A 60,948-nucleotide genomic window follows, 5' to 3' on the forward strand; every position below is an offset into this window, starting at 1 on the left:
AGAAATGGACTCCTACTGTACCTCTATTTCTGACAGTGTATTATCAGTTATACTTTATTTTTTAGAATATGTAACATCAATGGGACACAAACTGTGATCCCAATGATTGAATCACACCTTTAAGACACTCCTTATCTTATGAAACTTGGATCCAAATTTTCCGCAATCCTTATTTCCTTGATATCTGTGAATTACATAGTTCTTTCAGCCATTGCATCACCAACACTGGCAATATAAATCTCTCAAGACACAACGGAGATGCCCCTCCTTTGGAGACGGGGGGGGTATACTGGTTTATCTCCATCCGTCCGAAACACCTTTTTTCTCAGAAACTACAAATCATAGCTACTTGGTACATGGTACCAAACTTCAGCTTGGGGCTCTATACTGTGTGTACCATTTTCAGGTCTGTCGCACATCGACTTCCTGTTTACTGACCGAATGTATTTACAAAACATATAGGGTGGATTTTGAAAATTTTCATAACATTTTTCTCAGCAACTACAAATCACAACTGCTTGATATTTGGTACTGAGCTTCAGCTTGGGTTTCTATACTGTGTACACCGTTTTCAGGTCCATCGCACATCGACTTGCTGTTTACCAACTGAACGTATTTATGGAACATACAGGGTGGATTTTGACGCTATTTCAAAATGACAGTTTACCAGGATGCTATTTGAAATCCTTGGAAAGAATACTGCTCTTTACTTACTTGTTTCAGGATTCATTATTTGTTGAAGTCAACATTCATAATATGTGTCCTATTCCTTCGATAGCTTGCATTCTGATACAAGCGAGAGCAGGGGGATACGTAAGTAGCTCACAGTTGATCTTGTTGTGACTCAAACCGGCCCCACCAAGCTCACATGCCCAACACTGAATATGATTCTAGTACTGAAAAAAAAAAGAAAAAAAATACAAATGCTACTAAAAGGTATTAATGGCTCACGATTCACCTGAGAATCCCTGTGCTGTAACCAATCACAATTTCAGCTACATGGTTAAATTGCTATTTTTAAGGGCTTCAGGTGGGCCTTGAGGGGGCCTGAGAGACAGGAGGGAGGAGGTAGAGGGGTGTGAGCACACTCGTATACTCCTCCGGCCTCTCGCCTCAGCGGTGGTGCTGGTGTGGATTTGGCCTATTAGCTGAATGCGGTTTAATGAGAGGAGGATTGGAGCAGAGGCTTGACTCCTGCTCTGCTTTAATGAGCCAAGTGCGAGGCTGTGGACCTCAGACCGCCACAGCGCTTTGTGGACGCCTAATGACACCAGCATTCCCTGCGGAGATGGCGCCGCCAAGGCAATCGTCTTTCACCCCGTGTGGTGAAATATCCAAGCAACACCTTTTTGTCACCCCGGGGTCACTTCTGGACCAGCGTTCATGATCAGCTTAGAGAGAGGAGAAAAACCACCTTCGTGCTTTAGAAGTAGTATGAGAGAGCCTAATGAAAGGATTTTGTGTTGTAATCCAGCATGTGCAAAGAGAACACTTCACTTAACATCGCTAAAGCTTGGTGAATGAGACTGCATTTATGAATACAGGCTCTTGAGCTCGGGGGGTGTGTTTATTTCTGTGCTTGGGTGGAGATGCTGATTTAGGGAAGAATTAAACATTATACAGCATGATGATGTCGGCAAATAATCAGTGATGAGGCCCAACGCCAAAACCTAGTTACTCTAACCACACCGAAGTTGATGATTTTCTGATAAGAGCACATCCTGTTTATACTCAAAGAACAATGAATTGTGCTTTGTATCTGTTATCATGGTGTATGAAAACAGCTGTTGTCTTCCTTCAACAGCTGCTTTCTTTTCTCTTAAGAAAAAAAAATGTGAAAGCGCAAAGCTCTGACACTGGAAACTCCCTATCAAAATGTTTAAAGTGCATTAATAAACATTGTGCAGCTGGAAAGACCATCACAGCTGCTGTTATAGAAAATGATTCAATACTTTCTAACCAATCAGAATGGAGAATTCAGCAGCTCTGTGGTACACCTTTGATTAGGTCTACTGCATGCACAGATTTTGGCAAAAACAGTTTATTTTTGTGGCTACTGTCTCATAGCAGCGGAGCCACTATGCCATCGTGTTGTAAGAATGAGTGGAACAATAGCGCACTGCACATATGCATAAGCATTACAATCAGCAGAATCATGATCTCGTGATACGAACAGTTGATCTTGCGTTATCAAAGGTACACAAGAACGAGAGGTGAAGCCACTATGTCATCGTGATGTAAGAACGAGTGGAACAACAGTGAAACTTCGTAACCAATCAGTACTTACCCTGATCACGTTCGATTACCCGTTCTACTTCTTGATAAACTTCAAAACCGATCAGAGCCAGAAATGAAATAAGAGAAACCTCATTATAACTTCGTAGTATTGGAAGATAATCAGCAGATAAAAAGATAAATGAAATTCACCTTGTGTTTCGCCAAGGCTACTGATTCAATATCAAGTAAGTGGTGTTTATTTTAAGAAAATGTACCTTTTGATTATCACAGCTTTTGTTTGGTCCTTCTGAAAGGTCAAATCAAAGGTTTTGTAAGTCTTTTTGGCAGATATTTACGCCAAGAATTCCAGCCATTCAACAAAAACTTGAGAAGGCAGCGAAGACAACGTTGGAATCTTTTGAGCGATCTGCTCGGTTCGCAATTACAAAAGTCCCATGTGGGAATAAATCAACTCCTTCATGAAAACTAAGAGTAAAAGTTAAAAGTATAATTGATCAGACTTCTGCTATTCGCTTTAATTATTTATTTTATTTTAGAGTCTTTACACTAGCCCTGTGATAACCTGGCGACTTGTCCAGAGTGTACCCCGCCTTTCGCCCGTAGTCAGCTGGGATAGGCTCCAGCTTGCCTGCGACCCTGTAGAAGGATAAAGCGGCTACAGATAATGAGATGAGATGAGATGAGATGAGATGAGATGAGATGAGATGAGATGAGTCTTTACACTACACTTGTGAAACAAAATGTGCTCGTTATTACTAAATAATGCTTCTAAGACAATTTGTAACCAAAATACTCCAAGCCCTGATGCTGCTCACAGCTTGATGCGGCGAGTATCATTGATAACGTGTATGTATGCGATATTTACTGTACAGACATGGGATCAGAAAAAATTTTATTTATAAGCAGTAGCCACATGTACTCATAGGGTACTTATTGTTTATTTTATGCCTCTTTCTATTCTGAGAATCATCCTTACTTTTGTTCATATATATATATATATATATATATATATATGTGTGTGTGTGTGTGTGTGTGTGTGTGTGTTATTTACCAGCTGGGAGGTCCATATCATGAAATACCGTGACCGAGGTCTTGAAAGTACTGAGCGAGGCCCTCTGGGCTGAGGTCAGTATTCAAGGCCGAGGTCACGGTATTTCACCATACGGACCGACCTTAAGCTGGTAAATAATATATTTATTTTTTTCTTTACCAAATTCTAACAGAAAACGAGAGCGCCCAAAAGGGAAAACCGATCCGAGCCGCCATTTTGAATCCTCATTCACGGCTGTAATGCAAATGGATTCCTCCTCGGTATACAAGTGCACTTCCATGGCAGGAAAAAAAAACTACATTTTGCCGCCTATGTAGTCCCCATTTATACATTCAAGATTCAGCCATGTTTTTGCTCGGCGTTAGCAAGTTAGAGGTTTTTAGCTTTCTCCTGAAATGTTTTCTTTTATTTCTTCTTCCTCAGGGTAGTAAAACTCGCTTTCGCTGTGAACACTGTCGTTATCGCAATCCATGCTGTAAAATTAATGCTATTCTCCTGAGAAATGCTGGCAAAAATTTATAAGATTTTTGATAATCTTATAAATAAATCTTATTAAAAAAAGATAAATGTTGACAAAAATTGCTACTATGTTTGTTGTTGTTGTTATGAACAAGCGAGTCGCCAGAGGTCCATAACTGGGTCCGTACCGTAGGATACGGACCTGCTCGCCAGCCAATCAGAGAGCAGGATTTGGACCGCGAAAAAAATAATGCTATTTATGTCAGCGTTATTTTGTCATTTATTCTGTTTCACATCCCAGTCCAGGGTGGACTTTAGCAGTCTCTGCTTGGAGGCCTTGGAGGCATGGCCACACAGATCTCGGCACTGGTCTATTCTGGGGTATTTTAGACTGGAGGGTTTTAAGACCTCATGAGAGTCAAGCTCCCATAATGTTCATGAGACTTGAGCGAATGTATGCAGTAATACCATGCGTATGTGCAGTTTTTCCTTTCATATTAAAAAGCTTTTCATTATCAATCTGTCTAAACATCACGTTATAGCGCCTGTTACTGTATATGCAGTGACTTCAATGAGCTCATTCCTGTTCATCAGACACCAAATCGTGCACTGAAATGACGACCTCATAATGCCGAGAGACATGAGCGCATGTCACGGGAGTCTTAAATAAATAATCAGATGTGCGATAAATGAATGAGGGCTTTTATACAGTAATAAATGCAGCTCACAGCTCAAAAGTCAGGATAATTGCTTTGGACGTCAATGCAGATTCAGGCTTCGTCAACAACGCAACGTCACCGAGCTCCTGTAGTTCTATTCAAAGATGCTGATGTGCAGCCAGACCAACTGAAACAAGATTATTCACACTCTGCAAGCACACTCACACACTTGGGTGTGTGTGTGTTCAGACCTAAAGCCTTGCACATGTCAGATGAAAATAAAACCAGTGTTTAGCACAGAAATTTACTTCTGTGTACAATCAAACCACTCAAATCAACCATGTAGTGTAAACAAACTCTCTCCCCTCCTGCCCGCCATCTCTGGTTCTCTCTCTCTCTCTCTCTCTCTCTCTCTCTCTCTCTCTGTCTTTATTTGCCACTTTGTTTGTCTTTCCATCTCTCTCTCTCTCTCTCTCTCTCTGACACGGTTCCATGATGTTCTGTGGTCGGCTGTTCTGCCAACCCAAATTTGACCTGCCAAGAAGAGGTTGTTTCTTTCTCTCTCTCTCTCTCTCTCTCTCTCTCCACACACACACACACACACACACACACACACACACACACACACACACACACTTGCATTCATTGTGATTATGTTGGTGGTTCTAGAATAGGAAAGGGTTCTCACTCTTGCCTAAAGCTGTGAATGGCCACTCATGCTACTGTAATGGTGAGTACAGTGTAAACAGTGGTGTGTTAGCATCTCGTGTGTGTGTGTGTGCGTGTGCGCGCTTGGGTTCAGGTTAATAAAACTTGTTCGGGTTCACGATTTCAAGAGTGTTTTCACGGCTTTATTTAGAGTTTGGTGAACATCAAGGTGCATTGAAAATTGATCCTTTCAGTCTACTGGTCGTTTAAAAAAAAGTCGTTTTTCTTCACAATCTCATTATCTGTAGCCGCTTTATCCTGTTCTACAGGGTAGCAGGCAAGCTGGAGCCTATCCCAGCTGACTACGGGCGAAAGGCGGGGTACACCCTGGACAAGTCGCCAGGTCATCACAGGGCTGACACATAGACACAGACAACCATTCACACTCACATTCACACCTACGCTCAATTTAGAGTCACCAGTTAACCTAACCTGCATGTCTTTGGACTGTGGGGGAAACCGGAGCACCCGGAGGAAACCCACGGGGAGAACATGCAAACTCCGCACAGAAAGGCCCTCGCCGGCCACGGGGCTCGAACCCGGACCTTCTTGCTGTGAGGCGACAGCGCTAACCACTACACCACCGTGCCGCCCTTTCTTCACAATAAGAATGAGTATTTAAATATTAATTAAAGGTTTGTTCAAGAATGGTGCTGCGTACTTCTTTTTATCCATTTATTGTCGCCTTTCATGTTGTGGAATGTCCAAGAGTTAGTTTCAGTTATGTTATATCAGCTAAATACATACACCTTTCCTCACATTCACTTAAAGTTAATAATAGAAAAAAATGCCGCTTGTTACCCTGGAAAAAGCAACATCCTTTATCTGGAAAACTTTATAGCTTGTTTAAAGCTTTTCCAGTGCTCACACTTTGAGATTTCTTTCAGAACATATGAAACACCATATCGGTGATGCATTTTTCTTTGTGAAATCCCCCCCTCCCTTTTTTTTTCTTTTTGTAGCTGCGTTATGGTCAGAGCTGCTGTCATAAACAATCAACACTTTCTGACCAGACAGAATGTCAAATTCAACAGTGCTCTGAGCAAACTGGTGTAAGGGCAGAGTGGAGATGGATAAAGGCCTTGCTCAACATCCTCACAGTGGCAGTTTGAGAATGCTGGGATTTGAACTCCTAACCATGTGAGCCATCATCTCATCTCATCTCATTATCTGTAGCCGCTTTATCCTGTTCTACAGGGTCGCAGGCAAGCTGGAGCCTATCCCAGCTGACTACGGGCGAAAGGCGGGGTACACCCTGGACAAGTCGCCAGGTCATCACAGGGCTGACACATAGACAACCATTCACACTCACATTCACACCTACGGTCAATTTAGAGTCACCAGTTAACCTAACCTGCATGTCTTTGGACTGTGGGGGAAACCGGAACACCCGGAGGAAACCCACGCGGACACGGGGAGAACATGCAAACTCCGCACAGAAAGGCTCTCGCCGGCCATGGGGCTCGAACCCGGACCTTCTTGCTGTGAGGCGACAGCGCTAACCACTACACCACCGTGCCGCCGTGGGAAATAGTTGTTCTGCAAAAACACAAGTTATTGTTGAAGTGCATTTGAAGCCGAATTAAAAAACAAAACAAAAAAACAAAAAAAAAAACCCACCACCACCAACAAAAAGAGCATGCTCAGAAATCGAGAGCGCTCAAAAGAAAGTTGACAAGAAACACAAGTGATGGATCTCAGCCCACTGAAGGGGCTTGACATTTTAGTCAGAAAGGTTGATCAGTGCCATGGGCTGCCAATTAAACAGAGTAATAAAAATCTTTAAACTCTGAATGATGAAATGAAAGTCCACACCCTCCTGCAGTGGTGCTTTCAAAGCCAGCTCAGCGGGCTGAAAGCACGGGTCGATTAAAGCTCACGTCACATGTATACAGTGTTTGGGATACTTTAAAGCTGTTTGCCTTCCCGTTTAAAGAAGCCTCTTTGGTTCAAGTGGACAGACTGAATGTGGTGTGTGGGAGATGAAACCACCTCAAACAAATCCAAGCGTCATATCAACTGCAGATAAAAGAGGCAATGGGGCAATTAAAGGCATCCTCTGACCTAACGGGTGCTTCTCTTGAAAGCCACAAGTCGGAGTTCCTGACAGTGGAAACTCCCAGAGCTGATGCTATCTCTCGGATAGCACTAAATAACGCAGTTATATTTTTTCCTCCGGGCACCACAGAGTGATTGAAAGGGAGCGAAGGAGCAGGTTTTGGCCAAAGGCAAAGATAAGCACTAGGTGTGTGTGAGACGAGTCAGGTCCAGCAATCAGTTTGTGATCTGGGGCGGTGTTTAGTGGTGGTGTTAAGATCTGCTAAACTGGCCCTAATTTGCCCTCTTGTAGGAGGTCTGATGAGGTAGAAAAGGTCTGGGGGAGGGGTTGAGGTGCGGGGGGGGGGAGAGGCCTTTCGTCTGTCAGAGACAGAGTTGAGCCTCACCCTGGGGGCGGCACACTCGACTGAGATGAAGCCAGTGATAGGAAAAGAGGAAGAAGAGAAAGCCGAGGATGAAAGATCGTCCACGCCTGAGAGTTACAGCTCACTCAGGTTTTGGCCGTGAGAGGTTTTTTTTTTCTTTTCTTGATTAAGCATGTCACTCACTAAGTGAATTATCTTTTCGTACACTATGACTCATTTCACAGGTGTGCAAACTTCACTTTCTTTTCAACAGATAAAAGTCTGAAACATCCAGACACAACTGAACCCAATCTCTCTTTTATACAACTGCGAGACCTTTTTGCCGTGCTCGTGCCTGGACCCGGACCCCACGCAGACGCCTGAACGGTTTTGACCATCCGCTATAGCTTTTATATAATGACTTTGCTATCCACTCTGTGTTTTGTTCGTGTGCGTTTGGTGTACTTTCTTTCTGAGTGGCAAAACTGGACACCACAATTTTTATACAGAAAGATTTTATGGATGAATATTGAAGACACCATGATGGCTCACGGCGGCACGGTGGTGTAGTGGTTAGAGCTGTCGCCTCACAGCAAGAAGGTCCGGGTTCGAGCCCCGTGGCCGGCGAGGGCCTTTCTGTGTGGAGTTTGCATGTTCTCCCCGTGTCCGCGTGGGTTTCCTCCGGGTGCTCCGGTTTCCCCCACAGTCCAAAGACATGCAGGTTAGGTTAACTGGTGACTCTAAATTGACCGTAGGTGTGAATGTGAGTGTGAATGGTTGTCTATGTGTCAGCCCTGTGATGACCTGGCGACTTGTCCAGGGTGTACCCCGCCTTTCGCCCGTAGTCAGCTGGGATAGGCTCCAGCTTGCCTGCGACCCTGTAGAACAGGATAAAGCGGCTACAGATAATGAGATGAGATGAGATGATGGCTCACATGGTTCGGAGTTCAAATCCCAGCATTCTCAAACTGCCACTGTGAGGATGTTGAGCAAGGCCTTTATCCATCTCCACTCTGCCCTTACACCAGTTTGCTCAGAGCACTGTTGAATTTGACATTCTGTCTGGTCAGAAAGTGTTGATTGTTTATGACAGCAGCTCTGACCATAACGCAGTTACAAAAAGAAAAAAAAAGGGAGGGGGGGATTTCACAAAGAAAAATGCATCACCGATATGGTGTTTCATATGTTCTGAAAGAAATCTCAAAGTGTGAGCACTGGAAAAGCTTTAAACAAGCTATAAAGTTTTCCAGATAAAGGATGTTGCTTTTTCCAGGGTAACAAGCGGCATTTTTTTCTATTATTAACTTTAAGTGAATGTGAGGAAAGGTGTATGTATTTAGCTGATATAACTGAAACTAACTCTTGGACATTCCACAACATGAAAGGTGACAATAAATGGATAAAAAGAAGTACGCAGCACCATTCTTGAACAAACCTTTAATTAATATTTAAATACTCATTCTTATTGTGAAGAAAGGGCGGCACGGTGGTGTAGTGGTTAGCGCTGTCGCCTCACAGCAAGAAGGTCCGGGTTCGAGCCCCGTGGCCGGCGAGGGCCTTTCTGTGCGGAGTTTGCATGTTCTCCCCGTGTCCGCGTGAGTTTCCTCCGGGTGCTCCGGTTTCCCCCACAGCCCAAAGACATGCAGGTTAGGTTAACTGGTGACTCTAAATTGACCGTAGGTGTGAATGGTTGTCTGTGTCTATGTGTCAGCCCTGTGATGACCTGGCGACTTGTCCAGGGTGTACCCCGCCTTTTGGCGTAGTCAGCTGGGATAGGCTCCAGCTTGCCTGCGACCCTGTAGAACAGGATAAAGCGGCTAGAGATAACGAGATGAGATGAGATGAGAACTATTTCCCAGGAAAAATGTGCAGTTGCTTCATATGTCCCTTACAGAGAAAGTAACACACATGGAACATGAAATTTGCACTTACGGTTATGAGACAATTCATATGCATGATTTTTTTTTTTACACGTTTAATTTCACATGTGATTCTTTGCAGGTGATTAATTTTTCACATTTGTTTTACACGAATTTGTTCATTTTCACGATTTCACCCCTCATAATTCATTTTTCATGTGATTTTATAGGAAAACTGAAGTCATTTTTAAACTCGCTTTATTTCTTCATTAATGTGTTATTCAATTATGTTTTCGGTTTTAGTAACCTTATATCGTGACTTGTATTGGCAATTAATTGCAATTAAATATGATACTTATCGGCCTATTCAGTTTTGAGCCATATTGAATGTAGTTCGTTTGGTCCACGGCAGGCGTCGCTTATCCGCGCGATCTTCACAAGACTTGTGCGAGACTTCGAAACGTGAAGCGTCAGCCAGGTGTCAGTGCCGCCATTTTGAAAACTGTTTTCCAAACAAAATATTGCACAAAAACGAGTTTAAATGACGGTTACTGCCTACTTTTTTCAAACTTTCCTGATTGCTATCAAAACAAACAAAACTTCCGGCTTGATTACGTCAGCATTCGAAGGAGGGCGCACGCGTCTTTTGGCAACGTTGGCAGATGTCGGTCACTTTGATTTCCGCTGTACGTTTTACTTCCGTTCTACGATGTCTCGCACAGGTCTCAACGAATCTCGTTTACGGCCATTGCTTTGACATATGGACTGATATATTACAGAGCATATTTCAAACACTCGTAACTTGCTATAGCAGCGACAAAATAGCGATCAAAAATGCATTCCGATATTTAATAAAATGAGATAAATAGAATTTTGATATTAAAAAAATTTGCCTTCAGTTCTCCATTAATACGCGATTAATTCTTTTGCATGCAATTTTATTATTTTCGGGTGGTCCCTTTTTTCCTGTTCGCATGCTCAATTTATTTCCACATTACGGTTTTTGTCTTATTCACCTGAAGTCACACACGTTCAAATTTGTTTATGGACAATTTCAGGGCTTAAAAGCTTAACAGGTTGAAACAGGGCACTTTCACATGTTTCCATATCGTCATAAATGTTACGTCATGTGAAGTGTGTGGGTCTTTGGATGTTTTTCAGTAAGAAGTAGCAACCTTACAGTTAGAGAGAATTAGATGTAGAGATTAAGCAGTCAGTTTTTAGGCTTGACCTCAAAGGAGAATCGCCGTCTCAGTGTAAGTTTTTTTTTTTAAGTGGAAATAACCCAGATTTATAGTTTGTGTTTGAGTGAAGTTTTACCGTGGTAAGAAAAGGAATTATTTCCTTTTGCCCGAGGAGACGTTGGAACATCTTTTGAAGTTGGCTTTCAGCATGCTTAAATTGCCTCGTTGCATAAAAAGGCCAGATGCATTTCAGATAGCGGACATGAATTGTCTTTTTTTTTTTCCACACTGAACTTTTACAAGTGCCCGGCAGCATTGTACATGCTCCTCTGTGTGTGTGTGTGTGTGTGTGTGTGTGTGTGTGTGTGTGTGTGTGTGTGTGTGTGTGTGTGTGTGTGTGTGAGAACAACTTTTCAGCCTAAATACACAGCACTCAAGCAATGAGAAGAATTCACACAATTTGTCTAGCTTAGCCAAACCAATATTTTGTTATGAGACACAAGATATGTTTTCCCTGAATTGAATTAAATTAAATTAAATAGTTTGGAGCACAAACCTCTTCATTCTAACCATTCCCATAACGGCTCTTGTATTAAACTGCACAACCTGGGCTACTTTTATAAATGGCAAAAAGGCTTTTAGCACACAACGTAAACAAACGCTCTAATTCTAGATAATAGTTCACTGTGGGTGATGTTTGGGGAGCAGCAATGGCCAGTCTCAGTGGCTTCATTATCACTGTAATTTGTATTAGTGAGGCTGATCCTCTCAGGAATAATTATGTATCCAGTGTGCGCTCTCCTAATGAGGTTAAACTTGGTTCTTCACGAAGAACAAGAGCCCAACCTAAGGAGTTGTGAAAAAGCAGGAGAGCAGATTTTGTTCCTGTGCTGTCGTTTCCCTTCTCCTCATCCCCCCCATTGGTTTCCTTTTAATTGATGTTTGTTCTCTGTGGTTTGTACTGGCAGTCACACCTGGTATCACGTTACACTCAGCGATCTGCAACAATCAGGAAGAGATTAAGAATATTTATCCATTAATCATTGCATCAAATTGTTAATTAGATAGTGTTAAAATCGTACAATGCTTTTATAAGAAGCACATCATTTGTCATGCGTCTGAAAGAGGAGTTTATTTTCAAATTGCTTTGGTAGCATATTTGGTCTTGGACTATCAATAATACTGACGTTTCTATATCATATACACAAAGCTTTATTTAGTCAAGAAACAAAAAGATGATGTCAAACTTCAGCAGTGTGGACATTGGAATATTTACTGTTTGTGTTAAAAACCTCCACCTTGTTTCATCGTCTCAACCAAACCTCAGCTTGGACGCCCACGCAACATTAGCCTAATTTGGCTGGAAATTCAGACTTGTCAACACTGCACCGTTCCTGCTTTGTAATTCTTTACTCATACGGTGGAGTATTCTTGCATTTTTGGAAGGATTCTCCAGTGTCGGCACGTTGTAACAGTCAGAGGTACAGCTGTGATTTCACACCTTCCTTCACAGGAAAAGTGTGTAGTTCCTTGGCTAAAAGACAACATGGTATTTGGGGGGGGGTTCAAGTTCACATTATAATGTAACGGGGCGGCACGATGGTGTAGTGGTTAGCGCTGTCGCCTCACAGCAAGAAGGTCCGGGTTCGAGCCCCGTGGCCGGCGAGGGCCTTTCTGTGCGGAGTTTGCATGTTCTCCGTGTCCACGTGGGTTTCCTCCGGGTGCTCCGGTTTCCCCCACAGTCCAAAGACATGCAGGTTAGGTTAACTGGTGACTCTAAATTGACCGTAGGTGTGAATGTGAGTGTGAATGGTTGTCTGTGTCTATGTGTCAGCCCTATGATGACCTGGCGACTTGTCCAGGGTGTACCCCGCCTTTCGCCCGTAGTCAGCTGGGATAGGCTCCAGCTTGCCTGCGACCCTGTAGAACAGGATAAAGCGGCTACAGATAATGAGATGAGATGAGATTATAATATAACTATAAATTGATTAAAAAGTACAACGTGTTCTTTAATAAAGGAAAACTTGTAAGTCTTAGTGAATTGTGGTGTAAGACGAATAAAACACTATGATATTGAAAAATGTTTAACTTTCATAAAGTATAACATCATTTTTATGTAGTTTGTGTTTACAGCCTCAATTCCAAAAAAGTTGGGTGCTGTGTAAAATATAAATAAAAACAGAGTGCAATGATTTGCAAATCATGGAAACCCTATATTTCATTGAAAATAGTCCAGACAACATATCAAATGTTGAAACTAAGAAATTTTGTTTTTTGAAAAATATATGCTCGTTTTGAATTTACTGCCAGCAATGTGTTTCAAAAAATTTGGGACAGGGGCAACAAAAGACTGGAAAGGTTCTGTAATGGGAGAAAAAAACTCATTTAGGTTATTTGGCAACAGGTCAGTAACATGGTTGGGTATAAAAAGAGCATCCCAGAGAGGTGGAGTCTCTCAGAAGTAAAGATGGGGAGGGATTCACTGTTCTGTGAAAGACTATGTGAGCAAACAGTGCAACAATTTTAAGAATAACGTTCCTCAATGTAAAATTGCAAAGAATTTGGGGATCATATCATTGATGGTGCATAATATCATTAAAAGATTCAGAGAATCTGGAGAAATCTCTGTATGCAAGAGACAAGGCTGCAAAAACCAATACTGTATGCCTGTGATCTTCAGGCCCTCAGGTGACATTACATTAAAAGCAGACACATGTCTGTAGTGGAAATCACTGTAAGGGCTCAGGAACACTTCAGAAACCCATCATCTGTGAACACAGTTCATCACTGCATCCACAAATGCAAGTTAAAACCAGATATAAACAATATTCAGAAACACTGCTGCCTTCTCCGGGCCCCAGGTCTTTTAGAAATGGACTGAGGTGAAGTGAAAAATTGTCCTGAGGTCTGATGAATCAAAATTTGAAATTCTTTTTGTAAATCATGGACACTGCATCCTCTGGGCTAAAGAGGCAAGAGACTATCCAGCTTTTTCTCAGTGTACAGTTCAAAAGACAGCATCTATGATGGTATGGGGAACATTTGTGCACATGGCATGGGTAGCTTGCACATCTGGGAATGCACCGTTAATGCTGAATGATATATACAAGTTTTTGAGCAACATCTTTTTTAGGGAAGGCCCTGCTTCTTTCAGTAAGACAATGCCAAACTGCATTCTGCACTTATTACAACTGCATCTGTAATAAGAGTCCGAGTGCTAAACTGGCCTGCCTGCAGTCCAGACCTGTCTCCCATTGAAAACATCTGGTGCATTATTAAGCACAAAATACAACAAACGAGACCCCAAACTGTTGAGCAACAGAGATTGTATATCAGGCAAGAAATTTGGCAATATTTCACTTTCAAAACGACAGCAGTTGTTCTCAGTTCTCAAACTTTTAAAGCGTTGTTAAAAGTAGAGGTGATGCAACACAGTGGTAAACATATACAGATATCAGTAGTCTAATACCAGCATGTAGCTCATCTCATCTCATTATCTCTAGCCGCTTTATCCTGTTCTACAGGGTCGCAGGCAAGCTGGAGCCTATCCCAGCTGACTATGGGTGAGAGGCAGGGTACACCCTGGACAAGTTGCCAGGTCATCACAGGGCTGACACATAGACACAGACAACCATTCACATTCACATCTACGGTCAATTTAGAGTCACCAGTTAACCTAACCTGCATGTCTTTGGACTGTGGGGGAAACCAGAGCACCCGGAGGAAACCCACACGGACACGGGGAGAACATGCAAACTCCGCACAGAAAGGCCCTCGGCAGCCACAGGGCTCAAACCTGGACCTTCTTGCTGTGAGGCAACAGCGCTAACCACTCCACCACCGTGCCACCCCAGCATGTAGCTCAACATCCAAAAGCACATCAACTTGAGAGATTGAATCATAAAACCTTTGTAACTGACCAGTGGTCTCCTCCCATCTCTCACCAAGCAAACAGGTTAAGTTTCCATAGAGCTACTCCAGCGCTGAATGTTACCAAGAGTTTATATGGTAATTCGTTATCATGGATATCAGTTAAGGCTGAGGAGGATCTATATCAAAATTCACACTTTCAAAGACTCATTGCCCCAGTAGTGAATAACTGGCTCTTGTGTACAATAGCTATGAATTAACCAGGAACAAAAACATATTAGGAGTTCTAAAGATTCTGAATGGCCTCCAATGAATTGAGAAACTGGACCAAAAAAAAAAAGCCCACTACCCCGTCCAACTCTTCCTCCCTCATAAAACGCATGCTTTTGTTTTCTTTCCTCTCTGCAGTACAGAAATAGCACCACCTTATCAGCAAAGGGGAGGGCATTTATTAGTGTGAAAAAAAGATAATTGCTACCCATAGGGCCATGGGAGCCTGATTTACAGCCACTACTATTTAGGATTCCTTCAAACAGGCAGTCCAAGGCGCTTTATCTCCACCATGGTGGTGGCGCAGAGAGGCGCGGGGTCGAGGCCGGACATTGAGGGATGAGGGCCGCCCTGGCTCACTCGCTCACTTGCGGCACTTTGGCATCGACTAATACAGGAGGAGGAAGCAGTATGTTGAACATCTGTTGGGGAGCTGACAGGCACCTGCTGGGAAACAGACAACGTTCCAAAAATTCCAGCCTCCTTTTCAGCCTTTGTTTTGGAAAGCACGCTGAGCTCAGAATGACTCCTTTTACTTCTTCCTGAGGAAAAGTTCCTTAGCTGAGCTGATCAAAATGTGATTTAAGGGTGGGGTACAGTGAGAAGACGCATTTTGCATGGTTTTTTTTAACCTATAGAACACCGTGTATCAAAGGTCGGATATCAAAGAAAAGCATGTTTCTAAAGAGGTTCCAGAAACTTCTGATGAAATAAAGAGATGCAGAACTGTTCTGATTGAGAGAGTTCCTGCAAGAATTCCTGCTGATAGTTTTGCTTTGTTGTGTGGTTATGGTTCTAGCCTTCATGTAACTTTTTTTAAACAAGCTGCACTAAGTCCAGGTTCTTGCTTTGACTCAAAGATGGAGCTGGAAAAAATTGTTCCCCCCCCCCCCCCCCCCCCCCCCCAAAATGCAAAAAAGAGTTTAGTCAAATACAAACTTAACCAAATGACAGTGATGTTCAGTACAGCAAGCTTCTCTACAGTTTGAATTCTGAAGAAAGTACTAGGTCACCCGTCCTAACTACCAGGGGTGGTGTTGACCATATGACACTATAAATGGCATCAGTAATTCCTGACATTCCCTTTCCAACTTCTTGTATTTTTCAGGCTATCTACATTATAGCTTGTGATGACATTCAGTGGTACAGGTGAATCTGTCCTCCACAGCTACTGATCTCAAAGTTCTTCAATAAGCAATGAGTTGTAGGATTAATCTCTGCTGCACTTTCCTCCACAAGTGGTCACACCAGTCATTGGCCTCATGGAGAGTAACTTACCCATTGGATCAACGCAAGGGGGCAGCAGTCCTGTGGAAGTGCATAAGGTCTGACAGGAGATTGAGGCAATTCATCCAAGTGCATGTTTTTGGAGTATGGTTCATCCTGGTGACCTTTTGCGATGAGGCAGAGTGGTCCATGATGGACAGTGCCTCTCCACTGATAACGTTGAGTATTTGACAGTCTAACAGCAGTGGTCTGCTTGAGGCCTTGAAAGAGCAAATGTAACCTTGGTTTTCACTACTGTTCTTATTGGAACACCCAGCCAAACCCTTGTTTTGTCACGGATGAGCAGAAATGTGTGGTACTTCTAGCCATGCTGTGTTCACCTGTGGGGTTGTCCCTAATATGGTGGGCAGACTAATGGCTATGTCATTGTACTTCAAGAGTGGTGGAGCCCTAGCAGGTGGAGGTGGAGCAAGAAGGTTGAAATGCTGGTGTTGAAATGCTGCCCCTGACACTTTGGCATTGACTAATAAAGGTTAACTTGATAACTATCCAGAGATCATAAAACATGAATAACCTAATTGTGTGTTGTGGAGTTTTATTTTGTTTTTGGGGGGGGGTTGTCTAGTTTCTTCAGAAAAAGAAACTCCATGGACTAAAACATTCCATCCATCCATCAATCCCTGCTTATCCTATGCAGGGTCGCTGGGCAAGCTGGAGCCTATCCCAGCTGACTATGGGCGAGAGGCGGGGTACACCCTGGACAAGTCACCAGATCATCGCAGGGCTGACACATAGAGACAAACAACCATTCACACCTACAGTCAGTTTAGAGCCACCAATTAGCCTCTGGACTGTGGGGGGAAACCAAAGCACCCGAAGGAAACCCATGCAGACACAGGGAGAACATGCAAACTCCACACAGAAGGGCCCCCGTCGGCCACTGGGCTCGAACCCAGAACCTTCTTGCTGTGAGGTGACCATGCGAAGCACTACACCACTGTGCCGCCCAATAAAACATTCCTAGTTCCTCAAATTGAGTTTTCTAGCGAGGAACCACTATAATGGAAATAAATTCCGCAAACCCTCCCCTCAGTTCAAGTGACCAGTTAAATGGGCTAATAAATATTACTTGTATATTAAATATATAAAAATAGTAAGTTATGATTCAATTTTTGCAGATTTAGTGAAAATGTAAAAAAAAAAAAATTTTAAAGAAATTGGTGATTCTTGGGGATCCCCAGACCCCACTGTAAGAACCACTTTCCATCAATGTCCTGAATTCTTGAAACCCTTCCTGGGTTCTTGAAAAGCTTTCTGCAGTTGAAACCCACCTCATGACTGTTTGTGATACAAATGATCCAGTATCAGCCAAAGTTGTTAGGATTGCTGAGGAAAATGCTTTAAAATTACAATGTGGCCTGTAAGCTTTTTTCCATTTGTGGACACAGCTGTGCTCCTCTGCCTCTGACCTTTTTCCCTCTCCTGTGTTATGGATGCTATTACCTGGGCACAGGTGACACGTCTCGAGGGCTGACTACATGCTCCGGCACAGCTGACGGCCAAACAGGATATGAAGAGCATAGATTCTGTCTGTCCGCGCTGATCCCTGAGCTTCGGCCGTGAGGTCAACGGTTCAAATCCCAGGTGTTGTGCCCTGCAGCGGGGCACGTCCCGTCTAAACAGTGTAAATGGTTACCAGGAATGTCAAAATGAACCCACAGATCAAAAGGGCCCGGTCAAGTACCAGATTCATGACACATACAGTATGTGAGAGATTGGCATGGAGTTCAGGGGTGTAGTACTGAGAGAATGTTCACTTTTAAATAGTAGCATTTTTAATTGGCATTGTATTTAAACATTTACGATCTTGTCTTTTACGATGTGAAACATTTTGAGCATGTCATTTAAGATTGGACTTCCAGCATGTGTTCGAGCAGGAAATTACAAAACCTGGGCTGTGCTATTGTGGATATTGTGACTGGTACACAAAAAATAGTACAGATACAACTATACGTATGTATATTATACTCAGGGCTAGCTGGGAAAATGGACCAGCAGATCTCAGTCCTCCCTGTCTTTCAAAAGGAAAACCCAGAATGCTATGTTTTTTGGCATCTGTATTGTCTTATTTGCTGTTATCAGGTGGTTTGAAGTAGATTATGTCTCCGCCACTAGACGGTGGATGCATTCTGTTTCCGGGTTGACCGTGCAACGTTTCAAAAATGTCTGGTTGAATGTAGGATTTGTATGGAGTCATTCTAACCAGCAGATGAACTGATTTAAATTTTGGAATTGACCCAGACAGGGTCAAGGTCACAGCAAGGTCAAATGTTCATGTTCAGGAACTCAAGGATAAGAATTTTGCCATCGGCCTGTCCATATGTCCATCAGGAGAAAAATTATTGTGAATATAACATCTCAACGTGGTTAATTGTAGAATTTATCTTTGCAACCTCCATATGAGCTGATTACATTTTGGCATTGTTGTAAACATGGTCAATGTTCATTTTAGTAGAGAGCTACTTGTTTTTACTTTGGTGGAATTTTAACAGTTGTAAGTGATGATACATGGAATAGTATAAAGAACCGATGCTGGGGTTGGTTTCTTTCTCGTGTAGTTGGAAGTTATATGCACCATATCATGAAGTTAGGTCACATGATTATACTTGGTAACCTTGGTAATTATCTCATCTCATCTCATTATCTCTAGCCGCTTTATCCTGTTCTACAGGGTCGCAGGCAAGCTGGAGTCTATCCCAGCTGACTACGGGCGAAAGGCGGGGTACACCCTGGACAAGTCGCCAGGTCATCACAGGGCTGACACATAGACACAGACAACCATTCACACTCACATTCACACCTACGGTCAATTTAGAGCCACCAGTTAACCTAACCTGCATGTCTTTGGACTGTGGGGGAAACCGGAGCACCCGGAGGAAACCCACGCGGACACGGGGAGGACATGCAAACTCCGCACAGAAAGGCCCTCGCCGGCCACGGGGCTCGAACCCGGACCTTCTTGCTGTGAGGCGACAGCGCTAACCGCTACACCACCGTGCCGCCCCTTGGTAATTATACTTTTTTTTTTTTGCTACAAAATGTCTTTGGAGAAGAAACTAAAATCAGATAAAGCGCACATTCACACAATCAAACACAATCAAAGTCCAAATTACACAAATGGACAAAGGACAGAACCATGGATTTGGTTTGAATGAGTGTGAGCTATCAGTAAGCACACATTTTCTCTGTGCCATTCTTGCCTTTCACAAGAGCCACAGCATATTACAGACCTGAAACGTGGACCTGAAAGAAGAAAAAAAAAAAACCAAGGGGTGTTGCCTACAGTATGTGCATGTTCCTATGTGTCTCTACGCAATAGTTTTATGTCTTCCCCATGCTATAAGGCTAATCTGTATGGTGTGGTTTCATAAGAGTAACACAGTTACTGATGGATTGTAAGGTTTTAACTCCTCCCACTGAGAATCATGACCAGCCATCCCTGGTTACACTCATAAAGGAAGGGGTCCTCAAGGATTCTTCGAGGGTTCAGTGGACAATTCAGTGACAGCGAGGTGGAAACACACTGTCGTCGGTTTCACGAGGCTGTGTTATGGCAGTTAGAGTTGCGCTAATATCAGAAAACAGAATGGAAGACTTGAGTAATTGTCAAATTATTAATAAAGATACGAAGCCGCTTTCAAAATCTTCTTTGAACTCTTTGTTTACTTGTCCGTGGAAAAAATGTCTATTCAAATGCCATGTTGTTCTCCAATCGGAGAAAAAATTTCAGCTGTTCGTTATGTTTACACCAGTATGGCGAAACACAGAAGGTAGTTTAAACTGCGTCTCATCCTGATTCAATTTCCATTTCTTTCATTTCCCCTTTCTTCTCCGGCTGAAAGATGTTACTTCGTCTGAACATTTCTCTCCTCTCGCGTATCGCCGCCTCTTTAGAATAATCTCTTCGCTGGCACAGAAATCTCACCGTAGGATAATCAGAGATAAATATGCTTAATTGAGGCCAAGTGAACTCTCCCTATCTCCACCATGGTCGAGCAATCTAAAGGAAACGTGATAATTAGAATGGCTTCCCTCAGAATGCTGAGAGAGGCACATACCGTACACACTCCTTTCAGTGTTTTACTCATTTTATGGTGTTTTATAGGCAAGAGTGGCTGCAAAAGGGTAAAGGAATTCCTGGAGCTGTTTAGGAGCTTCTTATAACAATTATCAGGATTATTTTGCTATTACATATCAGACAATGAGTTTATGCAAATGGACATGCTGAGGAAGAAGTCAGTGCATTTATGTGTAATATCTGGCGTCACTTTTAGTCTAGAGAACCTGTTTATTCTAAAGATCTGACCATCTCTCTTCTCGTACTGAATACTAAATCTGTTACGAAATACACACCAGGCAATCAGTATGAACCATGATACAGAATGTGGGAGGAAATTATGTACTCTAAGGAGATATAGCGGGTCCAGGTCAGCGGGAGGTGAAAATTATCGCTCCTCTCCCTTTTCAGAGAGGTCTGAAAGGCTAGCATGCATGGTCATCCCAAGCACTGATGAGACTGGACTGCCAGCACCCGAGGGAAGCAAATGTCTAATTACCTATTGTGCCTGACAGAAGCTCCTTAATTACCAACTTCATTAGCTCGCCGCTCTTTGTTTTTCTTCCGAGGGGGCTGTCGGGATGGGGTGAGGGTGGAGGAGAGTGAGGAAAGGGAAAAGAGATGGTGTTTTAGCACCTTTTCTCCCCCTTTTGAATACTCTCTCTCTCTCTCTCTCTCTCTCTCGGAAATGTGAAGACCTCAGTCAGGGATCTAATTAGATTCATGGTGAGAACGAGACATCTTCTAACTAGCCTCTGGAGTCCCCTAAAAGGACAGCAAGTGACTGGACAGTAGAGATGCTACACACTCACACACACCTCCTTTTTTCTCCCTCCCTTGCTTCTACACACACACACCCTTGTGTGAATTGGCCTGATTTGCTCTCTCCTCACTGAGACAAAACAACCAGTGCTATTTAGATTCACCAAGCTTCTGCTCACGCTTGTGAAATTTCTGACCGAATTCTCGGCCACAGAAAATTCTGCGTTCTCTTGAAAACCTGAAAAACATTTTTAATACGTCCTGAATCATTTATTCGAATTCTTTGCAGTCCGATTTGAAACAGGTCCAGTCTGACGCCCAAAAAAAAAAAAAAAAAAAACAACGTATGCTAAATTTTCGAAAGCTTTACTTTATAAACACTGCTACATTTCAGTGATGGTTGGATTGAACTGGAACACAAAGAAATAATAGAAGTCTGTAGCATGAAAATATCTCTGTTTAGATTATAGAGCCGCTGTGGGTTATTTTTTAATAAGGTGTGACCATGAATTGATATTTCGACGCTTCCACTTAATATTTCAAGGCCACAAACTAAGTGTCTCATGCTCCTGACTTATGTTGTGGCCACAAATTGTGCAACTTGAGTCCGTGACTGACTTAGTGTTGTGGAATCTCATGCTCAACACATAGCCTCCGGTTCGTTTTTTTGGCCAGGATGGATGGAAAAGTCGATTCGGCATGAAAATTCACTTAAGGTGATGTTGGATAATAGTATATCCATCTCGCAATGCCAGTAATGCATCATTTCAAGATTGAAGTGACACGTAATATTATCAGTCATCAATCTATGCGCAGGCTTCTGGCACCAGAGTGGGCTAATTCAACTGCTCTGTCTCTTATTTTGAAATATTTGCCATGAGTTAAGTATTTCTAAATCTCATGGCCCCAGTATATTAACTCATGGCTACATTTTATTAAAATATAACCACTGTCACTTCAGCAGCTCTGTTATGCCGTATATTCTCCCAACATTGTCCTGATGGAGGAAAACCTGACCTCTGATTGACTGACTATTATTGGCTAATGAGGATTCTCAGTGCTGACTGGCTCAGCTGATCATTGCCTTTAATTTCATGAGCATATCAGATATTAGTTGTGTTTTCTTAGCACTCTGAGAGGGTTTATTTCCTCTACATCGAAACCTCAGTGTGCGATTAAACCGAGGTTACAAGGTTGAAACTTGTGTGGCAGTGTTTACGGTTTCCTCTGGCTTGTCTCTGGTTTCATGCGAGTGTTTTGGAGGCACTTTACAGTAAATGGTTCAGGGTTTATTAAATATCGTCATACCTCAGTAATGGACCACAAAAATATCTGGGTTTTTCTCAGCTGTTTGTATGACTGGGTTGGTTTCTTTTCCAAGCATGTTGAACTGCCAGACCATCTCGCTTAGCCAATAAATCCGAAATGTCAGGTTGCAGGTTTTATAAATGGATAAAACTCTACTGGATTTCACAAACTAAGGGGTGTCCGTGTGCAATCTGATAAAGATCTATGACAAATTTGTGAAAAATATGGAAGATGTATATTTTTTAAGATTGCAAAAGACACTGATATTGCATTTGTCATGTATACACCAAACCACACTTTGGTTCTGTTACACCACTTGGATCAAGATACAGTACAGATATGCTTGTATTTTTGTAAGTATGACTTTGCTGCTTCTATTATTCTTCTATGGCATATCTACAGTATTAATATGCATTTCTTGCTTTCTTGTACCTTTTATTAGCGTATTGTATGTAAGAAGTAAAACACTTGTTGTGCTGTTGTGGAACTGGAGTTACTGATACCAACCTGAAGTTGATTTTCCATTAACAGCACCTCCTGAAATGTTTTATTCCTCATATATTTGTCAATATATTTGTCGACAATTGCAATTATGGAAAAAAGTAGCACTTTGTCCTGTTGAATGTGGGACATCAACGAAATAAGTTAGTGTCATCACATAAGTTATAGCTGCTATAAACAATAGCTTCATCGCCAGCCTCCTCCCCCCCCCCCCCCCCCCCCTTGTGAAATTCATAAGACGAAAATATGCAGCTTGTCATATTACTGAGAATCCACAAAGCACAAAGTCCTGAAGACTTTCCCCGAGTGGAAAACTTGCACACAGCTTTTCCTCTGGCTGTTCTAAAACACTGACACTGGAGACTCCTTTCATAAATGTTAAATAAACCTCTCCATTCAGACCAATCAGAATCGAGCATTTGGCAGCTCAGTGGTATAAAAGGATAGATCTCACATTACATCTGGTGAAATAAAAATGGAGTCGTAATTATTAAGATATTTAGTGACCTCTTGCTGCTCCTGATTGGTTGGTTGGTGTACAAGTTGGTTAGCATTACCATTATTAACAAGTCAATGCGCTCATTCTGCACTTGGGCTTTGGTTGCCTGGAAATGAGCTCATTAGTGTTACCTGATTGGCCACACCTCCTGACAGTCATTTCACTGCCTTGACCTAACTACACCCCTTGATAGCAATGGCACGAGAGAGCTTCAGAGGTTAGCTTCTAAGGTTAGGGTATATTTTGTTTTAAATAAGGGTTTAATGTGAAGCATATTTGCTTTTGGTGGGTTTTTTTGCTTGTTTGTTTTGTTTTAATTCTTACAAATGATATGTAAGAAGTTTCTGAAGTTCTTAGTCTTGACTTAGATTTAAAAAGCTGTTTAATTTGCCATGTTCATGGCATTTTCTTTATTTTATTGGCCATTAAACTCAATTATTTTTCTATCCTGGCAGTTTCGTAAGTGCTTTACCTACCACAGCCACAGTCTTTTCCGAAGTATTGGATATCCGAGCCAAAGAGATGCAATCCTCTCATTTTGTCTTATTAGTATTTGTGAAACAATAACATTTTCAGAAAAGTTACAATTTGCCTTTGCTGTCTACTTCTTGGGTTGATCAAGCTCCATTTTATGTAAACACAGCCCTGTAAACCATCCTCTGTGTAGTGTGTGTGTGTGTGTGTGTGTGTGTGTGTGTGTGTGTGTGTGCGCGTTTGTGTATTTATCTCTTGGTGGGGACCAAATATTCCCACAAGGAGAGGAACATCTGACCATTTTGAACTTGTGGGAACATTTGGTCATCCAGACTGAAATGAGGAGTGTTTTTGGAAAAGTGGAAATGCCCCAAGAAAGGTGCTTGGGTGGGTGTAACCTGAACCATTTTTGTTTTACTTCATTTGTTGTGAATTAACATTTGTTTAGTTTATTAAAATGGAATTTATTCCTGATTCTTGTTTTGGTTTTTGGTTTTTTTTCTCGTTTTTTTTAAACAAAAAACAACCTGTCAACAAAAACTAGTCAGCCGTTGTAGTATTTTCAAATATCAAGTATTTTTAACAACTTATTAAATCCTGCTCTTAATAAATCTTCTCATTCTCCCAGTTTCTGAAGACTGTATATCGGCTATGCAGCATACAGTCCTACTTCTGGCGTTCCTTGGTCTGTAATAAATATATTTTCCAACGAAAGGGCATGGTGAAACAAACTAAGTGCTTGGAGATGTCTCATGTTAGCATTACTTAACCTGTTTTTTGGCAACGCTAAATGGAGACCCTTCAGATAAATGCTGATTATCTACATAGTTTTGCTATAGTATCAAATTAAGGATTAAAGCATCAGATCAAGAATTGGATGGAAAGCCTGATGATAAATGGGATGGAAAATCAGACGTAACATTCAGGGGAGCATTACACCTTACACTGAGATGGAGCATCAGTGATATCATTAGATGGATAATCAAATGGATATTTATGGATCGCATGGATGATTTACATTCCTGATGTTCAAGAGTTTTCACAGGTCTTAAGAGCCAGTTATTTTACAAGATCAGTGGTTCTCAGTACAAACACAATCCAAATTATCGGCTCATGAGGAAGCCCTGGGTGAGCTGGAGAAGTTTTGAAAATTGGGGGAAATTTATATTTATACAGTTGTGGTCAGAAGTTTACATACAGTGACATGAATGTCATCTTGGATATGAATGTCATGCCAATATTTGGACGTTCAGTAATTTCTTTGAACTGTTCTTTTTCTGTGGCAGAATGATTATACAGCGTACATCTTTAATTAAAAAAAACCCTAGAATTTGGTGCACAAGTTGAAATTTTCTTTGGGTTTTCTGAAATCAACACAGGGTCAAAATTATACATACAGGGTCAAAAGTTTACATACGCTCACTTAGATTATTAATTCAGAGGTGCTGAAACTTCCAAAATGTCTCTTATCTTGCCAAGGCCGAGGTCTCTTAACGTTCTATTAGTGATCATGATTGACTACAGCTGGTAGCTTCTCTGTGCCTTCATAAAAAGGGTTTGTTTACAGCACTCATTGGATTGACCAACACACAGTAAAATGGGAAAGTCCAAGGAGCTCAGTGCAGATCTGAGAGAGAGGATCGCAGATGTACACAACTCCGGAATGTCTCTTGGAGCCATTTCTAAACAATTGCAAATTCCAAGATCAGTTCAAACAATTGTATCCAAGTTATTGTGAGGTGTGGTCACTTTGCTTCAAGAAAACCCAAACTGTCACCCTCAGCTGAAAGGAAATTGGTTTGGATGGTCAGGAACAATCTGGGAACCACCATGGCACAGCCCTGCCATGAACTGGAAGCTGATGGATCACTGTCTACAGTTCAGATCACCATGGACTAAGAGGCTGCTATCCAAGAAATAACCCCCTGCTCCAAAATTGACACCTTCAAGCTTAACTAAAGTTTGCAACTGACCACATGGACAAAGAAAAAAGCCTTCTGGAGGATAGCTGTATAGTCAGATGAGACAAAGACTGAGTTGTTTGGCCACAATGACCACCATGTACAGAGGGACACTGTACCAGCTGGTGGTGGTGGTGGTAGGATCATCATGCTCTGGGGCTGTTTTGCTGCCAGTGGAACTGGTTCATTGCACAAAGTGGATGGAATAATGAAGGAGGAGGACTACCTCAGAATTCTTCAGCATAAACCATCAGAAACTTGAACACGACTTGGGAGTTACAACAGGACAGTGAACCCGAACACGCATCAGAGCTGGTTGTGGAGGATAAAGCAGGCTAACATTAAGCTTAAAACAAGTCCTGGCTTCAACCCTGTTGAAAATATATGGACCGTGCTTATAAGTCGAGTCCATGCCAAGAAAACAAACAAACAAATGTAATTGAACTCCACCAATTCTACCATGAAGAGTCGTGAAATATCCAACCAGACTTCTGCCAGAAGCTTGTTCATGGTAAACAAAAATGTTTGGTCAAGGTGAATCTTGCGAAGAGATATTTTACCCAAATATTAGGTGTGCTGTATGTATATTTGTGACCCTGCGTTGATTTCAGAAAACCCAAAGAAAACTAAAACTTGTGCACCAAATTCTAGTTTTTCTTTTTAATTAAAGATGTATGCTGTACAATCATTCTGCCACAGAAAAAGAACAGTTCAAAGAAATTACTGAAAGCCCAAATATTGCCATGACATTCATATCACTGTATGTAAACTTCTGACCACAACTGTCCCTGTACAGTACTGTACAAAAGTCTGAGGCGTGTAAAGAAATGCTGTAGACCAAAAATGGCTTAAAAATAACGAAATTAAATTTTTCAATATTGTGTGTGTGGGGGGGGGGATACTATATAGTAATCAGTAAGCCATAATAAATGAAATTTAAAAAAAAACATATGGTGTGAAACGACCCTTTGCTCGAAGGGGAAAAAAAACAGTATAGTCTGAGGTCCAGTGAGTGCAGTTTGATCAGGAAATGAGCTGTAGGTTTTACTGAGCATCTTCCAAAACCAGCCCCAGTTCTTCTGGACACTTTGTCACACTCACTTCTTCACTTTGCACCAAAACGCAGTATGTTTTGTTTTTTTAATCTGAGTGCTCTCTTGTGTAATATGCTGCTCAGATACAAACTTTTTTTTTCCTGTAACTTTTAATTTTGTGCTGGAAAATTACGAACTAATGTTTTTGTATTGATAATGTAGAAGTCATAAAATAAAAGTCTATAACAAAGTTTGCATGGCAAAAAAAAAAACAGGGACTTTTGCACGGTATTGTGTGTGTGTGTGTGTGTGTGTGTACACACACACACGAGAATGAGTGAGGTTTTGATGACTGAATGTAACATCTGAAGGTTTTTCGAGCTGCAACAGTTTGTTGTTGATGTGCATTGTGCCTGTGAGCCAGCTGCTTTATTCTGCTCCTTTAATTTAATTATTGCTGATGTAAAGGGGAAAATCCCTCTGAGACGGAATCCTGATTTTCAGGGAAGCCCGGTAGAGTCTAAAAAACATATGTACAATCAATGAAATACACTGACACAGTGCCTGCTCCGGGGTAAACAAGTAAACACCAACACTAATTAAAAAAGACTGGGGTTTTTTAATGAGCAGTTGTTTAAAGAGAGAGAGAGGAATAAAATTGGCCCTCGGGTTGTGTGAGTTATGAGGGCCTGATATTGAACAGATATAAACCGCAGAGTTTACTGTGTACAGTGTGGGGTATGATTTTCAACTTTTTCATGATAGAAACGGATCCGACTTTTGAGTTCAGTAAATAAATAAATAAATAAATAAATATTAGACGGAGTAAAAAGTTATTGAAAATAAACAAAACTATAAACACTGCGTGCGTGCGTGTGTGTGTGTGTACACACACTGCAAAATGTGGTCACTTTTTTCTATAATGACACTTATTTTCGACAGCAAATGAATTGCTGCTGATGGGTCAGAATCAGCGAATTTAATTTGGCACGGATTTCCGTGTTTTGTTTTTTCCGACTTTTGACAGAAAAATTAATAATACTTGTCTTTTCTTTCGTTCTTTCGTTCTTTCTCCAGAACACTGCATCCATGATATGATATCTGAGCAATTAGAAATAAGAGGGGAAAGTGGACAGGAGCTGTATCCTGATGTCGGCTCTTGTTCTGTATCGGAAACCTCCAGCATCGAGGCACCTGCGGTCAGTGTGAATAATAAATACTGTAAGATAATGATAAAAACCAAACAGCTTGATTTTATACTGGGACACGAAAATTAAAATAAATAAATAAATAAATAAATCAGAAAAGAGGATGTTGGTTGCAGTGAAGGCTAGAGCAGCAGGTCAATATATTTGCGACTATTATTAAAATATTATTGTCACAACCAAAGAAGCAGAATATACTGAGGTCCGGCCTCCAAAATGTCCAAAAAAAAATTCAAGTCCAGGTAAATTCAGTATGACATGAACAACCTCTTGGAAAATTTTTTTTTTTTGAATAAACATGCGACACAGTCTTGTTTCGGCCTCAGTACTCGTTGGCTACACATTTAGTGAAGTATTTATTTGTGGGTTTCCTCACATTATAAAGGGCACAAAATAGCCTTCGGATAATTTAGTGGAGTCAAAAGTCCGATGCCTCTTCTACAAAGGTCTGATTTATCGGATACACATCCTCAATTTATCAAAATACCACGGGAGCGCCGAGGTTTAATGCCAGCATGGGGGGGGGGGGGGGGGGGGTGTTTAATCTCCATATTTTGCAATTACGCAGTGTTTACAGGTGCTGTGAGTCAATGCGTGGCTTTATTCTGAGTGCGTCCTGGTAAAAGTGCCATTCAGCCGGATGAGCGGATGTAATTAAAGCTAATTGCCGATTAGAGGTTTTGGGTCACTGGGGTTATTTGATATGAGGCTGTTTTTTTTTTTTTTTTAAATGACGGCCAATTTTGGAGCATCATTCGCGCAAAGGAGGGCGCATCTCTCTTTCTCTCTTTCTCTCTCTCATGTGTGTGTTTGCACTATTGGACAGCTAGGTGTGTGTTGCATGAAGCCAGGCTGAAAGGAGCCTTCGTGATTGATCGCTCTTTTACTCCATAAGCGTGGCATTGCAGTTAATGTTCCCCCTCCGACGTGTGAACGCACTGTGAGGTTAGGTAAGCGGGTCACGGGGTCACCGGCCCAGCAGGCTTGTTGGGGGGGAAAGGAAATTCAGGGCAGGATATTCATAGTGCATTCGGTCGAGCTCATAATCCACTTTTCAGTCTTTCTGGAATGCGGATGAATAGAATAAATCAGTGCGGAAGTCGGGATCATGATCACCCAGTTGATTGATCGATTAATGGAGAACCTATGATGAGATCATGATGCTGCTGAATTAGAAAATAGGAACGAGTGCTCAGAGCGACGAGGCAACATGATGCATGATTGGAAAAGTAAGAATGGTCTGAGGATGTGATCCACAACTGATAAATCAACAAGTCTGGTTGGGACGCATCCTATAAAACATCTGCTGCTTATCATAAGCGTCTTTGTGTCCTTAATTCAGAGCTCATTATCATAATGCCATTCTTATGTTTTAGTTGAGCCTTAATTCTTCATTCATACAAAAAAAAGTACTAATAGTCAGATTTAGCCGAGTTTGGGGCAATGAAAATATTTCCAAATGTTTTGGCGTGTGCTTATTAAAATAAACCTTTCCCCAGTTTTCCTATCAATAGGGAAAAAACTGTAAAACTTCTGACTTGCTGACTGACTCGAGATACACACACACACACACACACACACACACACACACACACACACACACACACACACTACCTACACTGTAAATCCATTTCTTCCTCTCTTTTTTTTAAATTTAAACTAATTACCCATCGTTAAATGTAAAACACTTGATGCATTGAAACTGGCTGTGCAAAAAAATATATAATTAAAATAAGCCTCTATGGTGCGCCAAATTTGTTTGCAGCGGATCAAGGTACTTTGTCTTTATCTCACTGCCAACTTGAAAAGATATAATTATCTAGTTTGAACAGGACGGCTATGAAATCCTTCTCTCTCTCTCTCTCTCTCTCTCTCTTTTTTTTTTCTTTTTTTTTTTTTTTTTTGGAAGGCAGGGGGAGCTTGAGTGGACTGAGCTCCTCCAGATAGGAGTAATGAAGTTGTGCAGTCCAGAGATACAAAAGGGCATTAACCTCATTAGCATGAAACCTTTTCTTGCAGCCATTGTGGGACCCCCCTTTCAGCTTCCTAATCCCTCTATTTCAAAGCTGGGTTTGTAATAAAGCTTTTAAGGGAGTTGAGTTGGGGGGGGGGGGGGGGGTTTGTCCAAGGCTTCTCTGAAGATTTTTTTTATTATTATTATTGCTGTTATAGTTCATAGGGCATCAAATATTATTTTCCATAGAACCTTGTGCAAAAATTTCTTGCGCCAATTTTCTAAAAAAAAAAAAAAAAAGAGTCTGGATCACATTGTGTCCATTTGACATTAATATCAGTGTCCCAACAAGAAACTATTGGACTTGAATGCTGCAAACAAATATTGCGTTGCCCGAAAAATGACACGATTTTAAAAACAAAGCTCCCATTTTTGAGGCACATTGACTGCCCCGCACAAAGCGATAAGGGAAAAGCTGCAGATTGGACCAAATTATGTCCAACCAGGCCCCCTTTGGATCCACGGATTAACAGATTAAAGTGGACCACTGGGCAACGCATCCCTCCTCCCTTTCCCTGCATATTACTCGTATGATAATTGCCTAAACTGATTTGCACTTTCACAAAAGCTTGTAAGGGCTCTTTGTGGCCTGAACGGACCAGACGCTGCTTTTTCTGTCCCTGGAAATAAAACTGATTTAATACCGTCTATCAGGCCGAGAGGAAAAAACAATCAACAAGAAGCAGCACTTCGCCCAGTAAAGCAGCTCACCGGCAACACCATCCATTTACTGCTGGTTTTTGTTTCCTGACTTGACTGGAGGAGAAATCTTGTGAAAAATATGAGCCACCCATCAATATGTAAATGTGCTCATCATAAACATCGCCTATATTATATTTGACATGTATGTATTTATTTGTTTGTTTCGTGAAAGCAGGTCCCTGTGAGTCATCAGGGACCCCTCAATATTGTGGTGTTGCTTTTTTTTTTTAACTTCAGCTTTAAAATATTTCCGTTTCAACTATCTGATTAATCTTAATATTTTGTGTTTTAATGCAACAGAATTTAGTCAAATGTCAAAATTCACTTTTCCATAGTGAGGTTCAGATGTCGGAATGGTGCACACTGATGGAGTAAAACTGATGAGCTGCTGCTCACAAACTCGCCGAGGCTTTTTGCTTCATTTTTTTTTTTTTTTATTCTGAGCAACATGATAAAACTTTATTGACAAAATATTGACAATTATATACTTCTTGGAAGTATATTTTTATGTTAAAATTGTAGCAAACTTAACACAAAAACACAAATTATTTACATTCTGGTAAAAGAGGATTTTCTAACAAACATTAGCATTTAAGTATCTCTGTACATGGAATATATACGCTCAGTGCTTTTGAAGTTTTTGCTGCTTGGCGGCCGTCAATTATTTTTATAAATTTATTTATTTATTTATTTATTTTCGTTTTAGTATTTTGTGGCAAATGAGACAGATTTGCACCAAAAAATAGGGCGTCATGGTGAAGCTAAAAATTTTCAAGGAATGTCACTGACCTTTTTTTTTTTTTTTTTTTTAATTGAGAGTAATTGTTCGGTCTTCATTTTTTTTAACTTATTAGAAAAGACACTTTACCGCAGCATTGCTACTTCATATCGTTTTTCACAACCACTTGGACACGATAATTATAAATTCAAAGACTGCACACTGTTTTTTTTTTAAGAAAAAAAAACAAAACAAAACAGAAAGCACACATGACATTTCCCAGATTGAAAAAGAGAATCCGAATAAAGTTACTTTGCAAGAAGGGTTAAATTAAATTCACCGACGCCCCCCGCAAAAAAAAAAAAAAAAACTTGCTCTTTATCATGCAATTCAAGTTTTGCCAAAAAGAAAAATGTATTTTGATAGCTTTGAATAAAAAATATTCTCAGAAGTGCAAATGTCCTATGCGCATTAGGAGTTGTTTGTTTGTTTGTTTGTTTGTTTGTTTTTTGAGTGAGTTGAGGTGGGGCGGGGGGCGTGGCCACGCACTACCTGTCAATCATGTTGCCTTGGCAACGTGGAAAACACTATTGACAGTTTCCTCGTGGTGACAGCGGCAGGATTTTCTCACCCTCAAGCTGCCGAGATCCGAAGAAGAGAAATTGGCTTTGCTCTCTCTCTCTCTCTCTCTCTCTGTCTCTCGGCGTCCTTGATCCATGTCCCACTTCACTCCACGTCGCGCTTTCCAGGCTTCAAAAACACCTCGAGTCTTTTTATTTATTTGTGTTTTTATTTATTTGGGTTGTTTCTCTTTTTTTTCTTTCTTTCTTTCTTTCTTTTTTTTTTTTAATCGTCCGACGTGACGTCTATTTCCTCGGGACTCGCCTGTTTTGTCGCGAGCCGCCACCGGTTCACGTGATGCGTGCCTTTCTTTTTCTGCTGCGAGTCCGAGCCTTCCTCCTCCAGTTTCTGCCGCTTAAATTTCGTTCTTCTGTTCTGAAACCAAACTTTGACCTGTCGGAAAGCAGGAGGGGGGTGAGGGGGGGAGAGGAGGGGAAAAAAAATAATAAATAAATAAATAACACAAACATGCATGAAAAAAATCAACCATTCTCCTGGTAGATTTTTGCATTGACAAAAAAAAAAAAAAACAAGTTGGTCTCTCAGCTTTTAGTATCAGTGACGGGTCTGGAAGAAGATGAATAGCCTTATACAAGGAAAAAAAGGCACACGGTCACTCTATCCGGGAGTGCAGGCTAAATAGCGAGACTTCATTTGATTCAGCGAGCTCTTTCCTGACGAGACACAACACCACAGTCTAAATATACTCCAAAGGGTAGTCAGAAACGGACAAAAAGTTGCTGCCTGTATCCTTGCGTTTCTGACTGGAGCTGTTTTAACAACATTAAAAATGCTCTCAGATAGAAAGAAACTGGACTGTCCATGGAAATCAAATCAAGAGGACATTTTAAACCTTTAGTGTGCATCTTTTTTTTTTTTTGTTCTGGAGACCTTTAATTTATTTAATGTACAGACTAAAAACCACTAGACTAAAGGTCCTCCTTTAATGGTCCCACCCCAGTGACGAGGAAAAGAATGTACAAGCAGTTTGCTTTCGCCTGTATATATGAATAAAGATTTTTTTTTTTAATTCCAATCACAAACACAAAAAAATGAGGCGTTTTATCTGAGCCATGACACCAAGTGTGTAGTCGGTGTGTATAAATCACCATTCACAGAGTGCACTATAGTGCTCTATAGCAGTGCAACTCGAAACATTAATAAATAAATACAGTATAAATCTAATTAGCCTGTGGACACTGTGGTGTTTACTGGATTTCTGGGTCTCTGACACAACTTATAGGGCAGAATGAAAATGCAAGAGTCAGTAATCATCTGAGCAAAAAAAAAAAAAAGTCAACTCCCTTCTTGCCAAGTCTTTCTGTTTTTCAAATGGAGCCACGTGTTAACGCGGATATCCGGTTAAAAATCTGCATCAACGGTCGTAATTAGCTTTTGCTGTCATGTTAAAGATATCACGTAGAGAGGGTCTATTTTGTCAACGTGTACAAATAATACAAATAAAAGCAGTCGTGCGGAAGGATAAAGTGAATGTCATTGCTGCTCTCTGAGTGAGAAGGTTACACACTCAGTGCTGTTTCATGCAATTATTATTATTATTATTATTATTATTATTATTATTATTATTATTATTATTATTATGCACGTTTGAGACTAGTGAGACTGCGCTTCAGAGAATAATCATTGTAGTGGTGTTTAGTGCACCAACTGTAACAGTGCAAAAAATAAAAATAAATCCATTACCAAGCAGCACATTTATTTTTCACACATTCGTCCACAGTGAGTGTGCTGCTGTCATTCACTGAGGGATTTCTCTTTTCGAGGTGTAAAGGTTATTGAGCCAGGATATTGAATGAGCATAGAAGGAAGGGAAAACTTTTCCTTTGCATTTTGCTCACTCGTTTGCCCCCTTAGCTTTAATTCGTCATCTTTTATCCTTCATATCAGCCCCAAAGTGAGCTTGGCCAGCAGCGAGGTGCATTTAATGCGCTTTTTCAGGACGCTAATTGAAGCATTGAAGTGGCTCCTATAGTCCATTTCTCCCTCTTGGCCTCGTTTAGAAAAGGGGATCTGAGCTCACACCGGGCACAATACAGCCACCGAGCCATATAAACACAAATACGACTCTAAATATGGCGCCTCTTTCTCTGAAGTGTCCCCTTTTAACTGGTTAACCGGATAAGTGCCAGACATTTTCTAGAAGGAGTTAATATGAGGACGTGTTCAATCGAGCTCACACACAACATTTAATCCTGATCCTAACCAAACTTTTTTTTTTTTTAAGGGTCAATACGAATTCAACAGTGAGCCACTTCAAACACCCAAATAGCCTCATGTTTGCGCCGTTAATTAGTTGTACCTAAATTTGCATTCCTTAATAACCACATTCTCATTTACATATTAGTTAATAACTATGTATTTAACTAGTCATAATATATATTTAAAATGTATAATCAGATGGGCATAATAAAGGAACAAGTGGCTTGTCAGATCCTTTTAATCCAGGCCATGTTTTGTTTTTTGTTTTTTTAAATCACAGGGAATCAGATGTGATTAATATATTTTTTCAAGTATAGGTTCGACGTGGAAAAGAAAACTCACGCAATGTTTAAATAGAAAATATATATGAATGTATAAAATGTATAAAAGCGCTTCGTAGTGCATTTTGAGTTTTTTTTTTTTTAAATCACAAGCAAACACTTTAAAAAAAAAAGATTTACAGTGAGTTATGATCAAGATCAAGATCAAGAAGGCGCGCGTGCACGCATGCGTTTCAGACTTCCAGAAGTGATGAACTGAAATCCAGGTGTTGATGTATGCGCATCATGTCGTGCACGTCGAGGTAAGCTGTTTTTGTTTGTTTTTTTGCATTATGCATGAAATCAAGTAGAAAACAAGCGCACTATTTTGTTTCCCTGTCATGCACGTGTATATCAGAGGCAGGTAGATGTGGTCCTACCTGAGTTTCTGTGAGGCTGAGGCTGTGTGCGAGCTGCTTCCGCTCTGCTCCCACCACGTAGTGGTTTTTTTCAAACGCGTGCTCGAGCCGAAGCAGTTGCGACGGAGAAAACGCCGTGCGGATCCGTTTGGGCTTCCTGGCGAGTGCGTTGTGCAAAAGGAAACTCTCCGGACTCGTTTCGTTTCCTGCAATATTGCACGAAAAAAACATGATCGGTTCATGCGCATGAAACATTATTATTATTATTATTATTATTATTATTATTATTATTATTATCCCTTACTTTTATAAGCTATGATCACTATTAGACCGCCATGCAGGCCTCTGTACAAACACAACAAACACTCGAGCTGACCGTCAACTCATTCAAATTAGCACAGCGGCACCACGTGCACTGTGTAATCGATGCTAATTTATATTTAAATGGCACTATATTTACAGATATGTCCATGTTTTAAGGATAAGGATCTGGCTTCACTTCTTTACTCCATGTACAGGAGCGGGCCTCGAATAAATTGAACTACAACCCAAATCATAAATCAAAACTAACATTGAGATCGTAATTCTAATCATTATTTAACATTTCCAATCATTACAAAAGCTGCTCATGAAATGATTCTCTTCTTATCAGTAGTGCATGAGTTAAGACACATTTCTCATCTAAAGAAACGTCTGCAACATCTCGATACAAATATGATCAAGCAATCGCTGAACTAAAATAATAATCATAAAGTAAACTGTCAAAAAAACAAGAACAACCCTGATCTTGCAACATAGGGGTTAGTAACCTAAAACACACACACACACACACACACACACACAAAGACAGAACATGTTAATTCCTGATGTAGTTAGTATTACTTTGTGCCTGTTCGGCCATTCAGGGCCTGGAGTGGATAAAAGCACGCACGGTTTATTTATTTTCCCTGTTTCGATGCCCCTCCGTTCACACTGAACAACTCCAGGTCCCTTCGACAGTCTTTGTTTATGAGAAACAGGAGAGAACAGGACGGATGGCCTCTTTACTGTATTTCAGAAGAAATAATACTGAAATTACTTCTGGCCATCATTTCAGACCACATTAAAGAGGCGTTTCTATTTCTCTTGTAACGTGCTCTATTACACTGTTGTTGTTATTATTATTATTATTATTGTTATTTTAATCTTCTGTTGTTTAGCGTTATTCAAATAGTAAAGCCCGTTTACATCGTAAAGGCAATTAAATTAAAATTAAACCAAGTGTAATTAGTTCATTTTGTTATGGTCTTGTTTTCCTCATGTAGTTGTAAGGATTACTGCTGAACTGCATCATCATTCGGGCTGTAAACTGTTTCAGTGGGAGCCGAACTGAATTTCTTAAACTGGCCAAAAAATGTTTAAATTTAAAAAAAAAAAAAGGCAAACATACAAAAAGTGCATTTAAAACGATATTTTCGTTGTGTTCGTTTTCATATTCGTTTAATGTGCTGCGCTTTTTTTTTCTTTTTTCTTTTTTTTTTAATGGATATAAACTATGAATTGCCAAACCGGACATGTGCTAATTTATTTTCGATCTGGAACAAGACAAATTTTTAAAAATAATTATAATAATAATAATAATAATAATAATAATAATAAAAAGAAAGAAAGAAAAACAAGAACGACAGCTAAACTATTTAATAATAATAATAATAATAATAATAATAATAATAATAATAATAAATTTTACCTTGAAATCTGTGCCCCAGGTATCTGTATCTGTGTATTAACCACGGGTAAAAAGTTGCAGGGTCCCTTTGCTGGCTGGCAAAGAGCGCGTGCGGCCCGTGCGAGGAAGTAAGCGCGTGGTGAGCGGCGAGCGCGTGCGGCGGCGGCGGCGGCGGCGGATGAGGAGCGGGAGCGGGAACGACCGGGTGAACGGGCACGGCCGAGCTGGGCGCGTGCGACATGGCCTCGGCGAATACCAGGTCCGCGCTGGAGTAGACGCCCCTCGCGCCGGCGGTGAAGCCGTTCAGAAACGGGCTCACGTGGCTCGCACCGGCGTAGCTGAGCGCTGCCGCCGCCGTGGGTCGCGTGGGCTCCTCGGATCTGGACGACGGTAGAACAGGAGGAGGAGGATTATTATCCTTCGCTACCAGAGACTCTATAGTGAAACATCTCTTCGGTGTGGGCTGAAACATGGTGCTTAAAAACCGTAAAAAATATTTCCGCCACTCACTGTTACCGTGAAGTCCGTTGATCGGGGGGAAATACAGTACTCCACCAAAAAAAGTTGAGTCAGGAATAAATAACTAACTGTCGATTTGGGAAGCGAAAAGATTTTTTTCGTTGTTGTTGTTCAAAACTCTGTACAAGATGCGCACATGGCGATGGCGGAGGCGCTTCGCTTCTCCGCGCGCTCCATGGACGCACAAGAACCAGTTCCTGGCCGAGTTGTGGCGGTGATTGTGTTCAGCCTAATTAGCACCCGAGCTCCTGTAAACAGCTTCCTGTTCTCCCGAGCCGCCGTGATGGCTCAGTGATTGATCCTCGGTGCTGTTTTCCTAAAAGGGTCCGAGGAGTCTCTAAAGCGCGTGCCTCACCGAGTGGATAACGGAGAGAGAGGCGGATTCATGAGAAACGGAACGGATTCGCCCCCCTTCACCCCTCAAGCACACCTCCACCGGAACCGGAGAGCTGTCCGCGCTGATCCCCGTTACAGAGACTCGGAGGTCGGCTCCCTCTGCGCCTCACGCTCAGCTGTCTGACAGGTCAGAGAAGGCTTTTGCTGTTATACTTGTGCACTTTATTTAAAATTAAAAAAAAAAGAAGCACTAATCTTTAAACGCTGAACGACACAAAGCTACAAAAGCTGCTCAGAGATTTTCCTGAATTAATCAGATCAGTGAGTTTGTGACTCTCTGCGGCCTCTCCGCTGTTTCCTTCGCGACCCTCCGCCTTTTCATTTTTTTTCTGATGTGATGAGTTAAGTTTAGTCTCTCTCTCTCCCTCTCTCTCTCTCCCTCTCTCTCTCTATTGGTCAGAAGGATGGGGGGATGAGGCTCATTTATTAGACACAGGCGAGATTTTCAGCTCCGTTTGTTAAGAGGCCTATTACGTGCTATAAGCGTTCATTAACTGACCCATAAGGCTGAGTCACATTATGAACATCACTACTTAACTCTTCCACAATCCGTTTACAAAAATACACACAGGTGCGTGTCATAGGCTACATTATTATTATTATTATTATTATTATTATTATTATTATTATTATTATTATTATCTCCTCCTTAAGTTTATATTTTTATTTTTCATAAGATGATCTTCGATGGAGTGAATTCCCATCTGCATTATCCCAGCTGTGCGCCCAGTCATCTCGGTTCCATCCCGATCCAGATAAAGCGCTGAGGAATCAGTGACGCGCTCTCTGTAATGTTGTTTTGTTGTTTACACATTTATTGTTTCGACATATTCGAAACTATTTAATCATCTTCCAAAGAAATTTTACTCGGCTGTTTTCAAAGACATTCCCGATTTTAAGATTTAAGCTAATAATGTAGAAGTTTTATTATAACCCATAGGTGTGAGACACTACGGGACACGCTGAACACAATTAAGACGCGCATGGATGTTTGTTTTTGTCCCACCTCTAACGGGTATTAGCTTAATCCACGTATACAGCAATGTATGGGTTATATTTCACCTGCATTTCACTCTGATCGCTAAATGCAATCAAAAATCGCCTGAAATAGCCGATTATTATTATTATTATTATTATTATTATTATTATTATTATTGCTGCTGCTGCTGCTGTGCTAGTAAAAGTGTTATTATTAGCAGTAGACATTTTATTTTCTCTTTTTTTTGCATGATTGAGACAGAAAGACACTTTCTGTTTCTGCGTTTCTAAATATCACCTAATCTTCTCATGCAAGTAAATATGATTTAAACAAGTTCAGCTTTAGTCAGTGCTTACTTTCAGTTTGTTTGTTTGTTTGTTTGTTTCAGCAGAATGTTTTTTTACGTGTTTTAGGAAACTTTATGAAGCCACTGCTGTGTTCTCCAGCTTGTGACTGTTTTTATTTAAGATGATGACAGGATGCAGTGCATGACATGGTTTTGCATTTTCTCCACGACTTTATTATTAGTAGTAGTAGTATTGGTATTAGTATTATTATTAGTATTAGTATACTTTTGTAGTTGGAGTAGAAGCCATCAATGTATTCTTTTATGTTTTGATATACAAGCAATACTATTTTGTTTTTGTCCCCCCTCCCAATTTGTTCATGATTGATGTTAAACTGCTGAAGACGATTCAGCGGCAAGGAGGAGAAAAAAGTCTCAGGACGCCGCCTGTAGGCGTGTTTATGAATTGCACTTAAAAAAAAACCTTTAAGTTGCAGTCGGCTGTAGTTTACAGCCGAAACACCAACTTTATTCTTCCAAGAGGGGAAAAAATAACATGGCACAGCAGTAGTTTCTTACATATTTGGAAGGTTGTCTCAAAGAGCTGCAGGTCACAGAAGGCTCTCTGGGGAGGTGATGCTTTTCGGGTGCATCATTTGTGCGCCTAGAGATGAGTGATCTTTCAGCTCTGCTTTTAGGTAAGTTTTTTTTCCCCTTTAATATACATGTACAAGTTTATCTTTCCTGAAATTCTGTTCCCCGAACATTTAATGTGAATTGGGGGGGGGGACACACGACACCTTGGCAGACAGAAACGCTGCTCAGACTAGTGCAGTTTTCTCCACTGTTTTGATTAGAAGTCGTATTTGTGTTGCCGAGCGAGTTCTCATGCTAAGAGACACCTGCTAGCTAATGATGGTTTTAAAAAGTAGCCCTAAAATGATGGATGATGTTCCTGAACCTGCACAGGTTAAAATCCTGCCAAGAAAACGAGTCCTTTTCCAAAATGCATCACACCAGGACTGTGCCTTCCAACCATTTTAAAGCCACTGTGAAGTGTTTCAAATGTGAAAACAAGAATGAAAATAGTTGAATAATTTAAATTTAAAAAAACACCTAGATATAAAAACACAGGTTTAGACCATTCAACTTTTTAAAAAGGGGAGAACAGGGTTGGCTGTCACATGGCTTGTTGTCATAGCACTTTTAGATTTGGTAAAGCAAATTAGTGCTCTGTCAACAAGCCATGTGACTATGGGGTGCTTTTTTTTTTAAGAGTTGATAATGTTAAACTGTATGGGCTACTGACTTGCCTACTCTCTGGTTATGATGTGAGGAGTTTGTCTTTCCTGACTCATTTACTTTTTTAATGCATCTTGAAATCAGAATAGTCACAAAAGGGCAAACTGGAGTATACAAGTAAAACTCATTAACAGGTCATGAGCCTGACTGTCCTTGTGACATGGTTTATACTTGGATCTGAAAGACAGTGGGACACTTTAAATTGTTGATAAAATCTTAAGCTATAAAGAGAGTGGAGTATTTTACCTTCTCTTTGGCTGCAAGTTGGGGCGTTGGGGGGAGGCCCCTGATTTTTTTTTTTCATCCTTTCAAAATTTGGAGGCCGTTTAATTTTTTTCTTTCACAAAAGAGACAAATCAGTTTCGTCACTAAAAAGTGAATAGTGTCTTGTTAATGTTTTACTCCCTTTCTTTAAGTCAAGGTCATGAACATGCTCTTTAATGGACCTGTCCTTGTGATGATGCTCTGTGTGTGTGTGTGTGTGTGTGTGTGTGTGTGTGTGTGTGTGTGTGTGTGTGTGTGTGTGGTGTTTATGTGCATGTCTGTTTGCATGCATTATATACATGTGAAATAAATAATATATGGTTGAATGTATATGTATTTCTAGACATGGATCACTAGTGCTTCATGTGTATTACGCTTGCGTGTGCTGGTTGAGTTGTACATGTTTTATTTTGCACAAAGCAGAGGTCATGCAAATATGAATAGCACAAATCTGTCCATCATAATGAGTTATTCGGTTTGTGCAGACTCCTGGATAGGCGTTACATATAAGTTTGGTGATTAGTGGTTATTTGATTTGAAAGAGATGAGGGTGAGAAACCAAGTGGGAAGACCAACGCCATGCTTTCCTACTGATGCCCCCTCCCCTCCCCTCCCCTCCCCTCCCTCCCCTCCCCTAATAGGCTTCTAGTCAGATCTGACTTTCTCAGAGGCATTTAATCAGTTTTCACTTGTAATTAATAATCTATGATATTTAACCTTAAAATATAGTCGCTAGACTACAAGCATCAATGACAGGTGAAAACCAAAAATAGAGAATCGTGAACGCGAAAATAGTTTTGCGTGGAAAGAAAGAAAGAAAGAAAGAAAGAAAGAAAGAAACGAATTCCAGGTGTTACAGCTGTGGATTGAAGAAATAACGCGAGTAAAACGATGACATCCAAATCCGATATGACTGCTCAATTCAGGATTTGATCGTTTGCTCACAGACGAGAGAGAGAGAGAGAGAGAGAGAGAGAGAGACTCTGACTGACTGACTAAAGTTAAGGGAGACTAGTAAATATTAGTCCAATAAATGTTTGCACTAGTTGATTAAACTTTATTATATTAATAGAACATGTTTACTCTGTGTGTGTGTGTGTGTGTGTGTTTAGGGCTTAGTATTGTATGAAATATATGATGCAATTCAAGCACGATTTCTTTTATAATTTGCGTATTATTATTATTATTATTATTATTATTATTATTATTATTGCTGTTGTTGTTGTTGCACGTGGCTCCAGTAGATGAAATATTAAACCAAACGTGAGCACTGAAGAAATTATTTCCAAGAAGCGTTAGAATTGATTGGAATTGCCAGAATGTAGAATTCTTGCCCCCGAAATGCCCTGATCTGAGAACGCGTTTGTGTTTCCGTGATGCTTTCGTTATGTTCGAAGCTCGAGTGAAACTCCTTTAACAATCCTGTTGATCCTGATGTTCCGACCCAGTGGACCGCACCGGTACCGCGAAGTACCGCTCTGAAAGTGAACAGGGTTTATGGAACAGTATAGTTTATGGAACAGCCTCTTAAAGAGTCTCATCGAGATTGTTGTTTTGAACTTTTGACAGCTGCCTTCAAACATTGTCGGGTTTTGCCGCACAAGATTATTATTATTATTATTATTATTATTATTATTATTATTATTAAGCTGTCCACTGATGTACTGGTCTTGAGCGCGCGACTATTTCATTAAAGCGAAAAGGTTTCTTGTGTTTAATGTGTAATGAATGGCGTTAATGAGTGGGCGGAGCGATGCCGGTGAGCGCTTCCCGGCGGGGTTTAAACAGCGGGCCCCGGTTTGAGTGGAAGGGCCACTTGTTGGGTGACGGGGGTTTGTGAGCTGCGATCCAGCTCCAGAGAAAAAGGGTTCTGAGCAAACAGAGGGCTTTAATCCAGTTTGGGAAGTTCATCACCTCTGCCGTGGGAATTCAGGCCTTCAATTGTCACCAGCTCGAGTCTGAAACGTGCTGAACAGAAAAGCCACGTCACGCTCTGAGCGCCTAAATGTTTCATTTTGGAGAGATTTTTTTTTTGGTCTGAAAAGAGATAAATTGAAGGGAGGATTAAGATGTATGGGTGGTCCTACAGCACCATCACACACACACACACACACACACACACACACACACACACACACAGTTCATCCAGAGACACGTGACTCCATGACTGAGGTGCCATATGTGTCCCAGTGAGATTGTATTTATAATTATTAATAAAGGTCAGGTGTAAATCTTTTTTTTCTTTTTAAATTATTATTATTATTATTATTATTATTATTATTATTAAAGCAAGAATAAAACAAAATCTACTGCACGGTCAGCTAAACAAAATCTCCCAGCCTTCTATAACTCCACTTTTTAAAATATAATCATTTTTATTTTTTGCATTTATTGTCACAATCTAATTAAGATATCTTGCCTTTTTTTCCTCTCCCCCATCAGTACATTTCTCTCAACCCTGTGACCTGAACACCTTCACTACCATGATATATTTGGAATAGTTCACAAATCACATGTTCGACCGGATGTTGCATCATCCCAATTTCCTGAAGATCATGGGAAGAAAAGTAAGTTTCTCATCTTCTTTTTTCTTTTCTTTGGTAGGATGGATTGATTGAGGATATGGTTGAAATTTAGCCAAATTATTGATTGAGAAGTAACATCTTCATTTAAAAAAAAAGGTAAATCATTAGAATGCTATTAATGTCCTTATTCCATTTGCATGGCTGCTAGTTATTTTGTTTTATTCTATGAATCAAAAAACCCTTAACCCATACATGTTGAAAGCACAATGCAGCCATTGCTTAAATGATTAATTCTGAGAAAGCATCAATTTAATGTTTTGGGGTTTTTTTAAAGGTCTGCTTAAAGGTGTGTTTGTTCAACCAAAAGAATGTGATGAAGAAAAAAAAACCTGTGAGCTTGACTGACGGAAGTTTATTTAAGCCACAAGAAAGCACATAATGTTTTTTCAAATTTTTTTTTTTGTTAAAAACAAGGTTTCAATGAAGGGGCATCCTGCCCACCCACCCGGCCACAACACCAACTGCGGCAGCTGTGGCAGCATTAGTAATGCCAACCACACCTGGACAACAACATTATACTGAGCACTGAGAAAACTGCAGTAAATCCATTGTTTTGTACATTTGATACTATTGACCATGGTATACTCCTCAACCGGTTACATCACACCACTGGACTCACTGGCACAGCCCTTAACTGGTTCAAATCTTATCTCACTGACAGAACAGAGTACATTTCCTTTGGAAATGCAAGATCCCAGACACACATAGTCACCTGCGGGGTCCCTCAGGGGTTAGTCCTTGGCCCCATTCTGTTCACTCTATGCATGCTCCCCCTTGGCCATGTCATTACTTGCTATGGCATTTCATTTCATTGCTACGCTAATGACACACAACTTTATATAAAAACAGATACACATCCTTCTGCATCCTCCTCCTCCTACTCTCCTCTATCTATACTCACTGCCTGTCTGAAGGAGATAAAGGTGTGGATGAATCACAACTTTCTCCAGCTGAACAGCTCCAAAAAACTGAAGCAATCTTGGTTGGTACCCCACACCAGATCCAGTCGTCCTCCATAACCAGCATTACATTCTCTGATCACCACATTCCCATCTCCTCATTAGTCATCAACCTTGGTATAAAATTTGATCCTCAACTCACCTCGAAGTCCATATCAAACATCTTTGCAAGATCTGTTTTTACCATCTCAGAAATATTGCCAAACTCCGTCCCACTCTCATCTTATCAGATGCTGAAAAGTTGGTCCACACTTTTGTCTCCTCCAGGTTGGATTACCGCAATGCCCTTCTCATTGGGATCCCGAGCAAGAGTCTTCAAAGACTACAATATATTCAGAACAGCGCTGCAAGGATCCTGATGAGAGTGCAAAAATATAAACACATCACACCCATTCTCCGTTCATTTCACTGGCTCTGTGTCTCTGCCAGGATTGAATACAAGGTCTCCCTTCTTACTCAGCAGTGCATCTATGGAAATGCTCCCATCTACCTGAAAGAATTACTCAACGTGATCTCTTCACTCTACCCACTCAAATCGCCTCCGCCACCCCAGGACTAAGCTCAGCACCATTGGTGATCGAGCCTTCTGTTCTGCTGCCCCTCGCCTATGGAATGCCCTTCCTGAAATATCTGAGGGCACCACAGATTACTGAGAGTTTTAAAAAAGGACTTAAAACATTTCTTTTCAGCAGAACATACTATGCTTTATTTCTGTTCATTTTTTATGTTGTTTCTATCTGCCTTTTTAGTGATGTTTCTATTTTGTATCACTTTGAGATTTGCTCTAAATGTAAAGTGCATTATAAATAAAATTTATTATTAATATATTCTACATTTCTGTCATTTGGGCAGCACGGTGGTGTAGTGGTTAGCGCTGTCGCCTCACAGCAAGAAGGTCTGGGTTCGAGCCCCGTGGCCGGCGAGTGTGGAGTTTGCATGTTCTCCCCGTGTCCGCGTGGGTTTCCTCCGGGTGCTCCGGTTTCCCCCACAGTCCAAAGACATGCAGGTTAGGTTAACTGGTGACTCTAAATTGACCGTAGGTGTGAATGTGAGTGTGAATGGTTGTCTGTGTCTATGTGCCAGCCCTGTGATGACCTGGTGGCTTGTCCAGGGTGTACCCTGTAGTCAGCTGGGATAGGCTCCAGCTTGCCTGCGACCCTGTAGAACAGGATAAAGCGGCTAGAGATAATGAGATGAGATTTCTGTCATTACTTAAAGACTGCAAGGTGGTGACAAGGTTTCCCGATGCCACACCACTTCCACTGGCAATGGGTGCTGATGACAACATGGATGATGGAAGAGGTCCTGCAGCAACGCCACTGAAGGTGAAACCAGCAGCTGAAATCACAAAGGGAGCCAATAGCATGGAGCAGGCTTGACAGACACACGGGAGGATTCAAAGTACATGTTGCCCAATTTGCACCTTTAAAGTGGTAGGCATGTTGTGTAAATCAAATGGTGCTAACTCTCCAAAATCCATTTTAATTCCAGATTGTAATACAACAAAACAGGACCAACACCAAGGGGGATGAATACTTTTGCAAGACACTGTAAATTCATGTGTCATTTTTAACACTTGGTGACAGTAAAGACTTCAGTATTGTGAAGTCTTTCCTTGATTGTTGGATTTGACATATGGTGACCTACCTTCTGGAGGGTGTTCTTGATCTGACCAAGTGTTGTAAAGAGGTTTTATCTGGGAAAGACATTTTTGTTGTCCATCTCCATTTGTGTCTGTCGTCTTCCAGGCCTTTTGGTGTTCTTGATTTCAGCAGTATGTTCTTTCATTTTCAGAGTGTACCAAAGACGTTTCTCTCTGATGGGTTTGTTTTATAATTTCAGCCTGATGATGGCTTGCTTGACAGCACAGTGAAAGTTAACAGTCTGAGCTTTTACATGCCACAGTTGAAATTATCTTCTCAACTGCAAATTTTTACATGCATCACCCAGTTAGGTCATAAATTCCCTCAAATGAAGAATTTGGTTAAACTCCAACCTAAAGTGGTGACAGCTACATGAGCAGTAACTGTTCATGTCCAAAGAATTATAGATTTAACTGGAAAGGTGATTGTGAGTGATTCTGTTGCTAATTTATTTGGTGCTGTATCTTTATTATTCTGTTAAGTTCGCATGTTGATGTGACAAAAGGACAGTGAGCAGATTTACAGTAGTGTTTCAAACGATCTCGAACATAAAGGTTTCACTGTTCAAGGTGGATACATAGAGCTTGATCACATTCTTTAGTTAAAAATTTAATGTTGGAGTGGATTTTTCCTTTCATACCACATTTAAACTGTTCTTTGTAGTAAATCTGCATAGGGCCTGCTTTAGGTTATTAAACACACTGTATGTGGCGGAGCAACATGATCAAAACCATGAACCACAATCAGATTTATTTCCATGGCATTGTCTTATTCTTGTGGTCCATGATTACGAAGTCAGGTTTGGTAAGTTACTGCAATTCTGGTTTTGGACAAAACCAGTGGATTTGTTTTTGCCTTTGTGAGCCAACTGAGCTTTATCCACTTACACATGATGAACAAAAAAAGTTTAACATGTTTCCCCGACCGTGCAAAACACGGAAAAGTAAACCTTTCCTGGCCAGCATCCGCAACACAAGCTGAGCTGCACAAACTAGTCGACTTTATGTCTTTGGAGACTCAATTAGGAAGCTTGGATCATTTCCTTGTTGACAGTTCTTCTAATTGGCTTGCTGCTTTTACTTGGCAACTGTGTGCCTGTCTTGTTGTATCAGCAATTCAGAAGCTGACCAGTCCACTAATATCTCATCTCATCTCATTATCTCTAGCTGCTTTATCCTGTCCTACAGGGTCGCAGGCAAGCTGGAGCCTATCCCAGCTGACTACGGGCGAAAGGCGGGGTACACCCTGGACAAGTCGCCAGGTCATCACAGGGCTGACACATAGACACAGACAACCATTCACACTCACATTCACACCTACGGTCAATTTAGAGTCACCAGTTAACCTAACCTGCATGTCTTTGGACTGTGGGGGAAACCGGAGCACCCGGAGGAAACCCACGCGGACACGGGGAGAACATGCAAACTCCACACAGAAAGGCCCTCGCCGGCCACGGGGCTCGAACCCGGACCTTCTTGCTGTGAGGTGACAGCGCTAACCACTACACCACCGTGCCGCCCAGTCCACTAATATGTACTAAAAATTAACAAAATACATGCACTTGTCCAAGCACTAGGATGTTTCAGACTCAAGTCCTTTCGCATCTTTGCAAGTGAGGTCACAGGACATGAGTCTTTGCAAACTGTTATTTTCTGGTGTTCACCTACTGTAGCTTCAGAAGCACTTCACCTAAACTTTCACTACCTCCACAATAAATACGGTAATAAAGTAAGTTTATAATTTCTAAACATAGTTCATTGTAAAAATCATTAAAGCTAGACTGCCTTTCAGATTTTTCAACTGTAGGTCATAAAAATAATTTTCCCCAGATGCCCAATTTTTGTTTGGTGGACCGAAAGCTACTGAATTCGAATCACAGACTTCCAATTTTATTAATTTTTTTTTCTAAAAGAACAATTAATGAATTTATCTCCACGTGGCCCTAAATTCTCCACTATTTTTTCCTGCTTCACCATGACCCAATTCAAGATACTACATCATGCGTCATGTGGTGGGCTTTCCCCGTTCGCACAAGGCGTTGTGGGATGCAAATTTGAAACTGGAGAGAAAAATGGAGGAGGTGAGCGTGCAAATGAAATGTGAAAGACCGACTACAGTAACGGAAAGCAAGAAGAAAAGACGTTATGTTATATAAGAAGGAAAGGAAACACAGGACCAAACTAATAAATATCGGCGGTCAGCGAGCAGCTCGGTGTGATCAGCTGTTCGTTTAGCGACTGAACGATGGAACTGTCAGTGCACAGTCAAAGGCAAACCTGTAGATGGCAGTAATGCAACACTGTGGATGCCAGCTGCCATAAAACCCAAAAGAAGAAGAAGGTAAACCTGCGTATCTGCACACGGACTTCCTCTGTCTGCTTGACTGCATGAAGCGAGCGATTTCATGCACATTATTTGCTCGGGAATCCCCTCAAATTAAAAAACTTCCCAGACACAGAATGGCCTGTTTTTTTTTTTTGTTGTTGTTGTTGTTTTTATATATTGCAGAAATAAACATAGATCACAATGACCAAATTTCAGAGGGAACTAAATTTCACCGATTTTATGAACTTGAAAGGCCGTCTAGCTTTAAATTTGAAGGAAAATGTACTAACCGTCTACTCTAAAAAATATATTAGTAACTCTACAACTGAGGTGACCTGGTGGTCTTTTTTATTATTATTATTATTTTATTTATTTATTTTTTTAACATCAGTCTTGGCCATAAATTAGTAGATTGAGGCCAAGCTGCTGTACTAGTTAATTGCCACTGATGGCGGAATGTAAACCTACAACTTGATATACTGTGTAACATCACACTTAGTACAGTGCCTTGCAAAAGTATTCATCCCCCTTGATGTTTGTCCTTTTTTGTCGCATTACAAGCTGGAATTAAAATGGACTTTGGAGAGTTAGCACCATTTGATTTACACAACATGCTGACCACTTTTAAGGTGCACATTCTTTTTTTTTATTGTGACACAAACAATAAGATGAAAAAACAGAAATCTGGAGTGTGCATAAGTATTCCCCCCACCCCACACCTTTTGCTACAATTACAGCTGCAAGTCTCTTGGGGTATGTCTCTATTAGCTTAGCACATCTAGCCACTGGGATTTTTGCCCATTCCTCAAGGCAAAACTGCTCCAACTCCTTCAAGTTAGATGGGTTGCATTGGTGTACAGCAATCTTCAAGTTATGCTACAGATTCTCAATTAGATTGAGGTCTGGGCTTTGACTAGGCCATTCCAAGACATGTAAATGTTTCCCTTTAAACCACACTTGTAGCTTTAGCAGTATGTTTAGGTGTCATTGTCCTGGTGGAACGTGAACCTTCGTCCCAGTCTCAAACCTCTGACTGACTCAAACAGGTTTTCCTCCAGAATTGCCCTGTATTTAGTGCCATCCATTTTTCCTTCAGTCCTGACCAGCTTTCCTGTCCCTACAGATGAAGAATATCCCCACAGCATGATGCTGCCACCACCATGCTTCACTGATGGCCATTTCCCATGATGGCCAAAAAGTTCAGTTTTTGTCTCATTTGACCAGATAATCTTCTTCCATGTGTTTGGGGAGTCTGCCACATGCTGTTGGGCAAACTCCAAACGTGTTTTCTTCAGCAATGGCTTTTTTTCTGGCCACTCTTCCATAAAGCCCCACTCTGTGGAGTGTATGGGTTAAAGTGGTCCTATGTACAGATACTCCCATCTCCACTGTGGATCTTTACAGCTCCTTCAGTGTTATCATTGGTGTCTTTGTTGCATCTCTGATTAATGCTGTCCTTGCCCGGTCTGTGAGTTTTGGTGGGCGGCCTTCTCTCGTCAGGTTTGTAGTGGTGCTTTCCATTTTGCTATAATGGATTTAATGGTGCTCTGTGGGATATTCAAAGTTTGGGATATTGTTTATGGCCCAACCCTGATCTATACTTCTCCACAACTTTGTCTCTGACCTGTTTGGAGGCTCCTTGGTTTTCATGTTGCTTGCTTAGTAGTGTTGCAGAGTCAGGGTCCTTCCAGAACAGGTTGATTTATACAGACATCATGTGACAGATCATGTGACACTTTGATTGCACACAGGTGGATCTTTATCAACTAATTATGTGACTTATGAAGTGAATTGGTTGGACCGGTTCTTATTTAGGGGTTTCATACGAAAGGGGGTGAATACTTATGCACACTCCAGATTTCTGTTTTTTCATCTTAATTATTGTTCGTGTCACAATAAAAAAAAAAGTGTGCACCTTTTAAAGTGGGAGGCATGTTGTGTAAATCAAATGGTGCTAACCCTCCAAAAATCCATTTTAATTCCAGCTTGTAATGCGACAAAACAGGACAAACACCAAGGGGGATGAATACTTTTGCAAGCCACTATACATGATTAAATTAAAAACTGAGATTCAGGATTGCTTTATTGTCATTGTGTAAGATACACAACGAAATTCAGTGCACTGCCTTACGAAACTGTCCTCAGATATATACATAAAAGATTCAAGATTTACATAAAACATACAAGCTTTATAAACAGGAAAGATGTACAGACATAAGGATTTACATATTTACAATGATATAGACAAAATTTACAAACATGAAAGATACACTCATTAGTACAGACATTCACATAACATACGCTGAGTACTTGTGAAGGATAGTGCACTTTGTGGTAGATATTACACTTAGTAAATATATATTGCACTTGGTAATAGATAAATAACCATAAGTATAAGCCCAATAATCATAAGCCCAATTGAAGCAGAGGAGTTAGACCAAGACACAAGATTAGGAAAGAGCCCAGGCTCCAATGGGATTCTTCCTGAAGTATTAGTGCATGGCGGAAGTCGTTTGAGAGCTTTCCTACTTCTTCTGTTCAACATCATCTGAACCAGTGAGATAATTCTGATGGAGTGACTCGACGTGATTATCACCATATTGTTCAAAAAGGGTGATAGAAGCCAGTGCGGAAACTACAGAGGCATCTCGCTGCTGAGTGTTGGCAAAGTTTTTGCGGATGTGATCCTGCAAAGGCTAAAATTGCTAGTGGAATGGATATATCTCGAGTCACCCTGTGGGTATCGCAACGGCAGAGGCACTATTGATGGTATCTTCACCCTTTGTCAACTGATGGAAAAATCTAGAGAGCAACGTTGAAGTCTGTACATAGCCTTTGTGGACTTTGTGAAAGTGTTCAATATGGTCACTTGTGAACTGCTTTTCACTATACTTGGGAAATTAGGCTGCCCGCCAAAGTTTATAAGAATTATGAAGAAGCTTTATACTGATGTTCATGCTAGACTCATTGTCAATGGTGGACTGACAAAGGCATTCAAATAGAACAGTGGCGTTAAGCAGGGCTGCAAACTGGCACCTACAGTGGTGCTTGAAAGTTTGTGAACCCTTTAGAATTTTCTATATTTCTGCATAAATATGACCTAAAACATCATCAGATTTTCACACAAGTCCTAAAAGTAGATATAGAGAACCCAGTTAAACAATTGAGACAAAAATATTATACTTGGTCATTTATTTATTGAGGAAAATGATCCAGTATTACATATCTGTGAGTGGCAAAAGTATGTGAACCTTTGCTTTCAGTATCTGGTGTGAGCCCCTTGTGCAGCAATAACTGCAACTAAACATTTCCAGTAACTATTGATCAGTCCTGCACACCGGCTTGGAGGAATTTTAGCCCATTCCTCTGTACAGAACAGCTTCAACTCTGAGATGTTGGTGGGTTTCCTCACATGAACTGAGGACCTCAGAAAAAGCATTGTTGATGCTCATCAGGCTGGAAAAGGTTACAAAACCATCTCTAAAGTGTTTGGACTCCACCAATCCACAGTCAGACAGGTTGTGTACAAAGGGAGGAAATTCAAGACTGTTGTTACCCTCCCCAGGAATGGTCGACCAACAAAGATCACTCCAAGAGCAAGGCGTGTAATAGTTGGCGAGGTCACAAAGGACCCCAGGGTAACTTCTAAGCAACTGAAGGCCTCTCTCACATTGGCTAATTGGCTAACATTAGTTCATGAGTCCACCATCAGGAGAACACTGAACAACAATGGTGTGCATGGCAGGGTTGCAAGGAGAAAGCCACTGCTCTCCAAAAAGAACATTGCTGCTCGTCTGCAGTTTGCTAAAGATCATGTGGACAAGCCAGAAGGCTATTGGAAAAATGTTTTGTGGACGGATGAGACCAAAGTAGAACTGTTTGGTTTAAATGAGAAGTGTTATGTTTGGAGAAAGGAAAACACTGCATTCCAGCATAAAAACCTTATCCCATCTGCGAAACATGGTGATGGTAGTATCATGGTTTGGGCCTGTTTTGCTGCATCTGGGCCAGGATGGCTTGCCATCATTGATGGAACAATGAATTCTGAATTTTACCAGCGAATTCTCAAGCAAAATGTCAGGACATCTGTCCACGAACTGAATCTCAAGAGAAGGTGGGCCATGCAGCACGACAACAACCCTAAGCACACAAGTCATTCTACCAAACAATGGTTAAAGAAGAATAAAGTTAATGTTTTGGAATGGCCAAGTCAAAGTCCTGACCTTAATCCAATCAAAATGTGGAAGGACCTGAAGCGAGCAGTTCATGTGAGGAAACCCACCAACATCCCAGAGCTGAAGCTGTTCTGTACGGAGGAATGGGCTAAAATTCCTCCAAGCCGGTGTGCAGGACTGATCAACAGTTACTGGAAACGTTTAGGTGTAGTTATTGCTGCACAAGGGGCTCACACCAGATACTGAAAGCAAAGGTTCACATACTTTTGCCACTCACAGATATGTAATATTGGATCATTTTCCTCAATAAATAAATGACCAAGTATAATATTTTTGTCTCATTTGTTTAACTGCGTTCTCTTTATCTACTTTTAGGACTTGTGTGAAAATCTGATGATGTTTTAGGTCATATTTATGCAGAAGTATAGAAAACTGTATAGGGTTCACAAACTTTCAAGCACCACTGTACACTCTTGGGAATTTATGCAGCAGTCCTACTTTGGCTCGCTTTCAAGAAAATCAAGCATGCTTGCAGCATACAAATCAGATTCCACTATGATGGTGATTTTTTTCGATCTATGCAGGCTCAAAGCCAAGACTAAATTCCTTACAGAATTCATCAGAGAGGCTAAGTACGCTGATATCGTGATTTTCAGTGATATACCAGAAGGCTTGCAGTCTGTGTTGACATCCTACAACAACCTCACAAAGTGTATGGGTCTGCGCATTAACACAGCCAAAATAAAGACCATATGCATTGGGGACCGAGCTGAATTCTTTATAAATGGTACCAAATTAGCTAATGTCACCCACTTCAAGTACCTGGGCAGCTACGTTACCAGTAGCTTTATGAAAGTGGAACTTGCATCTCGCATTCAAGCAACATCGTGCGCATTTGGTGGACTGTGGAAAAGATTGTTTGACTCCCGTGATCTAACAACTTTGACCAAAATCGCTGTGAACCACCAATGCTTAATGCCGCTTCTAACGTATGCCAGTGAACCATGGACATTGTACCCGTATCAGCACAATGACAGGCAATTCCGTACAATACAACAGCATTATCTACGCCTCATCAAGTACATCAAGAACATCAAATGGGATCATTTTGTAAGCAATGAAGAGGTGTTAAAGCACGTGGGTGTTGAAGACATCGAATCCATGTTAATCAGAAGCCGTTTACGTTGGCTCAGACATATTTGCCCAATGGACGACACTAGAGCACCCAAGCAACTGATGTACAGTGAACTTGTTCATGGTTCTCGCCCTGTTGGTCGACCGAAGCTCCGTTTCAAAGACACTTGCAAAAATGCACCCAAATGTGGGGATGTCCTTAACAGTCGCCAGTCTTCCGTCAACTGTAGGCAGGAATGGCGAAGGCTAGGAACAGGCTGAAATCAATTATCAGCTCCTTGGTCTTTTTGGTAGTGAGAGCCAAGTTGTTGTCAGCACACCAGTCTGTCAGCCTCTAAACCTCCTCTCTGTAGACAGACTCATCTCCTTGAGTGATCAGACCCACCACTGTTGTGTCATCTGTGAACTTTAAGATGGTGGGTTTGATCAGGGGTTAAAGTGGAAGTTGATGGAACTCTGACAGTCATTGTGGAAGAGAATGGAGTTTCAGTTAACTCCCAGACCAAAGGTAGGGAAAAAAAATCATCCTGCTGTAAATCATTTGGGAAATATTGATGGAGTAAACAGGTGGCACGGTGGTGTAGTGGTTAGCGCTGTCGCCTCACAGCAAGAAGGTCTGGGTTCGAGCCCCGTGGCCGGCGAGGGCCTTTCTGTGCGGAGTTTGCATGTTGTCCGTGTGGGTTTCCTCTGGGTGCTCTGGTTTCCCCCACAGTCCAAAGACATGCAGGTTAGGTTAACTGGTGACTCTAAATTGACTGTGAGTGTGAATGGTTGTCTGTGTCTATGTATCAGCCCTGTGATGACCTGGCGACTTGTCCAGGGTGTACCCCGCCTTTTGCCCGTAGTCAGCTGGGATAGGCTCCAGCTTGCCTGCGACCCTGTAGGACAGGATAAAGCGGCTAGAGATAATGAGATGAGATGATGGAGTAAACACGGAAGATTAACATAAATAAAACACCCATTTGGAAATCTCTTAGCTGGAGCAGTTTTTGCACAACAAATCTGTATCGGAGAGATCAGATCCAGTGAGCTGGCTTTCCATGCAATTTGGATGTCATGAGGACTTAATTCCAGGTAAATGAGTTAAAGCAACACAGGCAGTGACCTCGGTGTGATTAAATACTCCTTGATTTAAAGAGATTTTGAGCATTTATGGTCCTGCCTCGTGCCTGCTGTGTAAATCTTCATGTTTACACCCTGAGGCCAATTCACATTCCCTTTTTTTATCTAATGTGGGTGATTTGAGAATAAAAACAAGTTAATTTTTTATAGTGCTTTTAACAAAAGACAGACATTGTCAGAAAGCAGCTTTACAAAATTTCAGTGACTTTAAACATGAGCTAACTTGATCCCTAATCTATCTCCAATGAGCAAGCCTGTGGCAACGGGGGCAAGGAAAAACTCCCTCAGACGACATGAGGAAGAAACCTCAAGAGGAACCAGACTCAAAAGGGAACCCATCCTCATTCAGGTGATAACAGATAGCATGATTGTAACATTTTTAACAGTTTTAACATGAAGTCTGTTTAGTTGATGTTATAAACTCTTCATTGATCGAAACTTGAGTACAAAACTGTTCATGACAACTGCAGTCCTAAAGTTAGCAAGTCAACTGTCGTCCTCAGCCATAAAAGCATTACTGTAAGTGTCCAGAGTGTCTTCCAAGTGTGACTTTCAACTGTCCACATGGGGCCGTCCTCCACAGGAGCGATGTGATGGGACTCCAGCCAGACGGAGGGCATCAGGATGCATCAGGCAGGTCTGAGGAGCAGAAGAGGTCAGCATCTCGATCTCAGGATTGGCATGTAACCCAGAGGGACAGACAGAGTGTGTGTGTGGGGGGGGGGGGGGGGAATACAGGTTGTTAGGTATGCCTGATATCACCTGATGAGTAAGAGCAGTATACATTTTGCACTGAATGTAAGTACAGACTCCAGCAAAACTATGAGAGCATAACTAAAAGGGGAGAGCCAGACGGTAACACAGGCATGAGGGAGCCCCGGGACATAAAGCAGCAGCCACTACACCGTCAACAAACTCGAGTGAGCAAGCGAGTGGGGGACTGACAGCATCCATACATCCCAGTTTACCAAAACACTCTATGTCTGAGGACCCTCCAGATCTACACCTTTACCTCATAAACACCATTAACACAAGGCTTGACTAAACAGATATGTTTTCAGCCTAGACTTAAAACGCTGAAACTGTGTCTGATTCCCGAACACTACTTGGAAGGCTGTTCCATAACTGTGGGGCTTTGTAAGAAAAGGCTCCGCCCCCTGATGTAGCCTTCACTATACGAGGTACCAGCAGATAGCCTGCACCTTTTGATCTAAGTAGGCGTGGCGGGTCATAAAGGACCAGAAGTTCACTCAGGTACTGTGGTGTGAGACCATTCAGTGGTCAATAGTAGTATTTTATAATCAATACGAAATTTGTCGATGTTGTGTCAGAATTATTTTCAGAATCAGACCGTGTGTGCTTTCTGTGGATGTGAATTTCGGTCATGATGAGTTCCTGGTGCTATAAAACAATCCTGGAAGAAAGGGGGAAAAAACACTTCCAGTTATATATACATGTTGTATGAAGGCGGCACGGTGGTGTAGTGGTTTGCGCTGTCGCCTCACAGCAAGAAGGTCCGGGTTCGAGCCCCGTGGCCGGCGAGGGCCTTTCTGTGCGGAGCTTGCATGTTCTCCCCGTGTCCGCGTGGGTTTCCTCCGGGTGCTCTGGTTTCCCCCACAATCCAAAGACATGCAGGTTAGGTTAACTGGTGACTCTTTATTGACCGTAGATGTGAATGGTTGTCTGTGTCTATGTGTCAGCCCTGTGATGACCTGGCGACTTGTCCAGGGTGTACCCCGCCTTTCACCCGTAGTCAGCTGGGATAGGCTCCAGCTTGCTTGCGACCCTGTAGAACAGGATAAAGCAGCTACAGATAATGAGATGAGATGTTGTATGAACTAACTGAAACCCTGATCTTCTACATTCCACTTTAACCCCTGACTGTTCCCACCTTGTGCAAGTCTGACTTTGCACAATGTATTGTGACACAGTTTGTGGCTACGAGTTCTCTCGTTCCTCGCCTGAATATAGCTTTAATTTAAAAAAAAAATCCTGTAACCTCAGTGATTCCAGAAGTTATTGCTTTTAAAAAATGATTTCCAAGATTCTCGACTTGCATTGCCCTTTGAGCTGATTTTGCCCCTCTTAATATGGCGGTAGTGCTGATGCAGGTGAATTAGCCTCGTATTTGTGATCTAAGAATTTTGCCAACAGCACAGGAGTGACGCGTCCTCCACTTTCTGCTGGATTTTTTTTTTAAGCTTTTTGTTCACGGCTTTACAACGAAGCGCTGCAAGTTGAAGTGTAAACAAACAACAGTTGACTTGATTCTCACTTGTGTTGGCTCTAATCTCTCAGCTAAATCATTCACAAAGATCATCAGAAACCCCTTTAAAGACCTGGATCTTAGTTAAACAAGACGGAGAAGTGATCACGGCGCATTGTAACTGTACGGCTGGGGAAGAATTTTGTTGCGACCTTCATGCATATGGACTTTGTGAGGAGTAAACAAAGAAACAGTTGGGGACATTAGCGCTTCATGATTAAAAAAAGTGCCATAAAATAACGACACATAGCAAGAAAAGTACTTGGGAAACACTAAAGCTGAGAGGGAAATACAAACCTTTCACCAAGTGATCACTGCAGACTTGAGCATGCTTCGACTCGGCTCCCTTCCAATTCAATGAGAGGTTCAAAAGCCACCTTTCTCCACGTCTTTTTGTGAAATCCTGTGTTCGTTCACCCTTTTTTATTAGTTCACGGGGAACCCTGAAGAAACTTTTATCAGTTTCACGGTTTGATTGATTCGAACAACCTACCGTACAACCCCAGTTCCAAAAAAGTTGGGACGCTTTGTAAACTGTAAATAAAAACGCAATGCGATAATTTGCAAATCATGGAAACCTTATATTTCATTGAAAATAGTACAAAGACAACATATCAAATGTTGAAACTGACCAATTTTATTGTTTTTTGAAAAATATATGCTCATTTTGAATTTGATATCAGCAACACATTTCAGAAAAGTTGGGACAGGGGCATGTTTACCACTGTGTTGCATCACCTCTACTTTTAACAGCGCTCTGTAAATGTTTGGGAACTGAGGAGACCAGTTGCTGTAGTTTTGAAAGAGAAATGTTATCCCATTCTTGCCTGATATACAATTTCAGTTGCCCAACAACTGAAACTGTTTGGGGTCTCCTATGTCGTATTTTGCGCTTCATAATGCGCCAAATGTTTTAAATAGAAGACAGGTCTGGACTGCAGGCAGGCCAGTTTAGCACCTGGACTCTTTTACTACGGAGCCATGCAGTTTTAATATGTGCAGAAAGCGGTTCGGCATTGTCTTGCTGAAAGAAGGGAGGCCTTCCCTGAAAAAGATTTTGTCTGGATGGCAGCATATTGCTCTGAAACATGTATAGATCATTCAGCATTAATTCTGTTTTCCCAGATGTACAAGCTCCCCATGTCATGTGCACTAATGCACCCTCATACCATCACAGATGCTGGATTTTGAACTGTGCACTGATAACAAGCCAGATGGTCCCTCTCCTCTTTAGCCTGGAGGACGTGGTGTCCATGATTTCTAAAAAGAATTTCAACTTTTGATTCGTCAAACCTCGGGACAATTTTCCATTTCGCCTCAGTCCATCGTAAAAGAGCTCGGGCTCAGAGAAGGTGGCAATGTTTCTGGATATTGTTTATATTTGGTTTTAACTTGCATTTGTGGATGCAGTAATGAACTGTTTTCACAGATGATTTTCTGAAGTGTTCCTGAGCCCATACAGTGACTTCTACTCCAGACACATATCTGCTTTTAATGCAGTGTCTCCTGAGGGCCTGAAGATCACAGGCATCCAATGTCAGTTTTCAGCCTTGTCTCTTGCATACAGAGATTTCTCCAGATTCTCTGAATATTTTAATGATATTATGTATCATAGATGATGTGATCCCCAAATTCTTTGCAATTTTACATTGAGCAACGTTATTCTTAAATTATTGCACTGTTTGCCCACGCAGTCTTTCACAGAGCGGTGAACCCCTCCCCATCTTTACTTCTGAGAGACTCCGCCTCTCTGGGATGCTCTTTTTATACCCAATCATGTTACTGACCTGTTGCCAATTAACCAAATTAGGTTGTTGTTTGTTTGTTTTTTTCACATTACACAACTTTTTCAGTCTTTTGTTACCCCTGTCCCAACTTTTCTGAAACATGTTGCTGACATCAAATTCAAAATGAGCATATATTTTTCAAAAAACAATAAAAAATTTTCAGTTTCAACATTTGATATGTTTATATTTGTACTATTTTCAACGAAATATAAGGTTTCCACGATTTGCAAATTTTCATACTATGTTTTTATTTATAGTTTGCACAGCGTCCCAACTTTTTTGGAATTAGGGTTGTAAAACAACGCAAGCGTAAGGCATTTTTCATGCGAGTGAGCAATGCACCTTCTCCGTACAAACGCTGTGTCAACTGAGCTTTGGTAGAACACCAGCTAAAGTTTTGAATAACTAATGTTGGACATGACGTCACATGAAACCCAAGAATTAGTTGAATACAGTCTGTCCTACAGGCAGCTGCCTTACCTGCTCCCACTGCAGCTGTTATCATTGGTGCTGTGTGTGAAAGACAGACATCAGAAAGACATCAATACATATGAGATCACATAGGAGTAAATAAAAAAAAATCCTTCTTGATCTGAAGAAGGAGGAGGCCACTTAGGAGAGACCACGCTGCAGTCAGGTGAACGAGAGGAGGAGCTGCGACACAGAAATGAAACCGACACTGAGGATGAAGAATTGTGATGAATGAAGGCAAGATCAAGTTACTGTGTCTCGACCTGACACTCAGGAAGAGGAATCATGGTTAGTCCCCATGCAGGAAACAAACACACTGAGCGTTGGTGGTAAATTTGGAATAAATAACTCTAAACGGATAAAACATGACGTGGTGCTCATTAATAAATTGAAATCGGTGGGGGTGGCATGGTGGTGTAGTGGTTAGCGCTGTCGCCTCACAGCAAGAAGGTCCGGGTTCGAGCCCCGTGGCCGGCGAGGGCCTTTCTGTGCGGAGTTTGCATGTTCTCCCCGTGTCCGCGTGGGTTTCCTCCGGGTGCTCCGGTTTCCCCCACAGTCCAAAGACATGCAGGTTAGGTTAACTGGTGACTCTAAATTGACCGTAGGTGTGAATGTGAGTGTGAATGGTTGTCTGTGTGTCAGCCCTGTGATGACCTGGCAACTTGTCCAGGGTGTACCCCGCCTTTCGCCCGTAGTCAGCTGGGATAGGCTCCAGCTTGCCTGCGACCCTGTAGAACAGGATAAAGCGGCTAGAGATAATGAGATGAGATGAAATCGGTGTCAAAACGTCGTGGTATAAGAGGAATAATAATAATTAAAAAAAACTTCAGAATGACCGTTATGGGAAAATCCACTTTGCATAAGACTGTGTCACATGATCCAGTTGTTGATTGTTTTCCTGGAACAGCATATCTCCAAGTATTTTATTCCTGACTTTTTTTTTCAGAAAATTATTTCATGCAACACATTTCGGTATGCAAACGATCATGATGATTAAAAGGCATTTGTAAATCAGTCTACATCATCATCATCTGACAACTTCCAGCACGCCTCAAAGTGAGCATGCATTAAAGGGGTCTGCTCACCCTTCCCAGAAGCCTGTGCACCAAGTAGCAAGTCACTAATGTTTGCATCCATGGATATTCTACTGTTCGAAAAACAACGCACACCAATCTGGTGACATCCTAAGCCATAAATTTTAACATGAAATTTAAGATATTTTGTCAAAGTAGATCTATTTTAAATTATTTCAACCGATCCATTCTGATTTTGCCTGGTTATGCCGCTGTCAGGGATCAGACCGGCCTCTGCCATCTCACGGGAGGCTGCAGGGGGGATATTGTAGTCAAAAATTCCATGTATTTTTTTTTTTTTAAGTACCATGGTGGTGTAGTGGTTAGTACGGTCGCCTCACAGCACGAAGGTTCTGGGTTCGAGCCCAGCAGCTGGCGGGGGCTTTTCTGTGTGGAGTTTACATGTTCTCCCCATGTCTGCATGGGTTTGCTCCGGACACTCCGGTTTCCCCCACAGTCCAAAGACATGCGGTTAGGTTAATACGGGACGGCCTTGGGCTGAGCTGCCCTTGAGCGAGGCACCTAACTCCCAACTGCTCCCCAGGCGCTGTTAGCATGGCTGCCCACTGCTCTGGGTATGTGTGTGTGCTCATTGCTCACGTGTGTGTTCACTGCTTCAGATGGGTTAAATGCATAGAGGAAATTTCACAAGTGTGTGATGAATAAAGTTGTGCTTTCTTTCTTTCTTAAAAGCAAGTAAACTGTTTTCCTTCACGACTCCTCACGGTCACTACCAAAGATGAATTCTTTCTCTAAGAAATAAATGATAAGACTAGAGCTGCAGCTACAATTAACAACAGTCCATAATTATCGACACCTTTTCAGATTTACCAATAAAAAAACATTTTACAAAGGTGAGTTTCAGTTCCAACAGTTATTATTGGTTAATTAATCAAACGGAAGACCCACACATACACACCCTTTGATCTTGTCGTCTGATGACGGCTTGTTACCTGAGATGGAATTTTTTTCAGCACGATCAGCAATTTTTCGGAAAACCCGGACGTTATCATCGCAGGTAAGCATGGTGGAAAGATCATGGACATGTTTTTACTGATCAAATTCACTGATATTTCATGATCTCCTCGTCGAAACCTACTTTGTTTCTCACTCTTTCATTTGACAGTCGCCATTTTGTATCTAAACGCGCACGTGTGTGAGGTGTCGATAATAGTGATCACTTTCACCGGTGTCCACCATTATCGACACCCT

At 41.3% G+C, this 60,948-nt stretch overlaps 1 protein-coding gene across 1 annotated transcript; it reads right to left on the bottom strand.

Annotated features, from left to right (window-relative positions):
* Positions 1-31,652: 31,652 nt before the first annotated feature.
* Positions 31,653-37,668, bottom strand: emx2 (empty spiracles homeobox 2). The gene is made up of 3 exons (XM_060924599.1): positions 36,472-37,668; positions 34,764-34,948; positions 31,653-32,236 (listed from the first exon to the last, which is right to left on the bottom strand). The coding sequence occupies exons 1-3, from the start codon at positions 36,920-36,922 to the stop codon at positions 32,069-32,071; spliced, it is 804 nt and encodes a 267-aa protein (XP_060780582.1). The 5' UTR covers positions 36,923-37,668; the 3' UTR covers positions 31,653-32,068.
* Between the last annotated feature and the right edge of the window lie 23,280 nt (positions 37,669-60,948).

This window comes from Neoarius graeffei, chromosome 7 (assembly GCF_027579695.1).
Source record: "Neoarius graeffei isolate fNeoGra1 chromosome 7, fNeoGra1.pri, whole genome shotgun sequence".
In the NCBI taxonomy this organism is placed as follows: Eukaryota; Metazoa; Chordata; class Actinopteri; order Siluriformes; family Ariidae; genus Neoarius; species Neoarius graeffei.

Bases quoted from the DNA above. Each gene is read 5' to 3' on its own strand.
- emx2 (XM_060924599.1), bottom strand. From the start codon at position 36,922: ATGTTTCAGCCCACACCGAAGAGATGTTTCACTATAGAGTCTCTGGTA. The intron at 34,949-36,471 runs GTAAAATTTATT...GCAATATTGCAG, and splicing joins CCTGGGGCACAGATTTCAAG to GAAACGAAACGAGTCCGGAG. The intron at 32,237-34,763 runs GTAGGACCACAT...GCTTTCCGACAG, and splicing joins TCAGCCTCACAGAAACTCAG to GTCAAAGTTTGGTTTCAGAA.